This window comes from Megascapheus bottae, chromosome 32 (assembly GCF_031878675.1).
Source record: "Megascapheus bottae isolate mThoBot1 chromosome 32, mThoBot2.hap1, whole genome shotgun sequence".
NCBI lineage: Eukaryota > Metazoa > Chordata > Mammalia > Rodentia > Geomyidae > Megascapheus > Megascapheus bottae.
The window spans coordinates 9,303,748-9,360,773 of NC_143540.1; the positions used below are offsets into that span (position 1 = coordinate 9,303,748).

The following is a 57,026-nucleotide window of genomic DNA, read 5'->3' on the forward strand; positions in this document are numbered from 1 at the left end:
GGCCAGGTAATGGTGTCCTTTGCTAGGGATGAATGAGCAATTACTTTTATAGCTCTAGGAGAAAAGTGGATTATGCAAGCAGATACTTCATGGTAATTGGTGGCCCCCGAGTATGTCCACCTAGGCTAATGCATTTGTTCAGAGACTAAAGCCTGCAGAAAGAAGTTCTCTTAATTCAAGTGGATGGCAGTCAGATATTAGCCCGAGATTTACTTATTTCTTTATTTTTATTTTTTTTGCGCCGGTCCTGGGGCTTGGAATTTAGGGCCTGAGTGTTGTAAACTTTTCCATTCCAGATTGGTATTCTACCATTGGAGTCACAGCTCCACTTCCAGCTTTTTTTTTTTTTTTTTTTTTTTGTGGACTGAAGAGTCTCCTGCCCACGCTGGTTTCAAACTCTGATATTCCTCAAAATCTCAGCCTCCCCAGTAGTTAGGAATTTGAGGCCTGAGCCACCACATTGAAAGAGTTTTTGTTGTGTTGTTACTGTTTTTAATCTATTAAAATACAAATACATGAGCTGTGCCCTGTGATGCAATACTGCTGGTTGGAGGGAACACCCAAAGCCATTGGATTAAGCCGTATTCTCTGCAACCTGGGATTTCTCCAGAAATGTCTGTGGGTTGCTGCTTAGGAATAGTTAAGCAGTAGTTTTAGAAGGCCACTAGCAGCCCATACTTCTGATATTAGATACTCAAGAGGTTGAGATCTGAAGATCGTGGTTCACAGACAGCGTGGGCAGGAAACGGAGTGCCCACTCTTACCTCTTGTGAACCAGCAAAAAACTGACAGCGGAGCTTTGGCTCAAGTGGTAGAGCACTAGCCTTGGGCAGAAAACAACAACAAAAAAAACCACACTTGCTTTCCAGCCATTACTGACTTTACAATCCTCAGAATGGAGGTCACCAGAATCCATTAGTGACACATTGCCCCACTGTTCCCAGTACCTCATGGTCAGGGCTTTAGAAGTGAGGGAAAGGTAAATTAGGTAAATTGCCTTTAGGTATCACACACCTAGCAGTCTTTCCCCATAAAGCCCTAAGCCTGAAATAAAAGGGATCAGGTTAACAGAGAAAGAGCTCTAGTTGTACACTAATCCCACTGAGATTGGTGCAAGGATTGCTTCTCTTACATTTTCTTTTCCTTGGAAGGAAAGTCAGATGGAATGCTAAGAGTCACTTCTAAAAAGCAACCGTTTGAGAGGCCTGTTTTTATTATTTGCTTTAATCCCCTTGAGCCACCTGTATGAAATTGCTCATACCAATGGAAGGTCTTGGGATATAAAATTTGGACCAGTGGCTCAAGTTTATAATCCATTATTACTCAGGAAGCTGAGTTCTGAAAGATCACAGTTCAAGGCCAGTCCAGAAATCGGAGATTCTGTCTTCACTGGAACAGCAAAAAGCTGAAAGTGGTGGTGTGGTTCCGGGGATAAAATACCAGCCTTGAATGAAAAAAACAAAACAAAAACAAAAAAAAACAAATGAAAGCATGAGGCTCTGAGTTCAAGCTCCAGTATAGAAAAAAAAAATGGAGACGCGAGGGCCAATTAGATGTATTCTATGTAATTAAGGATAAAGACAGGTTTCTGGAGTTAACTGGGAATTACTTAGATCTCTCTTATCAGGAATATAGTGTAATGATAAAGGTTATCAACCCAGATTATATCAACTCTTTTCCTTAGTAACTTTTTGGTTGGTGGTGGTCGTGGGGCTTGAACTCTGGGCCTGGGCGCTGTCCCTGAGCTCTTCAGCTCAAGGCTGTGGCCTGCCACATTGAGCCACAGCCCCACTTTTGGCTTCCTGTTGGTTAATTGAAGATAAAAGTCTCCTGGGCTTTTGTACCCAGGACTGGCTTCGAACCGAGATCCTCAGATCTCAGCCTCCTGAGTAGCTAGGATGAGAGGCATGAGCCCCCCAGCTCCCTAATAACTTTTGAAAATAGGATTCTTTATTTTGTGGCGATCTTAGAGCATGAACCCAGGGCTTTGAACTCTCATTTGGCTTTTTCACTCAAGTTGGTGCTCTACCACTTGAGCTACATTTGCACCTCTGTCAAGTTTTGAGGGTTAATTGGAGATAGTCTCGCAGGTTTGTCGAGGCCGACTCAGATTGGCAATCCTCACAACTCAGCCTCCCGAGTAGCTAGGATTTCAGGTATGAGCTACCAGTGGCCTAGCTTGAAAAATAGAATTTTCTTCGGAAGGAAAAACCAAGCAATTGTGGACTTGTAAGATCAGAATCATCTCATGATGAATGGGATCTTTCTCCTATTATCTTGGTCAGGTTTCCTGACACAACCCCATCGGTCCCTCCGAAAAGGACATGAAGATGAATACTGGAAGGGAAAAAACACAGGAAGCCACAGAAATTAGAATATACAAGATACACTGTGCGAGCCATGTGTGTGCCATATTGGGGCTTAAACTCAGGGTGTTGTCTCCAAGTTTTTGTATACTGCTTATACCACTCCAGCCACAGCTCCACTTCTGGCTTTTTGGATGGTTCTTTGGAGATAAAAGTCTCACAGAGGGCCTGGGAATGTGGCTTCGTGGTAGAGGGCTTGCCTAGCATGCATGAAGCTCTGGGTTCCATTCCTCAGTACCACATACACAGAAAAAAAAACCACAGGTGGCGCTGTGGCTCAAGTGGTAAAGCGCTAGCCTTGAACAGAAAAGCTCAGGGACAATGCCCAGGCCTTGAGTTCAAGGCCCAGGACTAGCAAAATAAATAAAAGTCTCACAGACTTCACTGTCTTGAACTGTGACCCTCAGGTCCTAGCCTCCTGAGTAGCTAGGAAGAGAGGCAGGTACCACTGGTACCTGCAAAGATCCACATTTCACCTATGCCAAACTACAGAGTGACATATCTGGACTTTGGTAGAGGCCTGGCCCAGGAAAATCACTGTTGGTATGCTCACCTAGGTGTGTCAACTCTCCAACAAGATAAGTCCACTGGGTGTGACGCAAAGGATCCAGGTAAATAGTTCTTTTTTAAACCCCCGATGACTAAGACTTTCTCAGGAATGTTCATCCCAGCTGATGCCAGGAACTGATTCATACCTATAATCCTAGCTATGTAGGAGACTGAGACCTTGAGGATCAAGGTTTGAAGCCAGGCTGGGCAGAAAGAGTGCAATAGACTCATCTCTTAATTGCCAAAAAACAACAAAAAAAAAGCTGGAAGTAGAGGCGTGGCTCAAGCAGTAAAGCTCCAGTCTTGAGCAAAAAAAAAAAAAAAAGCTAAGCAAGAGATTGAGGTTCTGAACCAGTCTTGATACTAACACACACTCATGCACGTGTGCACAGATACAACACACCATCAGACACTTTATATACAGTCGTGATTTAGAACGGGATTTTGCAGCCAGAAAGATCTTAGTTCAAACCTTGGTTCTACCATGGGCAAATCGAATTAACTGGGCCTCATGTCCCTGACCTGCTCAGTGCCTGGACTAATACCAGCACTTTCCTGTAAAGTTGATTTCCAATCCTGGCCTCCTAGCCTCCTTCTTCTCATTTCTTACCTCTCTCATCACAGAGATTCCTTCTCCTCAGCCTGACCGAGCTCAGCCCTCAGCAGGAGGATAAAAGGGCTAGCCTCAGCCTTGATGGAATAGTTTAACCTGTTTCTGAGCTCTGAATCTGCTCCCTATCATCCCAAATTCACCCAGGACCACCCAGAAGGTTCTAAAGTGAAGGCCAAGGCCCTTTCCCTAGTTGAAATCTTGGTGCTGCATTTCCGCGGATGTCCACTAGATGGTGCGTGTGTATATTCTGTGGATCCATCACAGAATCATGTTTTAAAATGCAAGGAATGAAAATGTATACAATTCCCAGCGAAATGATTAAAATTTAGTTATGAAGACTGTATTTTTTTGGGGTCAGTCGTGAGATTTGTACTCAGGTCCTGGGCTCTATTCCTGAGCATTTTTTTTATTTTTTGCTAGTCCTGGGGCTTGAACTCAGGGCCTAGACACTGTCTTTGAGCTTCTTTGGCTCAAGGCTAACACTTTACCACTTGAGCCACAGTGCCACTTCTGGCTTTTTCAGTTTATGTGGTACCGAGGAATCGAGCCCAGGGCTTTGTGCATGCTAGGCAAGTACTCTACCACTAAGCCACCTTCCCAGCCCTGGGAGCCTTTTTTCTCAAGGATAATGTTTTATACTTCTGGGTTTTAGGTGGTTCATTGGAGATAAGAGTCTCATAGATTTTCTTGCCTGAGCTGGCTTTGAACTGTGATTTTCAGATCTCAGCCTCCTTCAGTAGCCAGGATGAGAGGCGTGAGCCACCATCACCCAGCTATACTGGATTTTTTTTTTTTAAATACTGTGCAAATATATGTCTTTATTTATTTATTTTTTGTTAGTTGTGGGGCTTGAACTCAGGGCCTGAGTACTGTCCTTGGATGTTTTTTCACTAGACCAAACTCCCGGCCCAATACATGTCTTTATTAAAGTCATAAATACCACAACCAGCCATGATTCGGGGGGGAGGGCAGGGGGAAGAAACAAAATTATGTCCGGGAAGTGGTAATCATAAATACTTTGACATGTCTGCTAGGATTGTGAAATGACACTCTCAGGATATTTTTTGGTGACAAGAATCAGGGGTCACATCTCAATGGAAGGAAATGTCCCATTCCTCCCAGATTAGTTACAGAATCTAATCTTGTTCCACATACAATAACTCCCAGATCTCTTACATACTAAGATAAGGATTCCTGGCTGAACTAAAGGGTCCCGGATATAGAGTGTCTGAGTCTCTTGCCTCTTATTTGTCTTCTCTTATTCTCCGCTTTTCCCATGGCTTTCCTGGAAACCCACTTTTGAACTGATAACTAGAAAAGAGGGTGAGGTGCTTGCTAAATCCCCCAAAGAGTCTCTACAGGCAGGAAGTCAGTGTTTTGGAAACAATACAAAAGAAATGTAATTCTGATAGGAGTGAGTTACAAAAGTGGCAATGGTGGGCTGGGAATGTGGCTTCGTGCTAGAGTGCTTGCCTAGCATGTACAAAGCCCTGGGTTTGAGTCCCCGTTACCACATACACAGTAAAAGCTGGAAGTGGTGCAATGGTTCAAGTGGTACAGTGCTAACCTTGAGCCAAAGAAGCTCAGGGAGTGTGCCCAGGCCCTGAGTTCAAGCCCAAGGACTGGCAAAATAAATAATAATAAAGCAAAAAGCATTGCGCATGTGGCTCAAGTGGTAGAATAACCTGTCTAAGAAGGGCAAAGCTCCAAATTCAAACCCTAAGATCATCAAAAAAATCAAACAAAATAGAAGGGTTAAAAAGCATTCATCTAGCAGTACAGGCCTCAGGCCCTGTGGCCAAGCTTGCTAAAGGGTGAAACTCACTGCAAATGGCTGTCTTGAGCCACAAAATTCTCAGATGGCTCCCGGCTCAGATAAGGCCCCGTGTGGAACACAGAGATGACACAGAGAGTATCTGAGGGAAAAGGCCTAAAAAATGCCACACCCTTTTAATTCTGGATAATACTCCAAGTGGCAGCCACAAGGGGGATTATGAAAATACATAATGAGTCAGAGTCAATATGTCAAAGACAATAAACCAGAGGCAATGCACAAAGACTAGGGTTCGATTCCTCAGTACCACATACATAGAAAAAGCTGGAAGTGGTGCTGAGGCTCAAGTGGTAGAGCTCTAGCCTTGAGAAAACCCAAGGACAGTGCTCAGGCCCTGAGTTCAAGCCCAGGACTGGCAAAAAACAAAACAAAACAAAAAAAAACCTCACACCAGATGTAAATAGGAAACATGCTGTGTAATGATTTTTTGTGAGAGTTTTCTTATCACACATGGCTTCCCCCCCACCAAAAAACAAAAAAAAAATAAGTCTTCAAACTCAGGAGATCATGTTGTTCTGGCTCCAGTTCAATAATAAATAACTTTTCCAGAATTCCTCCTCCAGGCACAAAGATTGAGCCAGGCCATATACCTGTGACTTTGAACTTCTTTTAATTCTTCAAAACTTTCTCTCCCTCTCCTGCTCCCACCCCCTCACCCCTAGTCTCAACATGAAGCCAATGTCTGCGGGTGTGGGGGGGAGTGGCTGGACTTAACTAACTCAAGACTCCTGGACTTTGGGCCTGCTGTGTAAAACCCGGGTTCTCTCTGGTTCTCTCTACAGTGTGGTACAGGCCCCAGGGGTGGGGGGGAGGGGGGCAGTGCTGGGTGTCTGGGTAATAAGATGGATTTTAAACAGTGGCCCTGGGCCCTAGGCCCAGATGGCTTCCAGTCTTAAGTGTGGGAGGCAGGGATGGGGGAGGGAATGGGGTGGGGACTGCATTATCTAAGAGGAAAAAGTGTACATGAGTTCAAACTACCCCCCTGGGGTCTCCCCCAAATCCTCCCCAGCCCCCAGTGTCAGTCAGGCTGCAAGCCCACACCCAGGGTTTCTGCTTCCAAACATTGCCTCATCTTTCCAGTTCCAGGGTTTGGGTTTTTGTTTTAATTCTTACCTCACATGTTTTCCTCGCTCTGGGGCCACCAGCCCCCCCCAAATATGAAGGGATCTGGTCTAGCCCAGTTGGTGCCAAGAGCCAGGTCCCTTCCCTAGGGCATGAGGGAAGGGGCGTGGTTTAGAGTGCATGGACTTAGCTTGGAGTGTATGGCGTGACTTAGGGTGCATGGGCGTGGCTTGAGCATGTGGGCGTGGCTCAGAACATGTGGGCGTGGCTTGGCGTGTGTGGGAGTGACTTAGAATGTATGGGTGTGGCTTGGAGTGCATGGGCGGGGCTTAGATGGGTCTGGTCTTCTCACCTGGGGATTTGGTTCAGCATTCCTCACTGCTGAGTTATATCCCAGGGGTTGATGACCTTAGGGACAAATTTTTTTTTTATATCTTTTTTTTTTAATTAAAGAATTAATTCACATTGATTTTTACATCATGTTTCAAATGACGTGTTTAACAAACAAGGAATCAAGAAAGGAATCTCTATATACAATCATTGGCATTTAGATTTTAGAACATAATTAAAATTTGGCTGAGGGTTTGTATGTCATAGATACATATTAATCTATGTAATAAAACATTATGTCTATAGAGTCATAAACTTTTATGTCTATGTAGTTGTATTTATATTTCCAATACCGTGTCCATAGCATTGGGTACGCAAATATGCATCCTCACTCTTGTACTGTTTGGATCTAATCGCCACATATTAAGGATACCATGCGCCTTTTGTTCCTTTGGTCTTGACTTGTCTCACTCAATATGATTCACTCTAGATTCACCTTAGGGACAATTTTTGAGGAGCATTAGGTACATAGCTGTCACAGTGGGGGCTGGTGGGGTCATCACCCTGAAACAGACCCAGGAGACAGATTTGAGCATAAGTCCAAGAGTGAGTCCTGTGGCATTGCCATTTTGTATGTGGGTGGGTGGGTATGCCAGTCCCTGGGTTTGAACTCAGGGCCTAGGCACTGCCCTTTCGCCTTTTTCACTTTACCAACTTGAACCATAGCTCCACTTCTCGCTTATTTATTATTATAATTATTAGCCAGGCGCTGGTGGCTCACGCCTGTCATCCTAGCTACTCAAGAGGCTGAGATCTGAGGCCCGTAGTTCAAAGCCAGCCCTGACAGGCAAGTCCATGAGGTTCTTATCTCCAATAAACTACTCAGAAATGCCTGGTGTGGGGCTGTGGCTCAAGTGGTAGAGCGCTAGCATTGAGCACAGAGAGGCTCAAGCTCCAGAACTGACCCCCAAATTGTTATCATTAATTTATTATTACCATAGAGGTGATATATAGATACACATGAGTCTGTCATACCGTGTCTTCTGCTCCCTCACTCTTTCCCAGTGCTTCCTTTTTGGTGGTTCCTCAGAGATAAGAGTCACATAGACTTTTCTTCACAGACTAGCTTCTAACTTCCGTCCTCAGACCTCAGCCTCCCGAGTACCTTCACCGCCCCTCCCCCCCAAGCCCCAAGCAAAAGATCCTGAGACAGGTGACAGCTCAAATCTGGTGTGGTCAGAGCGGGGAGGAGGCACAAAAGGAGGAAATGGAAGGAGAGGGAGTTCCTTCCTGTCTCCACCCTGCCTCTGCACCCCACCAATGGAGCATGCTCAGAAGACATTAGCCAGAAATTCTGGACATCTAGTCAAAGTGAATATATATATATATATATATATATATATATATATATATATATATATATATCTGAGTTTTCAAACTTCAGGGCCTAATGTGTGCTTTAGAAAGTTTAAGTTGACTGGGCTCAGTAGCTCACGCCTGTAATCCTACCTACTCAGGGAAACTGAGATCTGAGGATCGCAGTTCAAAGCCAGCCCCTGAAGGCAGGGGGGGTGGAAATCATTAGAGCTTCTTAACTTTTCATGAACCAGCAAAAAGCTGGAAGTAGACGGATGGATGGCTCAAGCAGTAGAAGACCACACTTAACTGGAAGAAAAGGCAAGCAAGAGAGCAAAGCTCTTGAATTCAGGCCCCAGGACTATCTCCCTCCCACCCCCCCTACACTTACATACACATGGGCTTCTACTTTCAGCATTTGCCTGAGCCCCATTTCTGGAGCTGGTATTTGGTATTTATTTCCCTGGCTCTTTCTCTGGTTTTGGCTCGGCTTGTAGTTGGTGGAAAAAACAGCTGGTAACCATCCCCTGGCCAAAACTGATTTCCTTTCCCATTTTGAAAGAATTTAGGCAACGTTATCTGCTGCCTGGATGGCCCCAGTATCGTGGTAGCAAAAAGACTAAGAACAGCCTAGATTTTAGAGTGTGAGCCAATGGCTGACGCCTGTCATTCCAGCTTCTGAGGAGGCTGTGAGCTGAGGATGGCAGTTCAAAGCCAGCCAGGGCAGCAAAAATCTGTGAGGACTCTTATCCTCCCCCTCCCCAAGCCACCTGGCCTGCACACCACACAGCAGCCATTTGAAGACACCGGGACAGATAACTATTTCTTTGACTACCATCCTGAAAAAAAAAAGCACCCTCCCAGGAAACAGAAGGGTTGAGATAGTTTTAGGAGCAGAGGAGACCATTAAGCCAGCAAGAGAAATGAGACAATCATATGATACTAAATTCCCTTTCAGAGAGTTGGGGATTTCAGTCAGGGAAAGGGTGTAGTGCAAAGGCACTGAGTTCAGTCCTCACAATAAATAAAATCAAATAAGTAAATTATCCATTAGTCCAGATGGAAATGAACAGTGAGGCCTAATTCTTGTTTTTGGCCAGTTATGAAGCTTGAACTCAGGGCCTGGGCGCTACCCCTGAGCTCTTCAGCTCAAGGCTAGCACTTTATCACTTGGCACCACAGTGCCACTTCTGCTTTTTAGGTGGTTTACTGGAGATCAGAGTCTCATGGACTTTCCTGCCCAGGGCTGGCTTTGAACCGTGATCCTCAGGTCTCAGCCTCCTGAGGGGCTAGGATAACAGATGTGAGCCAGCAGTGCATAGCTAATTCTTTCTAAAGGCAAATTCCAAGTTTTAAAGGAGGGAAAGAAGCCTGAGGCTGGTGGCTCACCCCTGAAATTCTAGCTGCCATTCAGCAAGTGGCAGAGTGACTAGCCTTGAGCATAAAGAGACTCAGGGATAGAACTCAGGCTGTGTTAATGACCCCAGTGCTTATAATTGTCAGCTGCTCAGGAGTCTGAGATCTGAGGATCCTGATTTAAAGCCAGTTTGGGAGGCAGCAAAGTCTATGAGACTCTTATCTCCAGTTCATAACCCAGAAAGTCAGGTCTCTCTGGGGACACTCAGTTCCCTGTTTTTTTTTTTTTTCCTGTGTATGTGGTACTGAGGAATTGAACCCGGGTCTTCGTGCATGCTAGGCAAGCACTCTACCACTAGGCCACACTCCCAGCCTCTTTCTGAGAGCTCCCAACTAGATTAAAACACTGACCACCCAAACTGGCATCCAGGATGGGGTTGATGAGGCGAGAAGGAGGGAAAAATTGGTTAGTGAAAGCTTAGGCAATCAGACATGGATGATAATTCGGCTGTTTGCATGCAGGCAGCACAGCTTCGAGGTTCCTGGGTAAGAGTCCTGGCTGAGGAGAAAGGCTCTGGGTAAAGATTGGAGGTAGATTCGTTCCTGTTGGGGAAGGTATCCAGCTAAGGAAAGCCATTCAGGTGGGTGACAGGAGTGAGTCTAAGGCCCTGGGGTCTGGACACTGGGTACTGGTTGTCTTGGCTCAGTTGTTGGCACATTCGTGCCAAAGAGCTTGATTTCTAAAAGTCACTCATTAGTCTTTCCCTTCTGGAAGGAGGGGTGCTTCTCTCTCATTTGGGTGTGGTGTGTGTATGTGTGTGTGTGTGGTGATGGTGGAGGGATGTCATTTGAATTTCACTCACTGGCCAACAGAAGCAGCAGCGAATGGCCCCAGAATGGCCCCACGGGTGGGAAGGAGGAAACCCAGGCAGGAGGGAACATCCCAGACTTAAAGCAGGAAGAGCTTGCAGACAGAGTCACACAGCCTCGAGGAAGAACTGGCCAGGATGCTATTTTTCCCAGCTAGGCTTGAATGAATTCTTCACACAGTGACTGTGGAGGTAGGTGGGGGGGGGATGGTACCCCAGGAGATCTAGGGGTGGGACCACAAAGGCAGGGAGAGAAAGGTAATAGTGTGGGGAGAGAGATGATTCGTTGATCTTTTCCTAGAACTTCTAGCTATTTTGTGGTTTCTCTCTGTGTGTGTGTGTGTGTGTGTGTGTGTGTGTGTGTGTGTGTGTGTGTGTGTGTATTCTGGCACTGGGACTTGAACTCAGAGCCTAAACGCCATCCTTTCACTTTTTTTTTTTTTTAATGTTGTAAGGCTTGAATTCAGATTTTTCTGGTAGTTCATGAGAGATACAAGGCTTATGGACTTTAGTGCCCTGGCTGGCTTTGAACCACGATCCTCACTCAGATCTCATCTCTTGAGTAGCTAGGATGACAGGCGTGAGTCACTGGCATCCGGATCCCTTCTCTTTCTTTCTTTCTTTCTTTCTTTCTTTCTTTCTTTCTTTCTTTCTTTCTTTCTTTTTCTTTTTACTCAAGGCTGAGGCTCCTTAACCATCTGAGTTGCACCCCCCCCCCACTACTTTTAATTTTCTGGGTGTTTAGTGAGAGGTGAGATGAGAGTCTCACCGACTTCTCTCTCCCAGCTGGAGATGAATCATCTTCATAGCTCAGCCTCCTGAGTAACAGGGCTAATTGGTAGATTCTAAGGATCTGAATCTCCCCCCACCTTCTCTACCCCCCCCACCCCAATGCTGGGGCCCCAAGCACTGTGGTTTATCATTGTCCTCTTTCTACAACAGTTCAAGGATCTCATCCTCAGTGCCTTGAGTAAACTCATTTAATCATTAAGTTTATTTATACCAGGGCCTGGAAAAGACCCAAATAACTATGCCAAGGAATTCGTTAATTCTTATTTTTAAAACACACACACCAACAACCTGGAGTGAGATGAGAAACCAGTGACTCAGAAAGTCTGGGTAATTAACCCGGACTGTTTGATCAGCCATTGAGAGGCTGGCCCCTTCCTATATTGTATTTGAGAGGCAAGATTGGGAGACTCACATTCCAAGGCCCACACAAGACCCTACCTGAAAAACAAAAGAGGGAAAGACTGAAGGCCTGGCCCAGAGCATCTACACAGTAAACCCAAAGTCCCAAATTTTCAGTTAAGTGGGCAGGAAAGCCCATGAGACTCTTATCTCCAAAGAATCACAGAGAAAGCTAGAATGGCTCTGTGGCTTGAGATTACTAGCCCTGAACAAAAGCAGTTTGGGTTCTGAGTTCAAGCCCCAGGACACAGGGCCAGAAATAATAATAATAATAATAATAATAATGTAAAAACAGCTTCCTGCAGCTACAACAGCTTACAAATCACCAGGACCTTTGTAAAACACTTCTTTTTAAAGCTGGTTCATGGGAGCTAAGAGTCTCACTGACTTTCCAGTCCAGGCTGGCTTCGAACCATGATCCTCAGATCTCAGCCTCTTGAGCAGCTCAGATGACAGGTGTGAGCCATCAGCTACCTGGTTCATTAACATTTTATTTATTTTTTCCCCTAGCCACAGCTGGCCAAGATGAAAAATGAAGACATGGGGGGGGGGAGGGACAGCAGAGAAGACTTGTCCTAAGCTCAGCCCAGGCAAAATGGACGCCTTAACCCTCCCACTTTCTCTCCAGTGTTGCTTCCAGGCGTTACCACAGGGCCTCTGTCTGTGACGGGAGAAGGTTGTGAGCCATCAGATTCCTCTATCACTAAGCTTGTAGGGACAGAGCTGGCGTGGGGTGGGGCCATAACTTACAGGAGGGGAATTCTGGCTCTGTATAGTTCTCCATGTGGCTGAGTGGAAAAGCAGGAAAGGAAAAAATGAGGAGACGGAGGGAGGGAGGAAGGGAGGAAGGGAGACGCACCCTTTGCTGTGATTGCTTACATGCCAGTTCTGGGGACAAAGGCAGCCACCCTGGAAAATCATTAGGACACAGAGGGGAGCCAGGCAATCCCCCCTCCTGCTCCCCTAAAGCCAGGCCTGGAGCAATCCGGAGGTGATCCTGATCGACTGTGAGTACCTTGAAAACAACTGGGGGCAGAGGAGAAAGGGGGTGTGTGGCAGGGTTGTAAGAAGGAAGAGATTTAGTGGTCCATTTTATTGATTTATTTTGTGCTGGTGGATGGGTGGATTTTTAATTTATTATGATTTTTTTTTTGCTACTCCTGGGGCTTGAACTCAGGGCCTGGGCTCTGTCCCTGAGTCAGTCTCTGTGCTCAACGCTAAGGCTCACCACTTAAGCCACAGCCCCACTTGTGGCTTTTTTTTTTTGGAATAGTTTATTGGAGCTTAGAGTCTCACAGAATTTCCTGCCCAGGCTGGCTTTGAACCAAGATCCTCTAGATCTCAGCCTCTGGAGTAGGTAGGGTGCCGGGTGTGAGTCACGGACACCACAGAGACAGAGGGGTTTTGGGATTTGCATGGAGGCCTTGCGGGTTCTGGATTCAGGAGAGTTTGTAGAAGATGGACCTTCAAGATCGGTCTCACTAACCCTGACCTCCCTTTGATTTTTATTGTTTTGTTTTGTTTCCCCTGCATTTGTCAGTCTCATTGTTTGCTAAAGCCAGAGTCAGGGACACGGAGATACTAAGTGAAGTTCAAGGCCAGGGACTGGCAGCTCAGAGGAGCACGTGTGACTGGCTGTGGTCCCTTCTCGCCCGAACCCTGTCTCTTACACCATCCTCACTGCTAGTGGGACTCTTGCACTTTTCACCCTTCCAGCTGCTGTACCAGCCAACCCCAGTGCTGGGGGGGAGGGAAGGAGAGGGGGAGGAGGGGAGCTGGGGGTTCAAGAGCCAGGAGACCCCAGGACCATAGGAAAAGAGGAGGCAAATAGGCTAAGGAAGGCATAAGACCAAGATGAGTGTGTGTATGTGTGTGTGTGTGCACGTGCGCGTGCCAGTCCTTGAACTTGAATTCAGGGCCTGAGCACTGTCCTTGGACTTTCTCAAGGCTAGAGCTCTACCACTTGAGCCTCAGCACCACTTCCGGCTTTTTTCTATGTATGTGGTACTGAGGAATCGAACCCGGGTCTTCATGCATGCTAGGCAAGCACTTTAAACACTAGGCCAAACTCCCAGCCCCTGTTGTGATTATTTTCTACCACTATACCTGAGCTTTTGTGTGCTCTCTCACTTGAGCTCCACTTCTGGCTTTTTTTTTTTTTTTTTCTGAGTAGTTTATTGGAGATACAGATGGGGGCTGGGAGTTTGGCCTAGTGGTAGAGTGCTTGCCTAGCATGTATGAAGACCCGGGGGTTTGATTCCTCGGTACCACACACACAGAAAAAGCTGAAAGTGGTACTGTGGCTCAAGGGGTAGAGGGTTAGCCTTGAGCTGAAGAGGTCCAGACCCAGAGTTTAAGCCCACGATTGATGAGAGAGAGGGGTGGGGGAGGAATAGAGAAGAAAGTCAATTAAAAACCAACCCAAAGAAATTTAATTTGGTATTGGGTCTTGAACTCAGGGCCCCTGGCTTTCCATTAGCGTTTACTTTCACACTTACATTTGTGCCTTTTTATTTTTTCTGGTTAATGGGAATCAAGAGTCTCAACCTGTCCAGGCTGGCTTTGAACATCGATCCTCAGATCTCAGCCTCCTGAGTAGCTAGGATTATAGACATGCGCCATCGTGCCCAGTGGATTTTGAACCCGCTGATAAAATATAACATTATTTGGCATAGGCCTTAAGACACCTGCCACTAGCCTTTACATTAATTTGCTGTTGAGCTACGAGACAAAATAGCTTGAGCCTCATTCTGGACCAAACTTAACTCCATTTTGATATTGTTAATGAGAAAAAGAGAAATCCAGGCAAGAACTCCGAAGACACCTGGGTTCATATAACAAATAGTGAAGGTTCAAGGACATCCAGAAAGTTTAGTTTGTTTTATTTTTCTGGGAAGAGCTCCATAGAGCAGAGATCAATAGAAAGACCTCAAAATTTATTGCAGCATAAGCAAGCCAAATTTAAATAATTACCAGCATGCCAGGTAACTCCTCTAGCCTCCCCCCCCCCCAAATTGGTCCTTACAGAGATCCACTAAATGTGCCTCTTTCCTTTGACAAGCACAAGCTACTTGAATGTAAAGAACACAGAAAACAGGGCCGGAGTTTGGCCTAGTGGTAGAGTGCTTGCCTATGCATGCATGAAGACCCGGGTTTGATTCCTCGGTACCACATACATAGAAAAAAGCTGGAAGTGGTGCTAAGGCTCAAGTGACAGAGTGCTAGCCTTGAGCAAAAGAAGCTCAGGGACTGAGCCCAGGCTCTGAGTTCAAGCCCCAGGACTGAGAAGAATGAAAAGGAAGGTCAAAGATACCACCCAGGCTCTGAGTTCAAGCTTCCAACTCTCTCCCTCTCTCTCTCTCTTTCCCCCCATGCACAGACACACACACACACACATACCCAGAAGTAATAGAGAGATGAGACCATACCAATTCTCACTATTTTTTTCTCTTCTTTTTTTTTTTTTTCCAGTCAGTCCTGGGGCTTGAACTCAGGGCCTGGGTGTTATCCCTGAGCCTCTCTATGTTCAAGGCTAGAGCTCTACCACTTGAGCCACAGCACCACTTCTGGCTTTTTCTGTCTGTGGTACTGAAGACTCGAACCCGGGGCTTCCTGAATGCTAGGTGAGCATTCTACCACCAGGCCACATTCCCAGCTCCATCTCACGACATTTTGCTTCCTTTCTCCCCTCCCATGTCCCTGCAGAATCTCACCACGGGGGGATCATTGTCTAATATGGCCTCTACCACCTCACCACTTCTAATCATCCCCAGTGATGCCACCCCTACAAATCAGTCCACCTACGAAGACTATCTGGAAGGCATCGAATTTCTGCTTTGCAGGAAAGAAGATGTCCAGTCGTTTGGTAGAATCTTTCTCCCGCTCATCTATGGCCTGATCTTTGTGCTGGGCTTGAGTGGAAATCTTCTGCTTCTGGTGATTTTGCTTCGCCACGTGCCACGGAAGCGAGCCACGGAAATCTACCTGATCAATCTAGCCATCTCGAATCTATGTTTTGTGGTGACGTTGCCATTTTGGGCGATTTCTGTGGCCTGGCATTGGGTGTTTGGAAATGTGTTGTGCAAATTGGTGAGTGTTTTGTACACCGTTAATTTTTACAGTGGCATCTTTCTCATTAGTTGTTTGAGCCTGCACAAATATTTAGAGATTGTTCGCTCTCAGCCCCGCCACAGGCTGAGAACCCCAAGTGCGAGTCTTCTGCTAACAGCCGTGGTATGGGTTGTGGCTCTGGCTATTTCTATCCCTGACATGGTCTTTATGCAGGTATCAGAAGAACCCCCACATGTGTGGAACTGTTATGCAGATTTTGGGGGTCATGGAACCACCTGGAAGCTTTTCCTGCGATTCCAGCAGAACCTTCTGGGTTTTCTCCTTCCATTTTTCATCATGAGTTTTGTCTATGTGAGGATCGGTTGTGTTCTAGTCCGCTTGAAGCCCCCAGGCCAAGGTCGGGCTGTCAGGATGATTGTAGGCCTGGTGGTAGCTTTTTTTGTGATGTGGTTCCCATACAATCTGACTTTATTTCTGTACTCTCTGGTGGATCTCCACGTGTTCGGGACCTGTGTCAGTAGTATACGTCTGGATTATGCCTTACAAGTGACTGAGAGTTTTGCATTCTTCCATTGCTGTGTCACCCCACTTCTCTACGCCTTCTCCAGTTACTGTTTCCGCCAGTACCTGAAGACTTTCCTGACTACAATGCTCAAAGGATCCCCAGTTTCTCAGGACTCAGCCCGCACCCCACCATCCACCTGGTCTGGTAGTAGCAGGCACACAGCCCAGGAAGAAGTGATCACCTTGGATGACCTTGGAGAGGAGAGACTTGGGGAGCAGTGAAACTCAATGGCTCTGACACACTGGGGGCTGGAGAAGAGGAGAACGGTGTGTAGCTGAGTTCTGGGCTGGTCTTGAACCCCCCATGCTGTTCCTTAGGGCTGAATGATTATGCTGACAACCTTAGGAATTGGTTCTGGGCTTTCTTTGCCATTACTGGAAGTTTTCTCATTCTCGACGTCATTTGGCTACTTTTAGGTTTCAGTGGCCTCTCTTAAGCTGTTGGGATAGTTTGCGTCCATTATACACTACTTCTGGGTGGTTTCTGGTTTTTGCCAGTCTTGGGGCCTGATCTCAAGGCCTGGACACTGTCCCTGAGCTTCTTTTTTTTTTTGCACAAGACTACCACTTGAGCCACAGCACCACTTCTGGCTTTTTCTATGTATGTGGGTAGTAAGGAATTAAACCCAGGGCTTCATGCGTGCTAGGCAGGCACTCTACCATTGCGATTCTTGACTTTCATTTCTTACATGGGGAGGAGGAAATGGTTTTCTAATTTTACCCCTCCCTTCTCCCTGCTTTATCCTGTTCCATTGAAATAAACCTTTGATCCAACTTCTACCTTGTCAGACTCATTTTTAAGAAGAAAAAAACATTTTTAATCAGTCCTGGGGCTTGAACCCAGGGCCTGAGCACTGTCCTTGGACTTTCTCAAGGCTAGAGCTCTACCACTTGAGCCACAGCACCATTTCTGGTTTTTTCTATGTATGTGGTTCTGAGGAATTGAACCTGGGTCTTCGTGCCTACAGAGTGCTTGCCTAGCATGCACAAAGACCCGGGTTCAATTCCTTGGTACCACATACATAGAAAAAAGCCGGAAGTGGTGCTGAGGCTCAAGTGGTAGAGCTCTAGCCTTGAGAAAGTCCAAGGACAGTGCTCAGGCCCTGAGCTCAAGACCCAGGACTGGCAAAAAAATAAATAAATAATTGTGAGACCTTGAGAACTTGTTTGTATTGTGGATCTCAAGTCCCTGTGTGAGACACGGGGAGCTGAAGCAACGTCACCCACCGCCCCTTTTGTGGTAACGCTGCTTCCATTCATGTGCCCGTCTTCTAGAACCATGATATTACTCTGGGTCATTATATTCAATTCCCTTCCTCCCCCCCTTCATTTCTTTCTCTGCCCTCCATTCTTCCTCCTTCTGTCCCTCCCTCCCCTCGCCTCTTCCTTCCAGCCTTCCTCTCTTCTTCCTTTTTTCCTTCTTCATCCCTTTTCCTTTCCTCCCTCCTCTCTCGTTCATCTCCCATCTAGTCTCCCTTCTCTCCCTCCCTCTGAGCTCCTTCCCTAGCTCCTGGGGATGACACCATGGACGGGATGAGCTGGAAGACATGGAAGATAACGCTTGTGAAGCTTCGGAAACCTTGCCCACGAGGGACTTTTGTTCTGTTTACCTGCCAGTTTGATGAAATGTTAACTCTGGACTCTTTCCACAGGCGCCAGCAGCCTCTGACTTTGTACCTGAAATGCACATATGTGAGAGCAGATGGTATGCAGATAAGAGACACCAACCCTGGCTTGTCACCAGCGTGTGTGTGTGTGTGTGTGTGTGTGTGTGTGTGCACGTGCGCTGGTGCTAAGGCCCTGAGTTCCAGCCCTATAACTGACAAAGGAAAAAAAAAAAAAGACATAAAATAAACGAGCAGAGACTGGCATTAGGGAATCTACCAATTTAATTTGGTGGATTATGTTTTGGGCCAGGGGACAGAAGACATCAAGAGAGGGATTGTGAATGTGATATAGCACTCGCCTAGCAGGCACAAAGACCCGGGTTCGAGTCCTTAGTACCAAATACACAGAAAAAGCCAGAAGTGGTGCTGTGGCTCAAGTGGTAGAGCTCTAGCCTTGAGAAAGCCCAAGGACAGTGCTCAGGCCCTGAGTTCAAGCCCCAGGACTGGCTTAAAAAAAAATAAAGACATCAAGACATTAAGAGCCATGATAGGTTGCAGATGCATGGTGACAGTGATAAAACAAACAAACAAGTTTAAGGGGACACAGGGTGGGTGTGGGTTCTGGAATGGGAAGGAAGAGACCCCAAAAGACTTCCTGGAGTAACTGTCCAGCAATAGGAAGAGCAATTGCTTTGTGCTGGGTGTTGATGGCTCATCCCATCATCTTAGCTCCTCAGGAGGCTGATATCTGAGGATCACAGTTCGAATCCAGCCTAGGTGGGAAAGTCCGTGTGTGAGACTCTTTATCTCCAATGAACCGCAGGGGGAAAAGAAAAAAGCCAGATGTGGTGCTGTGGCTCAAAGTGGTAGAGAGATAGCCTTAAGGAAAAGAAAGCCCAGCCCAGAATTAACAACAAAACCATAATAATGTGACAGACAAAAAGGAAACCTCCTTTGTAGTCCAGGCTGGCAGCGAGGCTTGGCTGAAATCACTACTGCAAAGGCTTCAGGCGGTAACGAAAAGGTACATCGTAAGTGGGTTGAGATGTCCCGAAACCCCAACGATTTGGGTCCAGAGAGGGGATGGCTAGCTCTGGATCTACCAGCTCAAGGTCAAAGTAGGTCACCATAAGCAAAATGAAGAGTTTCATCTCACCGAGGGCGAAGAATCTTCCAGGACAGATAGAGACCCCAGAACCCCAAGGCATGGCATAGTGATGAATCCTTTTCCCTTTCTTATAAAAATCAACTTTTCGGCTCCCATCGGGGTTGAGAAATCGATCATACTTAAAATGCATGGGGTCGGAGTGGATGTGAGAGTCCATGTGTACAGAGAGGTAAGGGAAGAGAGCAATTTTGTCCCCCGGACGGACGACATACTGCTGCCCATTTGCCATCTTAAGGACATAATTGCTCTTTACTGCTCGTACCAGCATGGGTGTAGCTCCGAGCCTCAGCGTTTCATTCATCACGCTATCCAACACCAGGGTTTGCTTCAGAGCACTGATGTTGAAAGGGAAGCATTGGTGTTTTTCCAATCGGGTCTCCCCCAATATCTCCAGGGCTTCCTTTCTGACAGCTTGCATGGCCTCGGGATGCTTTAACAAGAACAAGAGGGCCCAGAAGGCCGTGGGGCCTGTGTTCCCCTGAGAAGCCCAAAGCATCATGAAATTAAATCTGTCTTGCATCCTTCCTGGGCTCCCTTGTTCTCGAAGATGCTGCAACATGGTACCTAACCAGCTACTAATGCCTTCTTTCTTTAAGTTCTCATCCACCGACAGCGTCTGGTGAAAAAACTGTTGGAGCTGAGTGATTTCCAGCCATTCCCGGGGACTCAGAAGGGAATAAACTAACCTGGGAAAAAGCACATCAAAGCGACGGAATTGCACGAATACCTCTTCTGCGTGGTGTAGGGCCTGCACTTTGTCCTTGGTGGAACCGAATAAACTCAGGTAGCCGGCTTTGAAGACAATGTTATAGCAGAAATGGAAGAGTCCATCTTCTTGCCAGCCTTGGGCATCTGCACACCGACCTTTGGGTCCCAGCATCACCAGAGAAAGACTCTGTAACATGGTTCTATTCATGTCTTCTAAACCATTTCCCATCAGGTGCTTTTTGCTGGCCCAATGGATCATGTGATTGTCTTCCTTCATCGGCTGGTACCCGAACACTTTCTGTACCAGCTTCTGGGCATATTCGACAAAGTCCAGCTTTTTCTGCGACTCTTTGATGATCGGACTAAAAGACAAGGGGTCCAGGACAAAAGTGAAATATTCACCCCCTAATAGCAAAGTAAACACATCTCCATGCTTGGCTTGCATGCGTTTCAAGAATTCAAACATATTTTTCCGAAAATCCATGGCATGGCCCAGCCAGGGCACAAAACCCTTGTCCAGAGGGGGTTCATGGGGTCTCTGTTGCCGGAATAATCCTGGGAAAGACAGATAGACAACCACCCATGCAATCAGAGTTAGTACCAGACTCCAGAGAAACATTGTGGCTTTTTCTCCTGGCAGGCTGAAGCTCAGCTCTGATTCTGCACACACTGGGAGACACAGGACTCGGGAGGCTTTGATTGACACAGCCTGATTTCCCAACGGACTTTGCATCTGGACTTTATTCCCCATCTGTAAATTCCCTTGCAAATAAGTCCATGGCAAGCACCCAGGAGGAGACTATTTCTCCAATTTAATGAATGACGATACCTGGTCAGGTAAGAGGAAGAGGAGCCAAATAGCAGAGAGTAAGCCAGAGAGACATTGCTGGCACAGCTTGCAGGCCGCTTGCCAGCTGTATGCTTTACCCTGACTTTTGCTACTTAGCATTGGCACCTTAAGTTGACCTACTAACCAGTCAATTTTTTTTTTTATTTTGGCCAGTCCTGGGGACTGAACTCAGGGCCTGAGTTGTCTCCTTGGACTTTCTCAAGGCTGGAGTTCTACCACTTGAGCCACAGCACCACTTCCGGCTTTTTTCTATGTATGTGCTACTGAGGAATCGAACCTCGGTCTTTGTGAACGCTAGGCAACTATTCTACCACCAGGCCAAATTTCTAGTCCTCTCCCTGTGCCCCCTGCTTTTTTTTTTTTTTAATGGTGGGACTGAGGCTTGACTTCTTGGCCTTCCATGCTCACTTGGCTTTTTCACTCAGCACTGCGTATCTATCCACTTGAGCCATATTTCTATTTCTGGCTTTTTTTTGTTTTTGTTTTTGTGTTTTAAATTTGGATAATTGGATGCTGGGTTTGAAGTAGGATCCTCAGATTTTAGCCTCCTGAGTCCTTAGGGTTACAGGTATGACCCACTGGCCTAGTCACTCATGTATTTATTTATTTGTTTGTTTGTTGATTGTGGGGTGTGAAGCAGGGCCTGAGCTCTTCAGCTCAAGGCTAGGGCTTCACCACTCTGAGCCACAGAGCCACTTCTGGTTTTCTGGTGATTCATTGGAGATAAGTCTCACAGACTTTGGTGCCCGGGCTGGCTTTGAACTGTGATCCTCAGATCTCCTGAGTAGCTGAGACGACAGAAATGAGCCCTTATTTTACTTTAGAATATCGCTTCTTCATTGGTCAGATGGAGACAGTAGTGCTTTTGATGTTGCTTGGAAGAAAAAAAAAAAGGTGACATATTACAAAAGTCATTAGTGCCTAGCTCAGGCTTGGTATCTGAGTACATCTGTTCTTATCTTTTTTTTTTTTTGGCCTGTCGATCATGGGACTTGAACTCGGGGCCTGGGCAGTCTCCTTGAATTCTTGTGCTCAAGGCTGGCATTTTATCACTTTGAGTCACAGCACCACTTCTGGTTTTTGAGTGGTTCTTTGGAGACAAGAATCTCACAGGGACTTTACTGCTTGCCTGGGCTGGCTCTGAGCTGTGATTCTCAGATCTCAGCCTCCTGAGTAGCCAGGATGACAGGCGGGAGCCAAGGGTGCCAGGCTCTGTTCCTATCTTTTCTTGTGCTTTGGCTCCCTCCAATGGCCATGGTGGAAGTCTGTTTTGTTTTCCCCTCTTGGCCTTTCTGACTGACTAAAGCCTTGCCAGGGTCCTGTCTGCTTCTAGCTCTATGGACACAGGGTCAAGACGAGAGGAAGAATCTATGTGAGATCCACCCACAGCTCACATCTGGTATTGTAGCTACTCCGGAGGCTGAGATAGGAGAATCCTGGACCAAGATAGCTTGGGTAGAAAAGTCCTCGAAATTCTATTTACCATCCACTTGAAAGAGGCTGAAAATGTGGCTCCAGTGACAGAATGTTAGTCAAGGGCAAGAAAGCCGAGCATGAACTTGAGACCTTAGCAGGTACCCCCAAACACACCCTCCCCTTCACCTCCAGTCCTGGGGCTTGAACTCAGGGCCTGGGCACTGTCCCTGAGCTTCTTATTCTGAAGGCTAGCGCTCTACCACCTGATCCACAGCACCACTTCTGGCTTTTTCTGTGTATGTGGTACTGAGGAATCGAACCCGGGGCCTCGTGCATGCTAGGCGAGCACTCTACCACTAAGCCCCATTCCCAGCCTTAATTTTTTTTTTGTGCTTAATTACTCTTGGTGTTGCTACACTTTCTAAGTTTCCTGGCTCTTGGTTACCATTCTGGCAATGTTGGTCCACCCTTTAATTTTTTGGGGGGTGGGGAGCATTTCTCTCAGAAAGGAATGCATCCTGCCACCAAACGTATTAATTCTTGAGTCAAGAAATACATTTCTCAGGGAGGAATGCATTGGGTCAAACAGATGCTAATTCTTGAGGCAAGGTACTTCAAAGTAGAAGATAGTGTTTTGGTGTTACCTTTATCAGCTCTCATTTTCCTTAATTTACCCTGCCTTATTTTCCCCTAAAATGACTTTGGTCCCTTAATCTTAAGAGAAGTAGACAGATTTGCTTCATTTTTTTCCCCCGGTTCTGGGGCTTGAACTCTACTACTTTCAGCCACAGCTCCACTTCTGGTTTTTCTGGTAGTTCATTGGAGATAAGAGTCTCATGTACTTTATTGCCTGAGCTGGTTTTGAACTGGGATCCTCCGTCTCCTGAGTAGCTAGGCTTAGAAGGATGAGCCACTAGCTCCCAGGCCGTATTTGCTTTAAGCTTAAGTGTTTTGAATTCCTGGCAGCTGTTTTCCAGGCCTCACATTCCCAAATCAATCCTGCCTCACAGCTTTTTGATGGTTCATAAGAATCTCAGGGGCTTTCCAGCTCTGGTTGGCTTAGAATCTCACTCCTCAGACTTCAGCCTTCCGAGTACCTGACAGGCATGAATCACTGGTAGCTGGTCATGTGTAAGATCGCCAGGAATGTGTCTGGGTGCACTGGACCTGCCGGCCTGGTACCATATTCTCGTGGGACTCTGAATTCTAGCTCTGTGACCCTCTTTAGGCCCTAGCATCTCAGCTGTCCTTTTGAGCCATGCCTCTCGTCTCCTGACTCTCCTCAGGTCAGCATGGCATTCCATTTCAGCTCTCTATTGGAGTCGATCTGGTTTGTTGGCATTGTTGGTCTGCCCTTTTCTTTCTTCTTCTGTTCTCACGGCTCCATTTTCCTCACAGTATTAAGTGCATTTGAAAGGCTGCAAGTCTCCGTAGCAGGAGTCGACCTGCAGCCACTGGCTTTCCAGTAAAGACTCCCAATCTGACCTCTCACAATGTGGCTTCTCTGTTTCTCCCAAGTGAGTTACTGCACAACAAGATGAGATGACCACAGTACCAGAGAGTTTAAAAAGTATGTATGTCAGACTGGGAGTGTGACTTAGTGGTAGAGTGCTTGCCTAGCATGCACGAGGTCCTGGGTTCAATTCTTCAGCACCACATACACAGAAAAGGCTAGAAGTGGTGCTGTGGCTCAAGTGGTAAAGCACTTGCCTTGAGAAAACTCAAGACAGTGGCCAGACCCTGAGTTCAAACCTCAGGACAATATATATGTCAATAACCACCTTGAGATCCATCTGACAATTCTAAGCTAGCAGACATTTTATATATGTGGAGCAGACATTTTATATATGTGGAGAAAGTGGCAGATGTTTTGATCAAAACATCAGCAATCTCATAATGGAGACAAGATCTATGGATGTAAGCTATGGGGGGAGGTTTTCGTGTTCAGATTTGCATTGCAAGACAAACCAAGAGAACTCATCCTGGCACATCTGGGAACATGGCTTAGTGGCAGAGTGCTTGCCTAGCATGCATGAAGGTCTGGGTTCGATTCTTCAGTACCACATACACAGAAAAAGCTGGAAGTGGTACCTGTGGTTCAAGTAGAGCGCTAGCTTTGGGCAAAAGAAGCTCAAACCCCAGGACTTGCCAAAGAGAGAGAAAGGGTGGGAGGGAGGGAGGGAGAGAGAATTCATACTGGGGGTGAAGCCTGAAGATTGCCAATTGAGCATGAAAGAATTATACACAGAAGAGGAACTTTTTGACTATAAAGAATGTGGAAAGGGCAATGATCAGAACCCAATTCTCACACAGCACCAGCGAATCCACACCGGAGAGAAGGCTTATGGGTGTGAAGAGTGTGGGAAAAGCTGTACTCGAAATCCGGCCCTTCTCTGACAGCAGAAAATCCTCTACCCGGGAGAAGCCTTATGAATGTAAGACTTGGGGGAAAGGTTTCATGTGGGATTCAGAGGGGCCATATTGGAGAGAAACCTCATGAACATCCAGTTTGGGGAAATATTCCATGTACACCTTCTCCCACACTGGGGAAACACTTTATACATGCAATCATTGACCTCCGGTCAAGATTCTGCCTTGATTACACATTATCAATGCCGTACGAGAGAGCAGAAAATCCTGTGGCTGTCAGACTTCTCACTCTCTTGAGTATTAGAGACTGCCTAATAGTTGTTGTTGTTATTGTTATTATTGCCAGGCCTAGGGGCTTGAACTCAGAGAGCCTGGGCACGGTCATTGGGCTTTTTCTCAAGGCTCAAGCACTTGAGCCATTATTATTATTATTATTATTATTATTATTGTTATTTTTAATGCCCGGCCCATTAATATCTTTTGGTCTCTCGTAGGACTTGAACTCAGGGCCCTGGATACTGTCCCCCTTAATGCCCTCTGCTCAAGGCTGGCACCCTGCAAACCTCCATTTCTGGTTTCCTGGAGGTTCGTGGGCGATCAGAGTCTCCCAGGGGGACAGGGGCCGGGTCTGGCCTCGGATCGTGATCCTCACAGCTCAGCCTCCTGAGGGGGCGGGGGGAAGGCCACGTTTCCGGGCTCCCGCCCCGCCCCCCGGAAGTAGGCGGGGAGCTCCACCGAGTCCGCAGGGCGTGGGTCCTCCAGGCTTCCTAGAGCGCCCCCTGGAGGCGGAAGGCGCGCGTGCGTGGTGCCTCCCTCCCCCAGGCCCCGCCCCGCGCCGCCGCGGCGGCGTGGTGACGCACTTCCGGCGGCGGCAGCCATCTTGGCTCTTAACGGCCAACGGTTGCCTTCGTGAGGTCGTGCGGGTGGCGCTCCTCGAACTCGGGGTCCGGAAGAGCTGCCGAGGTGGCTGGGCGCCTGCGGTGAGGCGGGGAGGGAGGCTGCGTGGTTGAGAAGGACCAAGAGGGGCTTCGGGGGGGGGACAGGACGGGAGACTCCACCCGGACCATGGTGTGGTGAGGGAGAGCGGAGTGGGGGGAGAGCGGGGCACGAGGGGAGGGGGGAGGGGGAGGGGGCGGGGGGGAGGGCGGGACGTGGGAGGAGGAGGGCCAGGCGGGAGGGCGGAGGGGGCCTGAGGGTGGGGAGAGGGCGGAGCAGGGAGGAGGTGTGGGGGAGGGGGGCGCGAGGGGCGGGGCCTGCGGGGAGGGGCGGGGCCTGCGGGGAGGGGGCGGGGCCTGCGGGGGGCGGATCCCTAAGCTGCCTTCCCAGTGCTGGCTCAAGTTGTAGTGTTGTGGACATTGTGGTCCTCCAAAAAGGAGGGGAAAAAAAAAGTGTTTTCTTTTTTTTGTTGTTGTTTTCTTTTTTTTGTTGTTGTTTTTTTGTATTGTTTTTTTTTTTGATAGAGTTGAATTCTAAGTTAGGCGTAAAACATTGGTGTCTATCATCAGTATCATCCAGGCAGCTTCTGGGTATCAATAATGTTGATTAGGAGATATAGACCTTGGTTTTTTTTTGTTTTTTTGTTTTTTTAATAATTCTGTGTGTGGGGGGGCGCAGTTTTGGGGGGCTTGCTCTCAGGGTCTGGGCACTGTCCCTGAGCACGTGTTCTTTTAATTTTATTGTCGGGGTAATGTATAGAGGGGTTAGGGGTTCCATTCATCAGGGGGTGGGTGCATTCCTTCTCCCACATTGTGACCTCCCCGCCCCCCCCCCCCCAGAGAAGTGTTCTTAATTGGGCAGCCGTGCCTTGTATATCTGTAATCCTAGTCACTCAGATGGCTGACATGTCAGCCTAGTGGTTCACAGCCAGCCTGGGTAGGAAAGTTCATGAGATTCCTCTCCAGTGAAGCAAAAAAAGGCAGAAGTGGAACTGTGGCTTCAAGTGGTGGAGCACCAGCCTTGCTAGAAGCTGAGTGGTAGTGGGAACCCCTGACTTCAAGCCGCACACACGCAGCATGAATCCTGTGGGATGCAGGACACAGGCGTCAGTACACCACAGCCCATCTTTGCCTTGTTTGTGGAAAGTCTTTTTTTTTTTTCTTTTGCCAGCCCTGGGCTTGAGCTCAGGGCCTGAGCACTGTCCTTGGACTTTCTCAAGGCTAGAGCTCTACCACTTGAGCCTCAGCACCACTTCTGGCTTTTTTTTTTTATGTATGTGGTACCAAGGAATTGAACCTGGGTCTTTGTGCATTCTGGGTAAGCACTCTACCACTTGGCCAAACTCCCTGCCCCGCCTGTGGAAATTCTTAACCCTACCTAATGACCTGTAGACAATTAACCTGTTTTTGATTTTTTCTTTTTCAGGTAGTCTCAAGAAACTGGTTCATCCTGGTATAGTTGTAAACTCCTCCTCACCCCTCCCCGTCCCCCCAAAAAACAAGAACTATACTTCTACTTCTGGCCTTTTGGTGGTTAATTGGACTTAAAAGAGTCCCTTCTGTTCAGGCTAGTTTTGAACCTCAGACCTCAGCCTCCTGAATAGCTAGGTTTACAGGCACCATCTGAACATTTAATATGCCAGTTCCTGTCTGTATTATGATTGGTAGGGGTATCATGTATCTGGAATTCCCGCTTTCTATTGTCTTCCAGAGTTTTGTTTTTTCTTTTCTCTTATGATATCTTCTCTGGATAATTCAACTTAGGTTTTCTCCCATCTACTCATTAAGTATTCATAGGATTGTCTTATTTTCTATATTCTTTTTTTGTGCCTGCCATCTTGCTTCCGTGAAACTAAAATTGGGACTGACAACAAGAAATAAGTGATAAAGCATACTTTTATGTGACAAGGATTTGGAGGAGTGAAGGCCAGTAGCTACTGTCACTAATATTTCTGGATTTATCTGCAGCTCCCAGAATTTTCACATTTTCCCAAGACAGTACTAAAAGAGGCTAGGAGATGGCAGAGATGTCCACCACCAAATCTCAGGTAATTTCCTTTGCTTCTCTAATATACATGTATATATATGGTGGTTTTTTTGTTTATTTTTGGTTGCTGTGGGGCTTGAATCCAGGGCCCGGGTACTGTCCCTGATCTTTTTGTGGTAAAGGCTAGTGCTCTACCACTTTGAACCACAACTCTACTTCCAGTTTTCTGGTGATTCATGTCTGACTTTGAACGGCGATCCTCAGATCTCAGCTTCCTGATTGCATGATCCACCAACACCTGGCTCCAAGCCCAGTTTTTATGTAGCAGTGTGCATCAGTGTGTACTATCTCCTTGTAGAAACAGTCGTTCTCTGGGCTCTCACTGGAGGAGTGCTCTGATGAAAATAATAATAATAATAAAGTTGATGAACTTGTTTTAGGTGCCAGTGACTTTTGAGGATGTGGCAGTGCGCTTCACGGAGGAGGAATGGGCCACCCTGACCCCTGCCCAGAAGGCCCTGTACAAGGATGTGATGTTGGAGAACTACAAGACCGTGGCTTGTGTTGGTAAGGGTTCTAGCCTCTGAAAGGTTCCCTCAACTCAGGAATGGCAGCTGAGCGCTGGCTGGCTCACGCCTGTCATCCTAGCTACTCAGGAGGCTGAGATCTGAGGATTACAGTTCAAAGCCAGCCCAGGCACAAAAAGGCCACGAGACTCTTATCCCCAGTGAACCACCAGAATACTGGAAGTGGTGCTGTGGCTCAAGTGGTGGAGAGATAGCTTTCAGCAGAAGAGCTCAGGGACAGTGCTCAAGCCCAGGGTTGGAGCCCCAACACTGAAACAGCAGTGGTCAGAGGTGGGCAAGTAGGTAAAGCTGAGTGTCTGTTTATCCTCCATTATGTTTTTCCATCATGGAAGCACTCCTACTTACTGCCCTTCCTTTGAGGTGATGCTCTGAATACAGTGGGACTTGAGATAGAATTGGGGTGCTTAGTATTGAACCTTCATAGTCTTTTGAAAAAGTATCTCCCTTCCTGTAATGAGAATTTAACATTCCCCTCTCCCCATCATTTTTCTTTTCTCTTTTTTCTTTTTTGGTCAGTTGTGGGACTTGAATTCAGGGCCCTAGGGGTTCTCCCTAAGCTAGTGCTCAAAGCTAGTGCTCTACAACGTTGAGTCACAGCTCTGCTTCTGGTTTTCTGGTGGTTCATGACAGACTAGAGTGTCATGGCCTTTCCCACCTGGGCTGGCTTTGAACCATGATCCTCAGATCTCAGCCTCCGAGGAGCTAGGATGACAGGCGTGAGTCACTAGCACCTGGCTTTAACATCCCTTATTTATCCTTTAGCTGAAAATACCTATTAAGGTGTTTTGAGGTTTTCTTGAGAGCACTGTTCTGAAACTCCCCCTCCCCCTAGCATTTTCTGGAAATTACTTCTCTGGGTCTGGATTCACAGACTGACAGATCACTGAGACCATAAGCATTGTCGTCCTATTTCTTTATTTCTTTATTTTTTGGTCCTGGGGCTTGAACTCAGGGCCTTGGTTCTGTCTCTAAGCTCTTTTGCTCAAGGTTAGTGCTCTACTACTTTGAACCACAGCTCCACTACCTGATTTATTTATTTGTTTATTTATTTATTTTGCCAGTCCTGAGCTTGAGCTCAGGGCCTGAGCACTGGCCTTGGGCTTTATCAAGGCTAGAGCTCTACCACTTGAGCCACAGCACCACTTCGGCTTTTTACTATGTATGTGGTACCGAGGAAAAGAACCCCGGTCTTCGTGTATGCTAGGCAGGCATTCTACCACTAGGCCAAACTCCCGGCCCCCTACCTGTTTGGTTTTTGTTTTTTTTTTTTAAAGTGACTTATTGGAGCTAAGAATCTCATAGGGATATTTCTGCCAGGACTGGCTTTGAACCACAACCTATGCTCAGTAATTGTTTTGTTTTTCTTCTTCAAGCAGGGGCACCCATTCCTAAGCCAACTCTGATCTCGCAGCTGGAGAAAGGAAATGAGCCATTTGTTCAGCCCCAGGAAGTCCTCCCTAGAGGGGACTGGAAAACTGCCTTTCCAAGTGAGTTAAGCTCTAGCTCTTCATTTGCTTTCACCTCTTTCACCTCACCAAGTGGAAAGATCTTGTGTTTGTGTGAGCGTGCGTGTGAGCGTGCGTGCGTGCGTTGCGTGCGTGCGTTGCGTGCGTACAGTTTCCTGGTGGTTCACCGGACATGAGTCTCATGGACTTTTCATGCTCAGGCTGGCTTTCAGTGTCAATCCTTAAATCTCAGCTTCCTGAGTAGCACCATTTTCTTGTCCACTAGTTATAGTAGAATTAATAAAAAAATTAATTTTTGCATTTCAAGGTAATATGTTTTAAAAAAATTCAGATCGTGTGTTTTGTGCCAGCACTGAGACCTCCTTAGCTTTTTCTCCTCAAGGGTGATGACCAACCACTGGAGCTGCATCGGTACTTTGGGCTTTTTACTGGTTTATTGGAGATAAGCCTCTCACAGACTTTTGTGCCCAGGCTGGCATGGAACCCTGACCCTCAGAGCCCAGCCTCCTGAGCATCTAGGCTAACTGGTGTGACCCACCAGCATCTAGCTTAGATGACTTTGAAATGGAAATACTTGAAGGTAACTTACAGCTACTGTTGCTTTTCTCTCCTCTAGGATTAATGTTGAAACTAAGAAGATATGCTTACTTAGTCAAAATAATACAATATCCTGAGCGGTTCCCTTGCTGGGAAGACAGAAAAAAGGCTTAATTTTTAACCTTTACATAACAGTTTTCTAAGGAGGAACAACAGCCATGTGAAACGATCTAAAACATAGGGTTTGTTTCTCCATTCATTAAAATTCATGTTGCTGCAAAAACAGGCTCATATCGTCTTTTTATTTTTATTTTTTTAATGTTAGTGCTGAGGCTTGAACTAATGGCCTTGGAGCTAACCCTTAGCTTTTTCACGTGAGGCTGGCGTTCTCCACTTGAGCCATAGCTCCATTTAAGACTCCAGCATATTTTTTTTTTGGTGGTTTAGTGGAGCTAAGAATTTCATAAGGTTTTCTTGCCCGGTCTGGCTTTGAACCTTAATCCGTAGACTACAGCCTCCTGACTTAGCTAGGATGACAAGTATGAGCCACCAGCACCCAGCCCCTATATTTCTTTCCCTCTCACACTGCCAAGAGATGATATTTTAAGATATTCCTTACAAGGTGGGAAAATCTGGTCTGAAAGCAATTTCTGATAACCACAGATTCTGTGTTCAGAGTAATGTCTGTCAAATGCCTATGCGAAGTGGTCAGACTGGAACTTGGTTCTGAAGTGAGCAGGCCCTAAATACACACATGGATATATAGTCCCAGATGTTGAGAGGGGAATGTGAATCATTGATAACTGTCCTGAGGTAGTCTTAGTTCTGGTTCTGCCCGGACTTCCTACATACAGTAGCTCTCAAAGAGGCTCAAGGCTGAATTAAGGCACAAAGCACCTTCTGTGCAGAGTATTGGCCACGAGGTGGCGCTATTGTCAACCCTCATCCTATAAAGCATTTCTTATACCCTTGATGGATGGGATGAGAAAGGTCAAACCTTGCCTGCCAACCTGCGATCTCAGCTTACTTATTCCTGACAGTCATGACGAAAGAAACCTGGGAAACTCGATACTGTGAGTGCTCTCTCTCCCCCTCTTCCTTCCCTCCCTCCCTCCTTCTCTCCCTCCTTCTTTGTCTCTCTGTGTCTCTGTCTCTGCCCTCCTGGGGCTTGAACTCAGAGCCTGGGTGCTGCCCCTGAGCCTCTTTGTGCTCAAGGACCACTTGAGAGCCACAGTGCCACTTCCAGCTTTTGAGTAGTTTATTAGAGATGAGATTCTCACAGGGACTTTTCGGGCCTGGCTGGCTTCAAGCCTTCAGAAGAGGTAAGGATTATAGGTGTGAGCCACTGGTGCTGGGCTAATTCTCTACATTCATTTTCACCTGGCGCGTGCTCCAGTGTGGACTCGGCCTGAGTGCTGTCACAGCTTTTTTACTCAAAGCTGGTGATCTACTACTCAAGCCACAGCTCCACTTCTGGCTTTTTGGCTGGAGATACTTGGAGATAAAGAGTCTCACAGACTTTCCTGCCTGGACCACTTTTGATCCTCATATTTCAATAAGCTTAGGACCTTGAGAAGTGATAAGCCAGGCTTGGTGGTTGTGGGAGATCAAAGTTACCATTTGACGAGTAAATTAGATATAACTGCCTTCCATTCATTATCTACTTAAAACTTACTAGGCTGGTGTGGTATCTGATGCCTGGAATCGTTGCTCTGGACGCTGAGATCTGAGGATCATGATTCAAAACCAGCCCTGGGCATGTGACTCGTATCTCCAGTGAATCAGCACAAAGCCAGAAGTGGGGCTTTGATGTGGCTCAAATAGAATGCCAGCCTTGAGTGAAAAAGCTAAAGGACACACACACACACACACACACACACACACACACACACACACACACACACAGGAATCCTGAGGTCCTGATAATGCCCTCACTGAAGGGTAAAACTGAAAAAGATCTGGAGACTTGGTTGAAACCCCCCAGCTGTTCAACCTGAGGCCAGCCAGATTCCACCTTAGGCTCAGCCCAGTCCCTCCTCAGCCCAAAACATGGAGAGACCCTCAGCTCCTGGCCTGGCAGTATCACATGCCAAGTGAGGGGAGCGGCCCGGAGGGGGGAAACGTCCCTCTCAGCCACCTGACACCAGCAACTTTCAGATCGTTGATTTTACTGAGAAAAATCTGTTCATTGTTCAGTGGTCATTGGCTTTTTTCCTTCCAAACCGCCTTTGGGAAGGGAGCCCAGGCCTGGCAGAAAAAGGTGCCAGTGAAAGAGCCTTGTCTGTGGCTTTGCAGCAGAGGTTGGCAGTTTGGGGGTGCGGGATGTGTGTGGGGGAACCCTCAGCCTGGCCCTACAAGGCTTGCCACAGACAGACAGCGTATAGACTATCTGCACATGCTAGAGGCCAGATTCGGGGGAGGGAGGCTGTTTGCCAGGCACCCCTGGCTGTCTAACCTTGGCCATGGCCCAGAGGGCGGGGCTGTTCCTTTCCCAGCACCTGGGCCCCTTGTACTCTTAAAGGCTGCTGCTGGCTCACCCAGCCCAGCCACGGAGCAGGGCTTTTATTATGAAAGGAACTCCCCGTCCTGCACTTTGGGAGGAATTGAGGGGGGGCAGAGGGGGGAAGTTGGGCTGGGAATTTGCAAACTTTGCAAAAAAAAAAAAAGTGCAGCTGATCAGACTGACTTGGTGTCTGCAAAAGACTCACTCAGAACTTTCTAGATCGCACCAATCTGGCCTTCAGATGGAACTGGGATTGCTCCACCTGCACCCTGGAAGCTAGCACAAACCCCCACAAATCTCAGCCAAGCACAGAGCCCCTGGATCCTGAGAAAGCTAGAGCACTGGGGGCCACTTTGCAGGGGGGGGTGGTCCCCACCTCGGAATGAAGCTGCACGTTGAATGAGTACCTTTCATCCCATCACCGCTGGCACCCCCGTGGGAGACATGGTAAGGATTACAGGAGGAAAGCAAGCACATGGCTGGGTGGTTCTTGGGTGGTCAGGTGGCTTCTAGCCCATCAAGCTGGTTCTGGGTGTGCACAGCTGGCCTTAGGATCCTAACTATCCTTCCTAGGGCTTTTCTGCCTGGCTGGCTTTGAACCTCAATCCTCAGATCTCACGCCTCGTGAGTTGCTAGAATTAGCTAGTGCCACAGGCATGTGGCCAAAATGACTTCTTTAAAAATGACACTAAGCATCTTAATTCTGTAGACCAATTACAAGGGACATTATTTCTTCCTTCAATCCTCTGGAGTTGGTTTTGTGTACATTACCTTTCTAATCATAGAAGTAGGGAAAAGAGCATTCTGGAGATAAACGAATTTAGTGGTATGGATGTCACCTGTGTTATTTTGCTTATAGTACCTACTGATAACTTTCATCTTGGCATCCATACCTAGCTGTGCATCACCGCTGGGGATACAGAAACTGGCACATCTGTCCTGGTCCAGCATTTCTGCCCATCACTGGCTTGGATTTCCACCAAAGTGGCCATGGGAAAGGATTGACTCCCGTACTGTTTACCTGTGGGCAGTTTTTGTTTGGCTTTGGAGCGTGTTTGCTTGCTGTGGGCACACAGACTCTTCCAGAATGATTGCAGAGACTTCAAATTCTCCCATCTTGGCTGGGATGGGGGGGTTGGTGGTTCTGTGTTTAAGAGCCAAGGTGGGTAGTGAACTTTCCAGAAATGCGATGGTAGCCCAAGAACTGGTCAGAAGACAACAGTAGGGGCTGGGAGTTTGGCCTAGTGGTAGAGTGCTTGCCTAGCATGGATGAAGACCTGCGTTCGATTCCTCAGTACCACAGGCATAGAAAAAGCTGGAAGTGGTGCTATGGCTTAAGTAGTAGAGCTCTAGCTTTGAGAAACTCCAAGGACAGTGCTCAGGCCCTGAGTTCACGCAGGATAGACTAGAAGAAAAAAAAAGGAAGAGAGAGAAAGAAGAAAAGAGAGGAGAGTCTCGAGTCAATGGTAATGAAGAGAAAGAGACATAAGACTGGGTCTGGGCCAGGTACTGGGGCTTATTCCTGTAATCCTAGCTACTCAAGACTGAGGATCATGATTGGAAGCTAGTCCTAACAGGAAAGTCTGTGAGACTCCTATCTCCAAAGAACCACCAAAAAGCCGGAAGTAGAACCGTGGTTCAGTGGTTCAGTGGTGGAGCGCCAGCCTTGAGTGGAAAAGCTGAAGGGACAACATCTAGACCCTGAGTTCAAGTTTCAGGATTGGCACAAACTTAATTCAGTAAAAAGATTGGGTTTGGGAAGAATCTTTCACCCATGGGCTATGTGGGTACCAAACCTGTACCTTTCCAACCTGGAAGGGTATCCTGCTACGGTAAGGAGGGATGGGGGCTGGGAATTCTAGATCATTCACGGTCTCTTTTTCTGCTGAGGAGAGAGTACTGATAGCATTGCTTTTTTTTTTTTGGTTGTGGGACTTGAACTCTGGGCCTGGGCACTGTCTCTGAGCTCTTCAGCTCAAGGCTACCGCCCTACCCCTTGAGCAACAGCCCCACTTCAGCTGTTCTAGTGATTAATTGGAGATAAGAGTCTCACGGACGTTAGTACCCAGGCTGGCTTTGAACCTCGATCCTCAGATCTCAGCCTTCTGAGTAGCTAGAATGACAGGCGTGAGCCACCGCACCCGGCTTGATAATTGCTTTTCTATGCCCAGAACCGGTCCTGTACCCTGATAAGACGAGGGCAGCCACCCACCTGGCAGCCTTCTTAGAACCCAGGGCGTTGGGTGGCTTGGAAGGGTTGGACTCAAGCTGTGGCATCGTCCCGGCTTGTGGTGGGATTTGGAGGAGGTTGTACTGCCCAGATACGTGCAGGCGCCAGCAGCCTCAGGCAGTTTGAGGTTGAGATGGCCAGCAAAATGGGGCAGCCAGTCACATGTCCATTCCTGGGCTAGACAGGCAGTGGACAGACAGTCAGACAGACAGAAGCTTCTTCTTCTAGGACAGAGTGGCTCTGTAGAGGCTCAATGGGTGCCTTTTGGGGATCTGGAATGTACCCTCTCCTGATTCCTCCATGCATGGAGACCTTGGGCTAAACTGTTCTTATAGTCTGCCAACCCCTACTGCTCCTGAGATAGCTGCGGACACAAAGATGTCGTTGTATTCTTCCTCTTCCTCCTCCTCCCCCCTTCTCCTCCATCTCTCTCTTCTTCCTCTCCCTGCTTACCCTCCTCCTCCTCTTCCTCCCCCTATCTCTCTCCTCTTCCTCTCCCTGTTCCTCCTCCTCCTCCTCCTCCTCCTCCTTTTCCTTCTCCTCTTCCTCCCTTTTTTTTCTTCTTCTGCCAATACTAGGACTTGAACTCAGGGTCTGGGCACTATCCTTTAGCTTTTACCCTCAAGGCTGGTGTCTTACCTCTTGAGCCACACCTCTATTTCTGGTTTTCTGGTAGTTCATTGGAGCTTCTCCGTTTCATGTACTTTTCTGTCTGGGCTGGATTTGAACTGCGTTCCTCAGATCTCGGCCTAGGATGACAGGCGTGAGCCATGGTTGCTGGCCTAGGTTTTTTTTTTTTTCCTGATTAGCTCAGTCTTCCTCTTCTTCGTTGTGAGGCAGAGAGAGCAGAAATCTCTGGAAGGTTAGAAAGAAGCAACCTAGACACAAACAGCTATAAATATATGTATATATACACATATATATGTATATAATTTTTTTTCCAGCAACAACTTCCTCCCTTGTCCCTCCCCACCCCCAAACCCACACTCTTGCCTGAAGAAAAACATCGCGCTGTTAGTTCAAAGGCAGCTAGATTAAAATGTCTACCCAAATGACAGGGTCTCTCAAATTCCATGTGGTTTTGTGGTGTTCTCACACAGGGGGGTTCTTGGGAATTAAAGCTGTGCGTTGCTTGAGCTGGGGATGGGCAGAAAGTGGGTTTCTGAGAAGTCATGAAGCTTGAAGAGCCCAACTAGATCAGATACACTCCCCCAAATCTCAGGGCCAGACCAGGGCAAATACCCAAATGTGTGGCCTTTCTTCTTATCAGGGTTCTGGGATTCTGCCTTGGAGAGAATCTCCAGGTACTTCTAGAAAAATCGTAGCTGTGTACCATACTGATGGTGGCTCACGCCTCTCATCCTAGCTACTCAGGAGGCCAAGGTCTATGGATGGAGGTTCAAAACCAGCCAGGCAGAAAAGTTCCCATAAAACTCCTTATCTCCCATGAACAACTCAAAAACTGGAAGTGGTGCTGTGACTCAAGTGGTAGAGCGCTAGCCTTTAACTCTACTGGCTTTCTGGTAGCTCATTGGAGTCTCCTGTACTTTCCGGTCTAGGCTGGCTTTGAACTGCGATCCTCCGATCTCAGCCTCCTGAGTAGCTCCGATGACAGGCCTGAGCTACCGATGCTGGGATGCTTAAAGTGTTGGAGTCTCAACTGAGCAAAAGGGAGGTGGGCTAGCTGACTGAGGGGTATGGAGGCAGATAGACTGAGTTTCTTCCCTTGGTGGAAGCCCTGGAAGCTGCTGGGTCTTTTGGGGGGGGAGACGACTGAGGGATTCCTTATTCTTGCCTGCCCAAAGCCTGCATCCTTGTAGTTTTCCCTGCCTTAATTCTGCTTCTGGAGGTGAAGGACATGATGGGAGACCAGGTTTCTCTGCAGCCACTTCTGCCACATGTGGTTTTAATCGAGTGCTCTGACAATCCACTCATGTGTTCCTTTTTGTCCCAGCCCTGGTTTTGTTATGACAGTTATTTAACTAAACTTGCAAAAAAAAATGGCACAGAGACTCTTAAATTCCAATCTTGCTGCCAGCATCAGTCCTATCTGAGTCTCCATGAGTCAGGGATGGGCGGGAAGAGTGGATAGAACAGGACAAAAGCTGGGTTTGGAGGGTGGCCTAGTGGTAGATAGTTGTCCAGCATGCAGGAAGCCCTGGGTTCAATTCCTCAGTACCACGTACACAGGAAATAGCTGAAAGTGATGCTGTGGCTCAAGTGGTAGAGCACTGGCCTCGAGCAAAAGAAGCTCAGGGACAGTGTCCAGGCTCTGAGTTCAAGCCCCAGACTGGCAAAAATTAAAAAAAAAAAAGGAGGGCAAAGGCGACAGAACCAAAGAGTGGTCATGATTTTAGTGGTGATCCCAGTATCAGAGCCAAAGGGACAAAAATAAATTTTTGTCCACTGGAATCATATACCTTTCGAGCTTTTTATTGGTTCACGGAAGATAAGAGTGTCACAGACTTTTCCTGCCCTGGTTGGCTTTGAACCGTGATCTCAGTCTCCTGAGTAGCTAGGATTGCAGGCGTGAGCCACTGGCATCAGGCTGACGGTGAGAATTTTCATTGTGAAGCAACTGGTCAACTTGGTCCCTGCCAGAGAACTTTCTAGTGTATTCTATATCATTCTATTCTTTTTATTTTCATTTTTCCAAACATATTTATTCAGTGGAGTATTTCAGCAGAGACTTTTCTTTTTTTCCAGTTTGATCAAAGCTGTTTTTCTTCTTTCTCCAAAGCTTTACTTGGGTGGACTCATCTGCTTATGACTGGACCTGTTTTTCAGTACAATTGCCAGCTTTCCCCAGGTTTTCTGAGGCCAAGTTGGGTCAAGAGAGCCAGATCAAAACAACTCATCTTCCAGAAACATCTTGAAAAGATGATTTATTTCTCCCAGTGGTATCCAGTACTTGGGAGAATGAAAATGATGAATTCAACTTGAAAACACATTTGTTTCATTTTTAAAGACAAAGGAGCCCAAACAAATATGTATATATATATTCATAACCATTTTTTCCTTCCAGTGTTCATTTAAATGTTGATATTCTTGCCAGTTCTTTGGTTCTGGGCACATTTTAGACTTCTTAGTTTTTCTATTTTCCCAGTCGTAAAATATGAATGGTAGATTTTTATTTATTTATCTGAATTTTATTTTTGCCAGTTCTAGGGTTTGAACTTAGAACCTGAGTACTGGTCCCTGAGCTGTTTAGCTCAGGGCTATATCACTTGAGCCACAGCTCTACTTGTGGCTTTTTGGTGGTTCGTTAGAGATTTGAGTCTCACAGACTGTACAACCCCAGCTGGCTTTGAACTGCAATCCTCAGATCTCAGCCTCTTGAGTAGCTAGCATTATAGGAGTAAACCTTATTATTATTATTTTGCCAGTCTTGAGGCTTGAACTCAGGGCCTGAGCACTGTCCTTGGACTTTCTCAAGGCTAGAGCTCTACCACTTGAGCCATAGCACAATTTCCAGCCTTTTTCTCTGTATGTGGTACGGAGGAATCAAACGTGGGTCTTCATGCATGCTAGGCAAGCACTCTACCACTAGGCCAAACTCCCAGCCTGGCGTGAGCCTTTTTTTTTTTTTTTTTTTTTTTTTTTTGCACTGTTTATTTTCAAGGTAGGATCTCACAGAGTGTCCAGGCCAGCTTGGGCTATAATCTTCTGATTTATGCTTTCCCTTTGTCACTGGGGATGACAAGAGTATGCCATTATTCCTAGCCACTGTGTTTCTCTTGCACCCAACCACACCCGGCCGTTGGTTAAGATGGGGTCTTGCAAACTTCCCCTGAAGCTGACTTTGAACTGTGATGGTCTGATCTCTGCCTCAAGTGGCTGGGATTATAAACCTGAGCTACTTTGTGTGGCATCATTCCCTGACTTCGACCCATGAGGCTACAATCTGAGGATCACAGTTCAACAGCCAGCAAAAGCATGAAGCCCATCTGCCTTTGCCATCTCTGTTGCTTGGTGCATTGGTCTGAATGTTTATTCCCCTCCCCTTCAATGTGGTTTCTCAGGCATCATGGCTCTGGAGAAAATTTCACAGCAAGAAGCGATCAGTGGTGGCTTTCTGCCTCTTGCTCACTCTGTGTGCAATGGCTATCACTCGTGTCCCCGTGGGCCATCCAGCCTCTGAGCCTGATGTTGATTCCAGGACACCCCACAAAGAATCAGACACTCCTGAACCACTCACTCGACAGGCTCTGAGATACAGCAGGAGGCAGCCAGTAAGAGACCTAGGATACTGGAGAGGCAGGACTTCGCCCAGAACTTCCACTCTGGTTTGTTCCAAGAAACCAAGGACAGTGGACACAAGTCAACGGTCACCAAGAGGGGACACCAAGCGTCCAGGGAGAGTGAGGAGAGACCTAGCTTTAGCACGAGACCCGAGACTCACCGTTGGACATCTTGGGATCAGAGACTCAGGAACCAGAGCTCTGGGCCGTGCATTGGAAGGCAAGCCTAGAGTGGTCACACAGCAGTGGCCTGGATCTCTTGGGGATATTCAGAGTTCTGTGTGGTGTGATGCTGAGATTTCTGGCCCCTGGGCCAGCCCAGCATTGTGGGGGGAGCTCCCCCCATGGCTCAGCCAGCAAGATGTAAAGACCCTCCAGCTGCTGGCCCAAGCAGAGCCAGTGGCCAAAGCTAGAGTCCCCGCCCATGGACAGGTACTGCGGGTGGGCTTCTCACCTCCAGGAGCCAATCAGGACACGCCTCCTCTCACGATCAGCCAGTTGTGTTCCGTGGGGCTCTGTGGCTTGATCAAAAGGCCCGGGGATCTGTTGGAGGTCCTGGCATTTCACGTGGACAGGGTCCTGGGACTGCGACGGAGCCTGCCGGCCCTGGCCCGACGTGTCCACAGTCCCCTCCTGCCTTACCGCTTCACGGACGGCCAGGCCAGGCCTGTCATCTGGTGGGCGTCTGATGTGAAGCACTTGGGAGACCCGGATGAGGATCAGAACTCACTGACCTTGGGCTGGTTGCAATACCAGGCCCTGCTGGCTCATGGCTGCTCCGGATCAGGCCAGGCTCCATGTCTGGGCATTCACAGGACAGAATGGGCCCGCCTGGCTCTCTTTGATTTTCTGTTACAGGTAAGTGAGGTAGAGAGAGGGTATTCCCCCTGTCTGTTTGTCTCTCTCTCTCTCTGTGTAGTCGCCAGCTCTCTGTTCTTTCTTTGGTTTTGGTACTGGGATTTGAACTCAAGACCTCACATTTGCTGTGCTGCTGGAGCCACATTTCCATCCCCTTCTGTTGGCTTTGATGTTATTTATTTTTGCCAGGCCTGGGGCTTGAACTCGTTGCCTGAGCACTGTCCTTGGGCTTTCTCAAGGCCAGAGCTCTACCACTTGAGCCACAGCACCACATCCAGCTTTTCCTAGATATGTGGTATGGAGGAATGGAACCCAGGTCTTCATGTATGTTTTGATGTTATTTTATTGATAGGCTGGGATTACAGCCTAGTGACTTAAGAGTCTCATTAACTCTCCTTGTTGTGGTTGTTATTGTTTTTTTGCCAGTCCTGAAGCTTGAACAGAGCGAAACACAGCGCCCCCTGCAGTTGTGCACAGACATTAACAGCACCTTGGTATCTTCCTGAAGAGACCAATTGCATTATGGGTGGTCAACGCAAAAGCCTAAAGAACCCCAAGTCCTAGATCACCCCCAGATGAGTTCTGTGGTGGCAGAGGGTACTGCAGGGAAGATAAGTTTCAGTGTCTCTCCCTGCTCCATCCCTCACTGACAGGTTCACGACCGCCTGGATCGGTACTGCTGTGGCTTCGAACCTGAGCCTTCAGAGCCCTGCGTAGAAGAGGGACTCCGAGAGAAGTGTCGGAATCCTGCTGAGCTACAGCTGGTCCACATTCTGGTATGTTCCCCACAGTTCCTCAGAGCCTGGGTCTTCCTGTCCCCAGCAAAACATGTGTTTTCCTAGTCATCTCTGTCCATCCTGGGGGCTTGAACCCAGGACCTTGGGGACTAGGCCCGAAGCTTCTCTTGCTCAAGGCTGGGGGCTCTACCACTTTGAGCCATAGCTCCATTTCTGGTTTTAGAGTGGATCTGTGGAGATAAGAGTCTCAGGGACTTTCCTGTCCAGGCTGGCTTTGAACTGCAATCGTCAGACCTCAGCCTCCTGAGTAGCTGGGATGGCAGGCGTGAGCCTTAGGGATTCCATGGGGTAGCTGCTTACCAACCGGTGGGAATGGGTCACAGTTCCAGTATCTCACTAAGCATGGTGGCTCCTGCCTGTCAGCCACTCAGGAGGCTGAGATCCGAGGTTCAAAGCCAGCCAAGGCAGGAAAGCTCACGAGACTCTTTATGTCCTGTGAATCTCTAAAAAGCCAGAAATGGTGCTGTAGCTCAAGTGGTAGAGCACCAGCCTTGAGCAAAAAGAGGCTCAAGAATGTGCCTGAGCCCCAAGTTCAACAAGCCTCAGGATACATGTGCACGCATGCGCGCACGCACACACACACACACACACACACACACACACACGCGCACAATAGTAATCATAATTTTCTGCATTGTATCTGGAAATTGAGGCTAATGAATCCTTCCTATGGTTGCTTCCTATGGAGCCAAACGGGGTTTGTACTGGCAAGATTCCATGGGTGCCAGTTCTGCTTTGGGCTAACCAGCTGTCTCTTCGCTCTCCTTCCCCCCAGGTTCGGAGCAGTGATCCCTCCCATCTAGTGTACATTGACAATGCTGGCAATCTCCAACAACCAGTGGACAAGCTGAACTTCCGGCTACTGGAGGGTATTGACGAGTAAGGGCATAACAGTTTGAGTAGAAGTTCTTTTTTTTTTTTTGTCAGTCGTGGGACTTGAACTCAGGGCCTGGGCGTTGTCCCTGAGCTCTTCAGCTCAAGGCTACCGCCCTAGCTTTGAGCCACAGTGCCACTTCCGGTTTTCTAGTGGTTCATTAGAGATAAGAGACTTATATTCTCTAGTGCCCAGGCTGGCTTTGAACCATGATCCTCAGAGCTCAGCCTCCTGAGTAGCTAGGATTCCAAAGGTGAGCCACCACACCTGGCAGTTTTTTTTTTTCGTTGTCAGTCATGGGGTTTGAACTCAAGAGACCTGGGAGCTGTCCCCGAGCTCTTCTTTTTTTCCCCTGCCTGGGCTGGCTTTGAACCACGATCCTCTCGATCTCAGCCTCCCGAGTAGCTAGAATGACAAATGGGAGCCACTGGCGTCTGGCTTAACTTGTGCTTTCGTTTTTCTCCTCCCCCTTTCTGTGGGGATGTTGTTCCAGGTTTCCTGCATCTGCGGTGAAGGTTCTGGAATCAGGGTGTCTACAGAATCTGCTGCTCAAGTCACTGCAGCTGGACCCTGTGTTCTGGGAGAGCCAGGGTGGGGCCCAGGGGCTGAAGGGGCTCCTGGAGACTCTGGACCAGCGGGCCCAGATTCTACTGGCACACATCCGGAAGCACAAACTCACACTCTTCAGGGATGAGAACCCCTGAACCCATCACTGGACAGCTACAACCCCACCAAGTAACGCTGAGCCTCCACGTGGACTTCCACGAGCTTCCCCCATGATACACGAGGACAAACAGGAAGAGCCAAGAGCCGAAGGACGGCAGATGATGTTTCTTCTGTGTTAGATGAGGGCATGAGGGGTGAAGGGTGAGTCTCCCACATTCCTTTCTGCCATCTTGGTTGGTGCTATTTATTCCATTGTACCCAAGAACTGTGTTCAAGAACAGTCTCTGACTTGTTCCATGCAGTGGTACACTGTATGGCCCTGTGAACCCATTTGTGTGTGTGTGTGTGTGTGTAGTGGAGCTGAATTCAGTTCCTGTGCCCTGATTTTAGCTTTTATACTCTACTACCTGAGCCACATCTCCCCTTCCAGTTTTCTGGTGGTTTTTCGGAGATAAAAGTCTCCTGGCTTTTTCCACCTGGATTGGCTTTGAACCTTGACCCTCAAATCTCAGCCTCCGGTGTAGCTAGAATGACAGGTGTGGCTAGCCTTGAGCTGAAGAGCTCAGGGAGAGCACCCAGGTCCTGAGTTCAAGCCCCACGACCGACAAAACCAAACCCCTTGTATCTCTATTGTCACTGGTAAAATTGTCGTTGCATTTACATACTCATCATTTGCATGTTCTGTGAGATGTCTTTTCCTTAAAAGGTGTTTATCTTTTTCTTGGTAAATTGTTACAGATCTTTGAATCTAATTAGTGTGATCAGTTTCCACCCCCCACCCCCCCAACGCCGTTTGAAATGTTGTCAGTGTTTTCTTTCCATCTGTCATTTGTGCCTTGACTTTGTTTATAGTGTCTCTTGCCAAGCACAACATTTTAATTTTCATAGAGCCAGAGCTGTTTCATCTTTTCCTCCCCGTCTTCCTCCCTTCTTAAGGAAATCCTGACACGATGTCAAGTTTTGTTGAGATACTATGGGAAATAAGCGTTTCTTTTTTGCGTTCACCCTGAAGCCTGTAGGAAACTTGCTATTTGTAGAAGAGATTCAAGTGAAGTTTCTTCCACATTATTGTTCACGAGTCTATTTATAATACCCAATGTGTACACCGGCTGAGAGGCAATATGACCTCTGCTTGTCAACCTGTAAGGTAAGGACTATGGAAAACTAAAATGCAGATAAACAGCACACAGATTCAGGCTCCTGCCACAGGAAGAAACTGGTTTTTGTCTGAGCTCCTGGCCTCTTGTCTTAAGGGAATTTCCAAGGTCAAGTCTAAATGTTTAGTAGGGTCTAAAAAATAAAATAAAATCCCAGCATGCATAGGTACACAAACAAATGGAGAAGAAAGGGTATGGCCATGGTTCAACTCTTCTGAACAACTCGTGAACCATTTGATAACATGCATGGGGGGGAGGGCAGGGAGAAGGGAGGGTACATGAGTTGGAGGGAAGAAAGGTAAACAAATACAGTCATTATGTTCAGTGGACATTAGGTAAAAGTTGAAAGATATCATCCGCAGGTATGGGTGGGATAAGGGAAAGGTAGAGAGGTGAGAATAATGCAAGGAGTGACACTACTCAAGATTCAGTGCACTGGCTGGGAAGGTGGCTCAGGGCTAGAGTGCTAGTCTAGCATGCACAAAGCCCTGGGTTCGATTCCTCAGTACCATGTACACAGAAAAAGCTGGAAGTACGGCTGTGGTTCAAGTAGTAGAGTGCTAGCCTTGAGTAAAAAGAAGCCCAGGGTCAGTGCCCAGGCCCTGAGTTCAAAGCCTCAGGACTGTCCAAAAATAAATAAAAATGAAAAGGGCCAGGAACTAGTGGCTCACACTTAATTATTTAGGATTGCAGTTCAAATCCAGCCTGTGTAGGAAAGCCCAGGAGATTCTTATCTCCAATGAACCACAAGAAAGCCAAAAGTGGAGCTGTGGCTCAAGTGGTAGAGCGCCAGCCTTGAGCAAAAGAAACAACAACAAACAAAAAAAAAAACCCCAAAATAACAAAAAACGCCTTAAAGCACCCATGTCCTGACTTCAAATCCCAGCACTGGCACAAAATTTTGTTTTAAAAAATCCCCCAGTCATCGTCGGGTACAGGGGCTCACGCCTGTCATCCTAGCTACTCAGGAGGCTGAGATCTGAAGATCACGGTTCAAAGCCAGCCCTGGAACTACACAACGTGAGACTCTTATCTCTATTCACCTCTAGCAAATGGGAAGTGGGGCGGTGGCTCAAGGGGTAAGATGGTAGCCTTGAGCTGAAGAACTCAGGGACAGCGCCTAAGCCCTGAGTTCAAGCCCCACAATCACGACCACGACCACCAAATCCCCCAGTGGATAAGCTCTTCCTGCCCACAGCCCTCAGTGGGAGAAGGCCCCATCCCTCTGGAGATGGGCATGCAGCATTCATTCAGGCCTGGAAATGAACCCACCCCTCTAGTTAGCTTGGGACGGGTGCATGCATGCCGCCGCCACCGCCACCAGGGGCCGCTAGAGAGCCACCCACCAATGACACAACCTGATCCGTATGTTCATTTAATGACCATTCCAGCTATCACCTTTCCCTGGGGAATTTCACGATGACATCGAATTGATGAACCTTTCCGACCGACTTAACGGTCTGCTGGAAACCCTGATCCAAAGGACACCCCGCCCCCTCGTCCCCAGCCCCCATCACTCAGCGCGGATGGATTCCTGGCAACCCTTTTTACTTCTCTTCTTCCAACCTGTCCAGGGTGCATATGATAAGGACAGAAGCCGAGGGGTACCCCGTCATCCCAGAGGAGGGAGAAAGGTGCAGAGAGGAACGCTGCGAATGCAACAAAGAAGTAAACAGAGGACAACAGAGTTGCAGGCCAGCCACGTGTCTGCTCAATAAATAGACATGAACCGCTCCCCCCGCCCCACCCCAAGTTCCTGCCATAGCGGGATCCGACAGGCCCGAGAGTTATATCCGGGGGGGCTGCAGCTCTCTGTCCCAAGGGCCAGGCCGTGGGTCATTGGTTATGTACTGCAGACCAACACATCTGCAAAAGGTCCCAAGAGGATCTTGTTAAAGATGCAACGTACCCACACCAGATAGGTGGTGAAGGGTTTGATGTTTTCCGTGAACGTGTGATTCTGCTGGGCCAGGATGTGGGGCACGTAGGTGTTCTCCCCTTGTTCTTGGAGCCACACCTCATATTGTACTTCTTTTACCTTCAGGTATTTCAGATTCCACGGGATCTGCCACGAGACGGTGAGACGGGCCTCGGCGGTGCCCTGCACGGACGCCTGGCACCGTGCCTCCCGCACCTTGCCTGGGTATAAGCTAACTGCCCATTTCTGTCTTTTGGGCCCTGGTCGGCCCTTGACCACGCGTCGGATGGTGTGGATTAACGACGGCAGGTCTACCTTGGTGTCTTGGTAAATTCGGAAAAGCCACTCGGGATTGCGACAACAGAGATGACGGGGTACCTCTTGGCTCTGCAGGATCCGAGCTTGCTCGGCCCGGTCTAAGTGGGCAATGCCTCCTTGATCCCAGGGCCTCTCCGGGTGGGTAACCGTGTTTTCCACCATCGTGTTCTGCCACGAGACGTACTGGAGATCCATGCCGGGAAGTGTCGCCAGCGTCTTATAAGGAGTGTAATGGTCGGGGTTGACTGCATAAGGAAAGAGCTCTACCACGGTGGCCCCCCGGGGCAGGAAGAGGGCGGTGATCAGCTGGGCCCCGTGCATGCTCACGAGCATGGATGCATTACTGACCAGGCGAACCACGTCGGCGAAGGGATGATTCTCCAGGGACACGGTCACTGTCCTCATCTGAAACTCGCGGGCGAGCTCTACCAGCAGCTCGGCCTCATTGAGGATGAGCCTGTTGTGGGTACGGCTAAAGACCAGGATGTATTCTTCCCGGGGTTCGGGGCCCGCCTGGCTCACGTTCAACTTGTCCATCATAAACCGTGCAAACTGTCGGATCTCATTCCCGGATACCAAGATGTTGGCCTTGGGGCCTTGGGGTTGGACGAACCCGTACTGGTACCACGTGGTGGTCTTGGAGAGGCCCACGAACGCCTGGGAGAAGCACAGCAGTCGCCCCAGGGCCTTGAGCTGTGATCGCAGGAGGGGCTGCTTGGCGCTGAGGAGTTTGTAGAGCTCGAAGTGGGCGCCCTCGCCCCAGCCCTCCATGAAGAAGAGCCGGGCCTCGCGTGCCAGGCCGGGGACCTGGCGCAGCGTGTAGAAGAGCGGCAGCAGGTCGTCGTGGAAGACGTGCATGAGGTTGTCGGGGTTGAAGCGGTTGGCGATGAGGGCCGGGTCGGGCACGAACACGGGTCTGGGCAGGAAGCGCAGCGCGGCGGCGGGCAGCTCGAGGAAGTTGAAGTATTGCGTGCTGTGGTCGTCCACCGAGGCCAGGTCCAGCAGGGCCGGCTGGAAGCGGCGTGCGCCCAGGTTGGGCAGCATGGCCGAGGCGTTGCCGTGGAAGAAGAGGAACTCGTCGGCCTCGCTCGAGTAGCACAGCCACTGGAAGCGGCAGAGGCGGTCGGTGTGCGTGCGGCCCGTGCACAGCATGCGGGTGCCGCCCTCGGCCAGGGCGCGCAGGGCCTCGGGGTAGTCCAGGCCACCGCTGCTGTCCCCGGCCACCACCCCCGGGCGCCGCCGGCTCAGCGCCAGCTCTGCCTCCAGGGCCGCCGCCTGCTCCCGCAGCCTCACCAGCTTCCACAGCACGGCCGCCAGCGCTGACACCAGCAGCCCGTTGAGCACCGCCGACAGCTGCATCCTGTCCACCTGCCCGGGGCGCTAGACACCGGCCGGGCAGTGCCAGCGCCTCCCCGATCGGGGGGCTTCACCCATCCCTAGGGGCCGGCCTGCAGGGGAGACAGGGAGAGAGGAATTCAACTCCAGTTCCGCCAGGCCCCAGGGCACTCTACTTCTTCATCAAGGTCTCAGGGGATGGGGAGCTGGGGGAGCAAACAGGCAGGTCATAAATGACAGCACCGATCGCTTTCCATCTTTCTTGAGCCAAGTGTTCAAGGACAGTCAGCGTCCAGGCCCTGAGTTCAAGCCCCAGGACTGACATCAAAAAAAAGAACCCCCTCCACCCCAAAGAAACAAACAAAGGGGCCAAACTGAAGAAGACAACTGAAAGGACAAAACGGAGAATAGTAACGCACGATGACCACAGATTAAGAAAATAATTCAAAGTATCCCTGAGTCAACAGCGTGGTGAATAAATAATTGAATGAAATGACTCGGGGACGCCAGTGAATGCGGGGTAATGATGAAAATAGAAAAAGGAAAGAGAGAGAGAATGAAAAAATCGCCATTTGGCAGAAGGCAACTGTAATAATGACAAGATATGCGGACGGAGGCTAAAATTCATCATTGCAACGTGGTATTTGAACTGTCTCCAAAGTATCTCCTTGTTACTTACCAAGGTTAAAAAGAATATAGGGCTGGGAGCATGGCCTAGTGGTAGAGGGCTCACCTGGCATGCAGGAAGCCCTGGGTTCGACTCCTCAATACCACAGAAAAAGCCAGAAGTGGTGCTGTGACGTCACCACTCCCTGACTGGGGACAGAAGGACACTGCCTACCTCTGTCTGCACCTTTCCTGGGCCAACTCCACGTTCTGTCTGTGGTTCTAGCCCCAGTTCTAGCACTGAGATAACTTTCAACCCCAAGTAAGGGACATTTTCCAAGATGAGCTTGGAACCAATATAAGTTTAGGAGTTTTCATTATGCACAGGTTATGGGCCTGTTATGTGTCTAAAATGTCTTTATTTTTCTTTTGTGCTGGTTCTGGGGCTTGAACTTAGGACCTGAGCTTTTGCTCAAGGCTAGCACTCTACCACTTGAGCCACAGAATCATTTCCAGCTTTTTTGGGGGGGCGGGGGGGGGTGGTGGTAATGCTAGAGTGCATGCTAGGCAAGCACTCTTACCACTAAGCCACCTTTCCAACGCCCGTGGACCATGCACGTGCAATTTAATGCTCTTGAAAAGCAGATCTGCAGACCTGTGGTAACCTAGCAACCCATGGCTTCTGGCTGTAATTACTCCCTGCCCAGCCAGGCAGAGACAGTGACAGGTGGCAGAAAAAGCTGTGGAAACTGGCTTACCCCTAGGAACCTTCAGGGAGGTGTCTTTGGCCTTGCTTCTCTGAGGCTGTGCTAGGAAGACCAAGCCATCCATAAGTAATTACTTCAGAGCTAAAAGAAGCTTCAGGAAAAGCATTAGCTCCAACTCTCCTTCTTCTTCTTAGTCTCTCTCTCTCTTCCTACTCCTGCATTCCTTCCTTCTCTCTCTCCCTCTTCCTGTTCTGGGGCTTGAACTCAGAGCCTGAGCTTCTTTGGCTCAAGGCTGCACTCTGTGTATGTGATTCTAAGGGAATTGAACCCAGGGCTTCGTGCATGCCAGGTGAGTACTCTACCACTAGGACACCCTCCAGGCCCACAATATTCTTAAGCCCTAACGGTGATGTAACAAATTATTTGCTGGCTCCTGCTCCTTGCCAGCCATAAGGCCTTACTTGCACTTGGTGATTTCATGCAGTCCTGACCACAGACCCAACATGGAAGTATGACCCCGAGAGTCTTGCACCTGGTGCGGGGGGGGGGGGGGGGGGGGGGGGGGGGGGGGGGGGGGGGCCTGTGATTCTGCCCTTTACCTCCGTGATCACACTCGCTTTGACCAAGCCCCCAGAATCCTAGAACAGTCCAGGCGAGATCCAAGAGGCCCCTTGGGGAATGGGGGGGGGGCATTTGGTAATTTAATTATCTCGCTGGCTTGATACTCATTACAAATCTTCATTGAGCATTAATATATTTCTCTTTTGTCCGAGACTGGGACTTGAACTCGGTTACTGGATCCTTTCAAGCATGGATGGGTGCTCAACCACCTAAGCCATGCCACCCAATTCCAATCATTGATCATTTTTGTCAGTCCTAGGGCTTGAATTCAGGGCCTGGGCTCTGTCTCTTTGCTTTTTCCATTCAAGGTTAGGCCTGGGGTTGGGGGTGGGGGGGGGAGGCTCTGCTCCACTTCCTGTTTTCTGGTGTCAATTGAGTTAGAGGTTAAGTCTCACAGCTTTGCCTGCCAGGGCTGGCTTCCAACCACGGCATAGCCCTCAGATCTCAGCCTCCTGAGTAGCTAAGATTATAGATTTGAGCTACCAGTACCTGGCATTGGATCGCTTCATTTATTTTCCTCCTTCCTTCCTTCCTTCCTGCTGGTTAACTGCAAAGAAGAGTCTGTCATCGATCTGTGGGCCAGGGCTGGCTCCGATCCACCACCCTCAGATCTCAGGGCTCCCCGGGGAACAGCTAGGATGGCAAGCCCGAGCCAAGGGTGCCTGACTCGCTTTTCTTTTCCATCTGGGCTGGTGACTGGCACAGGAGAGCCAGCTGGGAACCCACACCCCTGAGTGGCCACACTGCAGGCCTGGTCCGCTCGGCTCCCATCTGGGGAGGGGGAGGCCCTTCCATCCCGGGGGGGGGGGCTGGGCCTGGGCCCCAGACGCGGCCTCCCGAGGCCTGGACCCCTCCAGGCCCGGCCCCCCCCAACCCCCACCCCGCTGCCCAATGCGCCACCACTTACCCGCCCTCCCCGGCAGCCCGGCTCGGTGTCCGCGGGCGCTTCCCCCGCGGCTCCCCTCGGTCCCGGCCCCGCAGGCCCCGCAGACTCCGCGTTGTCAGCCGTCACCGCCGTGCGGGACCCGCAGGTGCCCACGGTGCCGCCCACTGCGCGCGCCAAGCCCCGGAACGGATAGGGAGGGGGAGGGGGTGTCGAACGCATGCGCGCGCGCCGCAGTCAGACCGGGAATTCTGGGAATTGTAGTTTACTCGAGAGGCCTAGCTCTCAGTTAGACAGGGTTTCTGGGGGCGGGGGGAAGAAATGGATTCTGGGAGTTGTATTCTTTTGGCCACGGGGATTCTGGGAGTTGTAGTTTGCTCATGTGAGGGTGTCAGAGGAGTGCCTTGGAGAAGCTTTTAGTTAGGCTTACACAATTCTGGGGGAGTCCGACGAGTAAAACGTAAGTGTAAGTTAAGATAATAACTAAATGACATTTATGTCAGGGCAAAATAATACCAGAATATGTTTCCATAGATAGGTAATTATATACATCTACAAATACATATATATAATATACATAATATATTATAATGTACAATGTGCATATTATATATACATATTGTACATGTATTATGTATAGTATACATATTGTATATTTTCTAATATATTACTATAGAAAACTCAAAATACAAGTTCTGTTCTTTCTCTGCTGTGTGTGTATGTTGTGTGTGTGTGTGTTGTGTGTGTGTGTTGTGTGTGTGTATGTTGTGTGTGTGTGTGTTGTGTGTGTATTGTGTGTGTGTGTGTGTGTGTGTGTGTGTACACATATTGCTGGTCCTGGGGTTTGAACTCAGGGCCTGGGCTCTGTATCGGAACCTTAATGAATCAATTAATTAATTTTTGCTGAAGGCTTGTGCCCTACCCCTTGAGCCACAGCTCCACTTCTGGGTTCTTTCTGGGTTGTTGGCATTAAGAGTCTCACGGGCTGGCTTTGAACTTCGATCCTTAGATCTCAGCCTCCTGAGTAGCTCAGAAGACAAAAGTGAGCCACTGATACCCACTCTGGGGGATTCATTTTTAATTACCTAACACCTCCTAGCCCATCATGGCCAAGACCAAAAATAAATAAATAAATAAAACCCAAACCAGAGGATACCTCTCTAAGACATGCTTGCCCAGGGAGTTTAGCCCTGACTCAGCCATCCAGTTCACTTGGAACCATGACAACTCCATTGATAGCACTGGCCAGGGAGTATGTAATTTACCTGGATCAGATTCTTCCCCCACCCAGAGGAAGAAATGGAAGGGCCTTTGGCTTCGTCTTCTCAAGGGATTGACTCATCCGGGCTTTCTATTATGACTATCCTGCTTACTGAATCATTTTTTTTTTATTTTTTGGCCAGTCCTGGGGCTTGAACTCAGGGCCTGAGCACTGTCCTTGAGCTTTCTCAAGGCTAGAAGCTCTACCACTTGAGCCACAGCACCACTTCTGGAGTTTTCTGTGTACGTGGTACCCAGGAATTGAACCCAGGGCTTCATGCATGCTAGGCAAGCATGGTATCACTACTGCTCTACCACTTGAACCATACCTTCCACTTTCAGTTTGCTAGTTCCTTGGAGATAAGATTCTTACAGTCTTTCCTTATCCAAGCTGGGTTTACACTGCAACCATCAGATCTCAGCTTCCTGAGTCGCTCAGGTGACAGGAAGGTGGGAGCCACTGGTGCCTGGATCCTAACTCATTGTATTCTAGAAAACAAAACAAAAAACACTTTTTTTTTTTTTGGTCAGTTGTGGGACTTGAACTCTGGGCCTGGATGTTGTCCCTGAGCTCTTCAGTTCAAACCAAAAAATAAAAATTAAAAAAAAAAAAGTTTTCTAGGCCAACCCAGCAGAAAGACAGGGAGAATTGACAAGGAGCAACCAGAGACACAGAGAATGCTGGGAATTCTGGACCTCAACACCCCCTGCTTACCACTTCCTGAGGCAAGATGACCAGGTATGCCTATAGTCTAAATAGGAACCTTTAATAACTCACACTTACCTTTGTTTGTCATTGTTTTTATATTTTATTTAATTTTATACACTTGTTATTAGAAAGGTGATATACACAGAGAGAGGTGTTCTGGTTCTCTAAGGCAGGGAAAGAGGACATTACTTTTTGGGACAATGTCTCCCCCTTGTGGCCTTTGCTTAGATTACTTCCCTACCTCACTTCTCAGGGGGGGGGGGGGGAAATAAATAAATAAAATAAAAATAGGAGTCCTGTAAACCCACAGAGAATAGGCAAAACATTTGGTATCTATCCAGAGACGAAAGAAATGACCAACAAACACCTGAAAAGCTACCCATCCTCGTTCACCATAAAACAAGGGTGAAGAGATGTTAGATAATATGAATGCCCGTGGGATCACGCCTGTCATTCCAGTGTCTCAGGAGGGTGGAATCTGAGGATTGAGGTTGGAAGCCAACCCTGGGCAGAAAAATCAGGGAGAATTACATATTATATATATTTAATATATTTATAGATATTTATATACATATATTGGGTGTATATCTATGGGTATATATACATATATACATATATATATATATGTACACACACATATGCTTTCTGTTCTCCACTTCGAGCTTTTTCTGAGTAGTTCACTGGAGATAAGAGGCTCACTGACTTTCCTTCCCAGACTGGATTCAAACTATAATCCTCTAGATCTCAGTCTCCTGACATGCTAGGATGATAGGCGTGAGCCACCCACAGCTTGCATCCAAAATTTTTTGCTGTTCACAAATCCTGTATTTATTTATTTTATGATTTTTTTTTGGCCAGTTCCGAGGCTTGAACTCAGGTCCTGAGCACTTTCCTTGAGCTTTGAGCCACAGCAGTATTTCTGGCTTTTTCTATGTATGTGGTACTGAGGAATCGAACCCAGGGCTTTGAAAAGTGTGCTAGGCAAGCCCTCTACCACTAGGCCACAGTCCTGGTGACAAACCAGGGTGGATTAACAAGCGTTGGGTCGAGGCTGAGATGTCTTGTCTGACTCACCTTCCTGTGTGCGATCTCCAATATGATTTCAAACCTGCTGTGTAGGACAGAGAGAAGTGGCTGGACTCTGGTTCTAAGACCAAGTGGAGAACCTGCCATGGTAACCCAGCTGGCTCTCTCTCAAAGCCAACCACGTCTCCTCTAGCCCATTTTTCTCACTTGCGAATAGCAACCTCCAAATGGTTCCTGCTCCCCCCCTCCTCCCTCTCTCTGAGAAGACTGCGAGTTGCACAATAGATGTGTTTTAGTTCTGCCTGGCGTTTGCCTCATCCTCAAGTCTCACGGGAGTGATGGAAGGAACACACAAATAAAAATAGAATCACAGGAGACAAAAAAAAAACCCCAGTAGAATCAGATCCAGGCATCTCCATTATCCTAGCAACTCAGGAGGCTGAGATTTGAGGATCATGGTTCGAAACCAGCCAGGGCAAGAAAGTCCATGATCTTTATCTCCAAGAAAGGACTAAAATAAAAAGAAATGTCATTTTTTTTAAAGAAAAAAAAAAGTCAGAAGTGGAGCACTGTGGCTCAAGTGGTAAAACAGCTAAGCCTGGAGCAGAAGCAGCTCAGAGACAGTGCCCAAGCCCTGAGTTCAAACCCAGGGGGTTGAAAGAAAGAAAGAAGAAAAAAGAGAAAGAAAGAGAAGAGGAAGGGGTTGGGAAGGAAGGAAGGAAAAAAAGGAGTGAGTGAGTTCAGGGACAGCAACTAGAACCTGAATACAAGCCCCAGGGCTGGCATAAAATAATTGAAAAAAGAGATATTTTAGACAGTTACAGGAGAATGGATGGAATGAGTTGGGGGTTGAGCTGGCAGAACCAAGAGCAGAAGTGACATAAGCTTTCTCGTGGCGGCTACTTGGTATTATTTTGATTGGGTTTTTCTTTTTTTTTTTGACCTTGTGAATTATCTAGCAAACCAAATTAAACCGGGCAGACTGTTCTCTCCTTCCAGTCGGATGATTCAATTTGACATTGTCCAGATCTTTCTCCCGGGCGGGCAGCTCTCCTCATTTTCATCTGGAGGTACTTTTGGTATTGAGGATGACAGGTCTTCTCCTAAATTAACTCCATAATGGTGTGTGTGTGGGGGGGGGTAGTGGGGTATTATAGTCAGCATCCATCTGCACAGTACCCCTCCTTCCCCAGCCTGCTCAGAGCCAGCCCGGAGAGGCAACTTGGCAACAAGCCTGCAGAGACAAGACCAAACTGCGTAAGAGATCCAGCCACCAAGCCAGGCACCTCTGATGGCTCACGCCTGTCATCCCAGCTTCTCAGGAGGCTGAGATCTAGAGGATCACGGTTCAAAGCCAGCCTGGGCAGGAAAGTTCATGAGACTCTTACCTCTAAGGAACCACCAGAAAACCACAAGTAGGGGAAGGGGGGTCAGCTGTTCGGCCTAGAAGACCCGGGTTCGATTCCTTGGTTACCACATACGTAGAAAAAGCTGGAAGTCGTACTGTGGCTTGAGTTGTAGAGTCTTGAGAAAGCCCAAGGACAGTGCTCAGGCCATGAGTTCAAGCCCAGGACTGGCAAAAAGAAAAAGAAATGAAAATAAAAGAACCAGAATTGGTGCTACGGCTCAAGTGGTAGAGTACCAGCCTTGAGCCAGGCCCTGAGTTTGAGCCTCAGTACTGACAGACAGACAGACAGACAGACAGACAGACAGACAGAGACACTTGAAACCCTTGCACAGTTTCTGTTCCCAGCCAGCAGCAAATAAATAAAAATAAAAAGCCTTCCTGCAGCCCTCCTTTCATGGCCTGTGCATGCTGGGGTGTTTTCTTTGGAAGGTGCTTCATGGAAAAAATTAGCCCAGGCACTAAACGACGACTCAGGAACCAGCTTCCAAACAGGGCAAGCATTCCAGAGAGGGCTTCACGGGCAGAGCAGGGTACCAGGGCCCAGGTTCCCAGCCCAGGACTGGGCACTGTGCAATAGCATGAATGGGATAAGGTCACCTTGAGTGACTCTCCTGAGTGGGGATCACCAAGGAGAGGGAAAGGTATTGCCTTTGGGGTTTTTTGGGGGGGAAGGAAGGGTTGGGGGAGGGGTATCAGATTCACCTTCCATCTGTGACATTGGTGCTGTCACCAAGGTCAAGTGGAGTCCCCCTGCCCCCCTTCCCCCCCCACCCTGGCTGCAGAGGAAGATTATGGCTCAGGCCTGTCACCCCTAGCAACTCAGAAAGCTGAGATCTGGAGGACTGCAGTTCAAAGCCAGGCTGGGCCAGGAATGTCTGGGAGGCTCTGATCTAAATGAAACACCAGGAAACCGGAAGTGGCGCCATATATATATATCTGGCTCAAAGTGGTCAAGCACCACCAGCCTTGAGCACAAAGAGCTCAGAGACAGTGCCCAGGTCCAGAGTTCAAGCCCCACAATCACAGAAGAAAGAAGGAAAGAAAGAAAGAAGAAAGGAAGGAAGGAAAGAAAGAAAGAGGCCGGGAGTTTGGCCTAGTGGTGGAGTGCTTGCCTAGCATGCATGAAGACCTGGGTTCGATTCCTCGGTACCACATACATAGAAAAAAGCTGGAAATGGTGCTGTGGCTCCAGTGATAGAGCTCTAGCCTTGAGAAAAGCCAAGGACAGTGCTCAGGCCCTGAGTTCAAGGCCCAGGACTGGCAAAAAAGAAAGAAAGAAAGAAAAAAAGAAAGAAAGAAAGAAAGAAAGAAAGAAAGAAAGAAAGCCGGTTACATGGGACCTGCAGATTTTGCTTCTAACTTACTGATATTATCCAGACAGGAAAAGGCGAAATACAGGTCTGAATCAATTCTCAAAAGAGCTTCAAAGTCAAAACATCAAGGTGAGCCATCAAAACTTTGTAAGGTGGCTCTGACCCATTGTGTCCATTTCACATGAAAACAAAAAAAGAAGAAAAGAAAAGAAAAATCTCCAGAAGAAAAACCACACTTTGACTTAAATTTCCATTTAAATGAAATCAAACCATCTGAGGATTCTACCTCTCCTCCCATCACTGCCACACAGACAGAGGAGCTCACAGAGATGGGGGTTTGACACATATTTACATGACCGTTTCTGTAACGTGCTTTACTGCTTCATAATAAACACGGTTGGAAAAGCTTGGCTGGATCTTAGAAATTACGTAACACAGAGCTTGATGATTCCTTGCTTTGGAATTGATCAATGAAAGAAAAAAACAACAAAAGCATAAATTCCTATTCATATATATATATATATATATATGATTTTTTGTCAATCTTGGGCTTGAACTCAGGGCCTGGGCGCTGTCCCTGAGCTCTTCAGCTCAAGGCTAGAGCTCTGCCACATGAGCCACAGCACCACTTCTGGCTTTTCCTGTGTATGTAGTGCTGAAGAATCGAACCCAGGGCTTCATGCATGCTAAGCAAGCACTCTACCACTAGGCTACACTCCCGGCCCCTGATTTTTTGTTTCTTTTTCTGGTCCTGGGCTTGAACTCAGGGCCTGAGCCCTGTCCTTGGGCTTTCTCAAGGCTAGAGCTCTACCACTTGAGCCACAGCACCAGTTCTGGATTTGAATGTGTATGTGGTACCGAGGAATCGAACCTGGGTCTTTGTGCATGGTAAGCAAGCACTCTACCATTAGGCCCTGCTCCCTGCCCTGATTCTGATTTAATTTTCTTTATTTTGGTGGTTCATTGGAGATGAGTGTCTCATGCACTTTCCCACCTTGCTGGATTAGAACTGGAATTCTCTGGATCTCAGCTTCCTGAGTAGCTGGGGTGACACCCCACTTAAAAAAAAAAACACCTCTTTTTATTATTGTTATTATAAACATGATGTGAAAAGGTATGACCCTCTCATCTCGAATTAACCACTGAAAACACCATCACAGTGGAGCCAGGGCTCCATGTGGTAGAGCCACATGGGAAAGATTCCAGGGCCTTGAGTTCAAGTCCCAGGATGGGCCTGAAACAAAACAAAGAACAACCAAAGACCTCTTTGGTTACCGTCAGACATCCTGACCAGATTGGCAGACGAACAGGAACACGGGATTCAGTACCAGAGAAAAATAATAATAATAAGAAGAAGAGCCAGAAGCAGACAATTGTCAGAAAGACCACTGGAAATCTCATGTTGCCCTGCCGTTATGCCATGGCTTTAGGGCTTCTGTTATGGAGGAGGGAAGAGACCCTGGGCTGGCTTTGAACTGGGATCCTCCAGATCTCAATCTCCTGAGAAGCCAGGGTGACAGGGGTGAGACATTGGTGGCCCCCGGGTGAAGGTGAGTTTTCTTTTGTTTTGTCTCTGAAACAGCCTCCCTCTGGGCTGTCCCTTTGCGTTCAAGTGACAGAAAGCAGCTGAGGAGGGTGGAGCTGGAGTTGTGATTTGCCCTGACATTCGCTGGCGAACTAAACTTAGGGCCCCGCCAGCCAAGGAGGGGATTTATCTGATTAATCTAGGGGAAGAAAAAAAGATACGATATCAAAGACAGTAGAGTGGTTTTGGGGGTCTGAGCTCCGTCTGATAGCACCCGTT

At 48.1% G+C, this 57,026-nt stretch overlaps 5 protein-coding genes across 5 annotated transcripts; 3 read left to right on the forward strand and 2 right to left on the reverse strand.

The window, feature by feature from the left end:
- The first annotated feature begins 10,442 nt into the window (after positions 1 to 10,442).
- Ackr2 (atypical chemokine receptor 2) lies at positions 10,443 to 16,923 on the forward strand. The gene is made up of 2 exons (XM_090323500.1): positions 10,443 to 10,527; positions 15,232 to 16,923. The coding sequence occupies exon 2, from the start codon at positions 15,262 to 15,264 to the stop codon at positions 16,381 to 16,383; it is 1,122 nt and encodes a 373-aa protein (XP_090179626.1). The 5' UTR covers positions 10,443 to 10,527; positions 15,232 to 15,261; the 3' UTR covers positions 16,384 to 16,923.
- A 1,594-nt stretch (positions 16,924 to 18,517) lies between these two features.
- Positions 18,518 to 20,339, reverse strand: Cyp8b1 (cytochrome P450 family 8 subfamily B member 1). The gene has a single exon (XM_090323754.1). It carries the CDS (start codon positions 20,261 to 20,263, stop codon positions 18,761 to 18,763), a length of 1,503 nt encoding a protein of 500 aa, XP_090179880.1. The 5' UTR covers positions 20,264 to 20,339; the 3' UTR covers positions 18,518 to 18,760.
- Positions 20,340 to 26,505: 6,166 nt separating this feature from the next.
- Positions 26,506 to 30,075, forward strand: Krabd1 (KRAB domain containing 1). Its single transcript, XM_090323088.1, has 4 exons — positions 26,506 to 27,263; positions 27,643 to 27,769; positions 29,163 to 29,276; positions 29,872 to 30,075. The coding sequence occupies exons 1-4, from the start codon at positions 27,234 to 27,236 to the stop codon at positions 29,964 to 29,966; spliced, it is 366 nt and encodes a 121-aa protein (XP_090179214.1). The 5' UTR covers positions 26,506 to 27,233; the 3' UTR covers positions 29,967 to 30,075.
- A 2,402-nt stretch (positions 30,076 to 32,477) lies between these two features.
- Positions 32,478 to 42,848, forward strand: Gask1a (golgi associated kinase 1A). Its single transcript, XM_090323623.1, has 5 exons — positions 32,478 to 32,742; positions 38,548 to 39,624; positions 40,278 to 40,400; positions 41,197 to 41,300; positions 41,789 to 42,848. The coding sequence occupies exons 1-5, from the start codon at positions 32,695 to 32,697 to the stop codon at positions 41,997 to 41,999; spliced, it is 1,563 nt and encodes a 520-aa protein (XP_090179749.1). The 5' UTR covers positions 32,478 to 32,694; the 3' UTR covers positions 42,000 to 42,848.
- A 1,632-nt stretch (positions 42,849 to 44,480) lies between these two features.
- Positions 44,481 to 49,697, reverse strand: Pomgnt2 (protein O-linked mannose N-acetylglucosaminyltransferase 2 (beta 1,4-)). Its single transcript, XM_090323624.1, has 3 exons — positions 49,531 to 49,697; positions 49,113 to 49,170; positions 44,481 to 46,802 (listed from the first exon to the last, which is right to left on the reverse strand). The coding sequence occupies exon 3, from the start codon at positions 46,711 to 46,713 to the stop codon at positions 44,962 to 44,964; it is 1,752 nt and encodes a 583-aa protein (XP_090179750.1). The 5' UTR covers positions 46,714 to 46,802; positions 49,113 to 49,170; positions 49,531 to 49,697; the 3' UTR covers positions 44,481 to 44,961.
- Positions 49,698 to 57,026: the final 7,329 nt, after the last annotated feature.

What these genes read in the sequence shown, in the direction of transcription:
- Ackr2 (XM_090323500.1), top strand. Translation starts at nt 15,262, where the DNA reads ATGGCCTCTACCACCTCACCACTTCTAATCATCCCCAGTGATGCCACC.
- Cyp8b1 (XM_090323754.1), bottom strand. Translation starts at nt 20,263, where the DNA reads ATGTTTCTCTGGAGTCTGGTACTAACTCTGATTGCATGGGTGGTTGTC.
- Krabd1 (XM_090323088.1), top strand. Translation starts at nt 27,234, where the DNA reads ATGGCAGAGATGTCCACCACCAAATCTCAG. An exon ending in TGTCCACCACCAAATCTCAG is followed by an intron (nt 27,264 to 27,642) that starts GTAATTTCCTTT and finishes AACTTGTTTTAG; the next exon opens with GTGCCAGTGACTTTTGAGGA. An exon ending in CTGGAAAACTGCCTTTCCAA is followed by an intron (nt 29,277 to 29,871) that starts GTGAGTTAAGCT and finishes TCTCTCCTCTAG; the next exon opens with GATTAATGTTGAAACTAAGA.
- Gask1a (XM_090323623.1), top strand. Translation starts at nt 32,695, where the DNA reads ATGAGTACCTTTCATCCCATCACCGCTGGCACCCCCGTGGGAGACATG. An exon ending in GCACCCCCGTGGGAGACATG is followed by an intron (nt 32,743 to 38,547) that starts GTAAGGATTACA and finishes GTGGTTTCTCAG; the next exon opens with GCATCATGGCTCTGGAGAAA. An exon ending in TACAGCTGGTCCACATTCTG is followed by an intron (nt 40,401 to 41,196) that starts GTATGTTCCCCA and finishes CCTTCCCCCCAG; the next exon opens with GTTCGGAGCAGTGATCCCTC.
- Pomgnt2 (XM_090323624.1), bottom strand. Translation starts at nt 46,713, where the DNA reads ATGCAGCTGTCGGCGGTGCTCAACGGGCTGCTGGTGTCAGCGCTGGCG.